At 43.4% G+C, this 53,960-nt stretch overlaps 4 protein-coding genes and 1 pseudogene across 6 annotated transcripts; 2 read left to right on the top strand and 3 right to left on the bottom strand.

The window, feature by feature from the left end:
- The first annotated feature begins 3,552 nt into the window (after positions 1-3,552).
- On the top strand, positions 3,553-7,503 carry LOC120050364 (proteasome activator complex subunit 1-like). The gene is made up of 11 exons (XM_038996950.1): positions 3,553-3,811; positions 4,112-4,144; positions 4,249-4,311; positions 4,452-4,553; positions 4,696-4,753; positions 5,970-6,067; positions 6,232-6,300; positions 6,433-6,500; positions 6,638-6,692; positions 6,792-6,878; positions 7,190-7,503. The coding sequence occupies exons 1-11, from the start codon at positions 3,773-3,775 to the stop codon at positions 7,268-7,270; spliced, it is 753 nt and encodes a 250-aa protein (XP_038852878.1). The 5' UTR covers positions 3,553-3,772; the 3' UTR covers positions 7,271-7,503.
- A 263-nt stretch (positions 7,504-7,766) lies between these two features.
- Positions 7,767-8,907, bottom strand: LOC120050645 (annotated as a pseudogene).
- Positions 8,908-10,264: 1,357 nt separating this feature from the next.
- dcaf11 (ddb1 and cul4 associated factor 11) lies at positions 10,265-27,633 on the bottom strand. 2 transcript variants are annotated; one of them, XM_038997668.1, is made up of 15 exons: positions 27,477-27,633; positions 24,982-25,204; positions 24,533-24,660; positions 24,146-24,264; positions 23,993-24,057; positions 23,678-23,778; positions 23,356-23,502; positions 22,941-22,995; positions 22,357-22,425; positions 22,167-22,224; positions 21,725-21,910; positions 17,644-17,797; positions 12,069-12,221; positions 11,752-11,858; positions 10,265-11,527 (listed from the first exon to the last, which is right to left on the bottom strand). In XM_038997668.1, exons 2-15 carry the CDS (start codon positions 25,191-25,193, stop codon positions 11,456-11,458), a joined length of 1,626 nt encoding a protein of 541 aa, XP_038853596.1. In that variant the 5' UTR covers positions 25,194-25,204; positions 27,477-27,633; the 3' UTR covers positions 10,265-11,455. The 2 variants fall into 2 exon arrangements, with proteins under 2 accessions (XP_038853596.1, XP_038853597.1); XM_038997669.1 differs by lacking the exon at positions 27,477-27,633 and adding an exon at positions 27,185-27,450.
- Positions 27,634-35,114: 7,481 nt separating this feature from the next.
- Positions 35,115-37,304, bottom strand: thtpa (thiamine triphosphatase). Of its 2 annotated transcripts, XM_038997672.1 has the most exons (5): positions 37,211-37,304; positions 36,911-36,986; positions 36,277-36,516; positions 35,962-36,141; positions 35,115-35,339 (listed from the first exon to the last, which is right to left on the bottom strand). In XM_038997672.1, the coding sequence occupies exons 1-5, from the start codon at positions 37,214-37,216 to the stop codon at positions 35,239-35,241; spliced, it is 603 nt and encodes a 200-aa protein (XP_038853600.1). In that variant the 5' UTR covers positions 37,217-37,304; the 3' UTR covers positions 35,115-35,238. The 2 variants fall into 2 exon arrangements, with proteins under 2 accessions (XP_038853600.1, XP_038853599.1); XM_038997671.1 differs by having other exon boundaries at positions 35,962-36,516.
- Positions 37,305-38,185: 881 nt separating this feature from the next.
- On the top strand, positions 38,186-51,073 carry zfhx2 (zinc finger homeobox 2). Its single transcript, XM_038997670.1, has 5 exons — positions 38,186-38,217; positions 40,073-40,231; positions 43,411-43,465; positions 43,725-47,896; positions 48,204-51,073. Exons 1-5 carry the CDS (start codon positions 38,212-38,214, stop codon positions 48,597-48,599), a joined length of 4,788 nt encoding a protein of 1,595 aa, XP_038853598.1. The 5' UTR covers positions 38,186-38,211; the 3' UTR covers positions 48,600-51,073.
- Positions 51,074-53,960: the final 2,887 nt, after the last annotated feature.

The raw sequence follows: 53,960 nt of genomic DNA on the forward strand, positions 1-53,960 counted from the left end.
AAAACAATGTTCCATTCTGTCCTCCTCCCCTTCTGATATTCTACATATCACCACATGGTTTAACAGATACATTGACATATGAAGACAAGCCTGACCTCTCCCCTCTCTGGGCCCCTAGTGACTAAGCCCTAGCTCAGAAGGGAAAAATGCACTGCCAACCCTATAGTCCAAAGGGCACCATTCTAATGACAAGTATCTCACAAGCATATGATGAAAATAACATCTTATCTATCTATGTTACCTAGCTAAATCTGATTCAGCCACGACATTTGTCACACAACACAACGCCACAGATGTCTCAAGTTTTGAAGGAGTGTGCAATTGGCATGCTGACTGCTGGAATGTCCACCAGAGCTGTTGCCAGATAATTGAATGTTAATTTCTTTACCATAAGCCACCTCCAATGTTGTTTTAGAGAATTTGGCAGTACGTTCAAGTGGCCTCACAACCGCAGACCAAGTGTAACCATGCCAGTCCAGGACCTCCACATCTGGCTTCTTCACCTGTTGGATCGTCTGAGACCAGCCACCCGAACAGCTGATGAAACTGTGGGTTTGCACAACTGAAGAATTTCTGCACAAACTGTCAGAAACCGTCTCAAGTAAGCTCATCTGCGTGCTCATCATCCTCACCACGTTCTTGACCTGACTGCAAGACCGTGGTGTCTGTGACCAACAGATGCATATCTGTATTCCCAGTCATGTGAAATCCATAGCTTAGAACCTAATGAATTTATTTAAATTGACTGACTTACTTATATGAACAGTAACTCTGTAAAATGTTTGAAATTGTTGCATGTTGAGTTTATATTTTTGTTCAGTGTATAATACTAATTGTAATTTGTAACATATCATACGAAATGGGTGATGGACATCCACAAATTAATACATACCATACGAAACGTAATATATACTAAATGGACAGGCACGGATTTACGTACAGAATAATATGAAATGCTCTGACACCAGATCCGTCAGATCCGATGTCAGCCAAAGCTCAAACAAGACCAGGCTCCTGCTTATCCACCCTGGCAGTTGTGGCAATTGTACCCAATGCCAGTACACCAAATGTAGGAAAGTTTCTCGCACTGGTGGAAAAAGTACCCAAATGTCATACTTGAATAAAAGTAATAGAAAGTTACTCAAGTAAAAGTGAAAGTCACTCAGCAAAATACTACTTGAGTAAAAATCTAAAAGTATTTGGCTTAAAATAGACTTAAGTATCAAAAGTAAATGTAATTGCTAAAATATACAGTTGAAGTCGGAAGTTTACATACACTTAGATTGGAGTCATTAAAACTTGTTTTTAAACCACTCCACAAATTTCTTGTTAACAAACTATAGTTTTGGCAAGTTGTTAGGACATCTACTTTGTGCATGACACAAGTCATTTTTCCAACAATTGTTTACATACAGATTATTTCACTTATAATTCAATGTATCACAATTCCAGTGGGTCAGAAGTTTACATACACTAAATTGACTGTGCCTTTAAACAGCTTGGAAAATTCCAGAAAATGATGTCTTGGCTTTAGAAGCTTCTGATAGGCTAATTGACATAATTTGAGTCAATTGGAGGTGTACCTGTGGATGTATTTCAAGGCCTACCTTCAAACTCAGTGCCTCTTTGCTTGACATCATGGGAAAATCAAAAAAAATCAGCCAAGACCTCAGAAAAACATGTGTAGACCTCCACAAGTCTGGTTCATCCTTGTGAGCAATTTCCAAACGCCTGAAGGTATCACGTTCATCTGTACAAACAATAGTATGCAAGAATAAACACCATGGGACCACGCAGCCGTCATACCACTCAGGAAGGAGACGCATTCTGTCTCCTAGAGATGAATGTACTTTGGTGCGAAAAGTGCAAATCAATCCCAGAACAGCAAAGGACCTTGTGAAGATGCTGGAGGAAACAGGTACAAAAGTATCTATATCCACAGTAAAACGAGTCCTATATCGACATAACCTGAAAGGCCGCTCAGCAAGGAAAAAGCCACTGCTCCAAAACAGCCATAAAAAAGCCAGACTACAGTTTGCAACTGCACATGGGGACAAAGATTGTACTTTTTGGGGAAATGTCCTCTGGTCTGATGAAACAAAAATAGAGCTGTTTGGCCATAATGACCATTCTTATGTTTGGAGGAAAAAGGGGGAAGCTTGCAAGCCGAAGAACACCAACACAAACGTGAAGCACGGGGGTGGCAGCATCATTTTGTGGGGGTGCTTTGCTGCAGGAGGGACTGGTGCACTTCACAAAATAGATGGCATCATGAGGCAGGGAAATTATGTGGATATATTGAAGCAACATCTCAAGACATCAGTCAGGAAGTTAAAGCTTGGTCGCAAATGGGTCTTGCAAATGGACAATGACCCCAAGCATACTTCCAAAGTTGTGGCAAAATGGCTTAAGGACAACAAAGTCAATGTATTGGAGTGGCCATCACAAAGCCCTGACCTCAATCCCATTAGAAAATTTGTGGGCAGAACTGAAAAAGCATGTGCGAGCAAGGAGGCCTACAAATCTGACTCAGTTACACCAGCTCTGTCAGGAGGAATGGGCCAAAATTCACCCAACTTATTGTGGGAAGCTTGTGGAAGGCTACCCAAAACGTTTGACCCAAGTTAACCAATTTAAAGGCAATGCTATCAAATGCTAATTGAGTGTATGTCAACTTTTGACCCACTGGGAATGTGATGAAAGAATGAAAAGCTGAAATAAATCATTCTCTCTACTATTATTCTGACATTTCACATTCTTAAAATAAAGTGGTGATTCTAACTGACCTAAGACAGGGAATTTTTAATAGGATTAAATGTCAGGAATTGTGAAACTGAGTTTAAATGTTTTTGGCTAAGGTGTATGTAAACTTCTAACTTCAACTGTACTTAAGTATCAAAAGTAAATGTAATTGCTAAAATATACTTAAGTATCAAAAGTAAAAGTATAAATCATTTCAAATTCCTTATATTAAGCAAAGCAGATGGCACCATTTCACATGTTCTCTTGATAAGTGTGTACATTTCACTCTTTTCTTGTACTGCTAAGTATTCAAAATGTACTTTTGGTTGTCAGGGAAAATGTATGGAGTAAAAAGTACATTATTTTCTTTAGGAATGTAGTAAAGTAAAAGTTGTCAAAAATATAAATAGTAAAGTACATATACCCACAAAAATTACTTAAGTAATACTTTAAAGTACGGCAGTTAGCCTAGTGGTTAGAGTGATGGGCCAGTAACCAAAAGGTTGCTGGATCAAATCCATAAAAATCTAAATTACCATAAATTGAAATTCTCGCAATGTGATCTACACGATTGCTGCCAGTGCGGGTTATTTTGTGTTGGAGAGACCTCAAGGGAGTTACACACTAGAATGTGTGAGCACCGAAGTGCCATTCAAGGTGTTGACCCCAACAGCCCAGTGGTCCTCCGTTTCATTTCCCCATAGGCTTTTTGCCAACGAGCCATGGCAGCGTTCGTGCCTACAAAAAGACGCCATTACTAGTTTCTGCAGGTTATTACATCCACAATTAAACTACAAATCCCACGATGCTGCATCTTGAGCTTCAAAACTGGAAAGTACGGAACACTGAAAAGTGTTTACTTACTTTCATTTTCACTTTTTGTGCTGACTAACTGCGACTGTTTTCCGCGTTGTGTACTATTAGACATTTAGAATAATCGCGCATTCTTTCGACTATTTAATTCTTGCCTATTATTGCATTGAAACGGGTATTTTTTGACTATCAAATAAATATATTCCCATCACACAAGATGACTTCCATAGACATTCGCCCGGAGTCCAAGAAGATGGTAGGTTGTCAATTTAAATTGTGTAATAACAAACAGAAGCCAAATGTAACCTAGAATAATTCATGACTGTAGCCTACCAATATCATGTGTGTTTAGATAACTCACCAGCCCTGATAATCTTCAAGGCGTTTTGATAATTAGACCAACAATAGATCCAGGTGAGGCCACATCAGGTGACCTTACCCCGGCTATCGTAGTCAGGTGTAAAGTAGAGACAGTGGGAGTTGGGTTTGCTGCTGTGCCTTGCATACAGTTTCATTTACAAAAATAAATCGTATTTCTTTGGTTTCAATTTCCTAGGTCGATGACTTCTGCACTCAGCTCACTAAAGAGGTAACTGACATATTTATTTTTGATAGTCTAATAAGCACATTTTAGATGGTAATCATTACTATGTCCAACGTTGATAACGTTGATGTATTTCCTGCGCGTTATAGGCAGAGACCCTGGTCACATCATTCTTCCCTCAGAAGATTGCAGAGATGGAGATGCTATTGAAGGTATGGACAGATGTTGACCATGAAAAAACACCTTTCGATTTCAGTCCAGATACATTGACACAATGCTATTGTAAGTAGGCAAATATGAGCTGTTTGTCAATGCTTTGTTTATAATTCATACCCCTTGAAATGTACCCCAGAAATCCTTTAGCACTGATGGCCTGGCAGCTCTGAAGTCACCTCTGGACATCCCAATGCCAGACCCAGCTAAAGAAGAGGCAAAGAGAAAGAAGAAAGAGGAGGTACAGACATTTCACAAATTCAGCATTATATCATGATTAACCCCTTGGATTACACTGGAATCATTAAAAGTAGTATCAACCATGCAAAATGATGAATCTTGCAAATCCTTTACCCCATTCCTCTTTTCACTTTTTTTGTCAGAAAGAAGCAAAGGAAGGAAAGAAAGACAAGGACAGCGATAAAGAAGATGAAGATGCAGGTAAAGACACAATACCACTGATGTACCACCACAGTTAGATGTTAACTTGCCGTATGCATCTCCTAATCTTAAAAACGTCCTCCAGAGATTTTTTTACTTTTACTGTTGAAAAGCGATATCCCCACTTGTGCTATGTCATGAGATACCTTGACCACCTTTTGAGATATACATTTTATGAAGTAAATCAGGTTAAATTAGGTGAAATTTAGACTAGAGTGACACTTTAAAGGCCCAATGCAGTCAAAAATGTGATTTACCCGTGTTTTATATATATTTCCACACTTAGGTTGGAATAATTTCATCCTGTTTTGGTGGGATGGAGTTTTGGCCTGCCTGGTGATATCATCAGGTGGTAAATTTGGGAATAGACCAATAAGAAAGAGTTACAAACCTCTCTGCCAATAACAGCTAGTTTCCCCCTCCCTCTTCAGACCACTGCCAGACAGTCCTAGCAAAATTCTTTCTTGAGAAATTGCTTTTTGCTAAGAAGCTACTTTAGTTTATTTTTGACAATTTTAATGTAAAACAATCACAGTAAGGTACTTAATTGTTACCCAGAAATGGTTTGATATTGAGATATACCAAACATTAGGAACACCTTCCTAATATTAAGTTGCACCCCACCTTATGCCCTCAGAACAGCCTCAATTCGTTGTGGCATGGAATCTATAAGGTGTCGAAAGCATTCCACAGGCATGCTGGCCCATGTTGACTCCAATGCTTCCCACAGTTGTGTCATTGGCTGGATGTCCTTTGGGTGGTGGACCATTCTTGATACACACAGGAAACTGTTGAGCGTGAAAAACCCAGCAGCGTTGCAGTCTTGACACAAACCTGTGCGCCTGGCACCAACTACCATGCCCCGTTCAAAGGCACTTAAATATTTTGTCTTACCCATTCACCCTCTGAATGGCACACATAGACAAACCATGTCTCAATCGTCTTGAAGCTTAAAAACCTTTAACATGTCTCCTCCCCTTCATATACTGATTGAAGTGAATTTAACAAGTGACATCAATAAGGGATCATAGCTTTCACCTGTATTCACCTAGTCAGTCTATGTCATGGAAAGAGTTCTTAATGTTTTGTATGCTCAGTTTAAAGTAGCTGCGTCTGAACTTTTAACCATTAGAGGGGACACACAAATCAAATCGTAGATCAGTGCATTGGGATAGCTTCGTCCTACTCTGGGTTTTCTGATGGGTTTTTTCCCTAGGGCCTGCCTGCGGTCCGATCCCCTGCAACGAGAGAGTGGAAAGTCTTCTGAAGGAGATCAAGCCTCAGATCCAGATACTGAAAGAGAAACTCAACACCGTCAGTCAGCCTTTTGTCTCTATTACTCTGTATTGGCCAAACTGTTATTTTACATCTAAGATTCACTAGCACATCTCTATTGCTAAATAGGTGAGAAGGCATGTGTAATTGTAAGGCAAGTGTGTATAGAAATACATACATTCTATAATCTCTTGCTCTGGCAGGTGTCAATGTGGGTGCAACTTCAGATTCCCAAAATTGAAGATGGGAACAACTTTGGAGTAGCTGTGCAGGTCAGTGTTATGAATTTCTGAGATGAATAAGATATTGTCATATCTGTTATATATATATATATTATAGTCATTCATCAGTTATATTATGCTTGTTACCTGTGCAGGCCTATGTTCACAAATGTTTTTTCACAGGAAAAAGTGTTTGAATTGTTGACCAACACTCGCACAAAGATTGAGGGATTCCAGACACAGATCTCAAAGTAAGAGACAGACCAAAATATCAACATCATTTCAATTAGTTGTGTAATTACTCTTTACTTACATACTATCTAATTAGTTATGTAATCAATGTGTTAATGTGACTAACACACACCTTCATTATTTGATGTGTTGTCAGGTACTACAGTGAGAGAGGGGATGCTGTTGACAAGGCCTCAAAAGAGCCACACGTGGTTAGTATAACTTTGTGATTGTTGTGTGTGTGTGTGCATGCACATGCTCACTTTCATTGGTGTGTGTGTTAACCATATTTCGTATACTTATAACTCAAGGGAGACTACAGGCAGCTGGTGCATGAGCTGGACCAGTACCAGTACTGTGAGCTGCGCATCGTGGTTCTGGAGATCCGCAACACTTATGTAAGCCAAGATGCCTAATGTATCATTCCTTTTTTCCCTTCATTAGAGTTCAAGTGCTCAGCATCCCCATAATGTTCAACCCAGAGTTGAATAACATTTACCAGTGTGAACAAGTATTAACCTCAAGAGACCTCAAGTTGTCATTGGAAATCTTACCCTGTTAACAAATTGATTGAGTTGATAATTACAATGCCTCTCCTACTATTTTCATTGTACTTACCTGCCCTTGTCATGAAAGGATGGTGTAAGTGATGATGATGAAATATTTCAGTGATGTAATTACCCTGCTATTTCTGTCACCCACTCACCAGGCCGTGCTGTTGGACATAATTAACAAGAACTATGACAAGATCAAGAAGCCCAGAGGGGACTGCAAAGCCCTCATCTACTGATGATCAACTGACTGTTGTATTTGCACTCTAGTTGGCAATACACCTACTCAACCATTCACTGGTTATGATACAAATCGTGTAGTGTAACATGTTAAGATGATTGTTGGGTAACTGAATACATTGACAGTTCATTTAAAAACATTTTCATTTTCATCAATGATAAAAATAACACTGCTGTATTACACAATCATTTTTATTCAGATTTCAAAATAAAGCAGTGATAACTGACATATGAAGTGAGTTGTGCTTTTTTGCCTCAGGGTGAGATTGGAAAGTATTTAAATATTTTGTTTAGGAAACATGTGAAAAGTTCGAGACTTGACTCAATCCTGTGGTAATGTACGTCATCGTCCTGTTATCATCCAATTCTATCTTATTGGTGTTAGGAGTTATCCCATTGAATATAAAGCACCAGAAAAGTGTCAACAAAAATGATAACTTAGTTTTTATAAAATATCAAGCAGAGCCTGTTTTTGCTGTGGAGTGTCAACCATTCTTATTCGAAGACATACATTTTTTGGTCAGTGCCTCCACACGTCATGGACATCCCTCTCACTGCTCTCTGAGTGGTGGTGAGTAGTCCCTCTCCAGGCTACCCAGGACAGCATCAGCTTGGTTGCAAATGATACCAGCCCTGGTACAGCCCCCTCCAGCCCAGATATCCTAGAGCTCCCCCCAGCAGCTGGGAGGGGAACCTATGGTAAGTGAGCCAGCAGACAGAGCAGCTTGATCAGCCACAAGCCCAGCAGGGAGACACAGAGCAGGAAGAGCAGGCACCGTGGGGCCCCCTGAGGGACCTCCTAGGGCCAGGTAGGGCCCCAATATGGCAGTCTCCTCGGCCAGGAGGAGGCAGCAGAGGCAGAGGAGGGTGTCCTCGGAGACCTCCCAGCCTCGCAACAGCATGCCCGCTTTCAGGCATGAGGCCTTGCCCTCATGGAGCAAGAGTAAAGACTGCCCTGGACACTGGTTCCCTGGCCCAGATTCAGGTCCCCATCCTGTAGTAGCAGGCATTGGCTTGTAGCCGCTACCTGCTGCATTCTCCAGCAGAGTCAGAAGATGGTGACAGCACCACCACAGCACTCCCATGACAGCTATCTGTGAGAGGTGGCGAAGGGAGAGAGAGGGGGATCGACGGATGGAGAAGAGGAAGATGAAGGAGCCCGTGAAGACACAGGCCCAACCCCAGCACAATCACAGGAACATCCTGAGAGAATTCAAAGCAGACTTCTACAGTAAATGTAAGATGGCTATATAGCTCGGGACAGAACTAGATGGTATGGATACTGGGTGAATATTATCTGTGTGAAATCAGGTAGCATAAACAATATATTCATTATCACAAAGCAACAGTAAGCAAGAAAGAATTTAACTTTTATCTACTCTCTCCAATATTCTATATCTTGCCCATTTAATCCCCATAATACTGTTGGGTGTTGGTCTATGTCGCGACAGTCTTCTCACCTGCAGAGGTAGTGGTTTCTGTTTGCAAAGATGCTGTACTTGGAAACCCAGACTCAGCGCTGGTCCAAACAGAACCAAGCCTGACAACAGGAGGTAAAAGGGTGTCTGAATATGGCACTAACAAGCAGTCCAGCCCAAAGGTCTGTCACAACCACCAGAACTGTGCTGAGGAACATCATGACGAGCTTCCCTGGTCAGCTCTGTTCCTTAGCCACTGGTGTAGTTTACTTATGTTCATTTTCAAAAATTCCATTTGATTTTGTTTTCAATCTTTCGGTCCGTTGTTTCTATTCACTTTTCTTCAGTCACATCTTTAGATTCTTTTATTTTTTTTATCTTCCTACCTCTTCTTGTTGGCCGAGAGTGTACTCTGTTATGGAGTATGTACTGCAGCTTTATCTGTTCAGTGCTGTGCTGTGCTGTGCACTCCTATCATTGGTGTTCCAGTGTTCCCTCCACTTTATCTCTATACATTTAAACTCAGAAATCCTAAAAACGACTCTGCTCAACTGTAGCCTATGCCACATTGCAAATGTTATTATGGCTTTATTATAAAGTGCCTTTCTCTTCAACAGTAAATTTTACCACGCATTGAATTGCATCTTGGTGCACAGATTTGTTTACAGAAAATGATGGTGTGCCTGGGCCTATGATTTCTTAATCTGGCCCTGCACACAAGAGCAGCCTAATAGATTGTGAAATGTTTCCAACCAGCGTTGGTACTGTACTAATGGAATACAATACTCTCCATACACCAGTATTGTGATGTAAGTATAATTGTGTCATATCATGTCACAAATGACCATATCAAATTGTTAATACATTTAGAGTAAAAGCCAGTCTCTTTTTTTGGCCAAGTCCTCTTTTCTAGGCCCTCTATTCAAAGGCTCAGATGTCAATGTCAAAGCTTATTTGAATCCATCCCTGTTGTCTGTGTTTGTCAAAAGCAACACATGCCTCACAGAGCGTTCTCTAAAACCCATTCCACCACTTAACATTCCATTATATGCTGCTCCATGTATCCCACCACTTAACATCTGCCTGTATTCATTCAGATACAAGCCCCTAGTGGTTTATCAGAGATACTTACTAATAGCCTCAGAGGCCAGTCTCCAGACAGCTCCCATCCTATATTTGTGTTAATTGTTCACTCGTTCTCCTTCCTTGCTCTCTGAGAGAAATCTGACTCTAATATTAGAGTACAAACAACATTCCTGCCGTTACAATACCCCCCCACGGACCTATGATGTGGCTCTATAGCAACTAATTGTCTGTTAACTGTGGTTGGCTATGCACTAATTTAAAGCGGTGTTCAAAAAAAATAATCCCCTCTTGCTTCTTATTGCTCAAGCAGCGACTTTCGTGAAAATCCATCTGTAAAGCAAATTACTGCAAAGACAGGTGGCTAAAGTAGTAACAATTACAGTTGTTATCAGATAACCTTTCCTGATATCAATCTGGCAATTCCCTTCATATTATTTCTGACGACTGTATTTGGCAGGTTATGTACTTCTACAAAATAACTCTGGTGAATATGTTCAAATAAATGTTTTATTGATATTGTAAAACAATTGAGATTGGAACATGAACATCGATATAAACACACAGTCAAACAACATACACACATTAATATGTGTGTACCCACTGGGCAGACTAGTTTTGATTTACAATTGGTTGAGTTGTCGCAAATGTGAATTCAACGTGAAATCAACAAAGCATTTCATCATCGGATTTAGGTTAAAAGTTTGGTGAAAACAATATTAAATTCCCTTAGGTTGATGACTTTTTGTAAATCCAATCAGTTTTCCATGTTGATTCAACTTCCCATAAATTGTTTTAAATGTTTTATTACGTGGAAACAACGTTGATTCAACCAGTTTTTGCCCAGTGGGTATCCACACGTGTACACACACATCCCCCAACCCTTCACTGTGTCTTAAACCCCAACACACATTATTCACACATTCAAATATTTGAATTGGAATTGTTGGACTCCAAAATAACTTATTCTTACCCATGGACATTAATACCATTAAAGTATTATATCTTATACTGAATTGTCATAAGTCTTTGTGGCTGTTTACAATTCGCCTGTAATTTATAACATTGTTTTCGTCTACATACAGTATACATTATTTGGGTGATGCTTTTTACTCAAAGCAACAAAAACATACTGTTGTTAAGAGGCTTGTTGGGGGCTCTCGGAGCAAGCATTTAGTTAGCTTTGAGCTTTAATAGGTTCTGCATAAAAGACTCCAGCCCAACTTAGAAAAGGCTTTAGCCTTCTTTAGCCTATACTTGCATGAGAAGAGACATCAACTCTCCTTAACTGCCATGGTCTTAAAGTTAGATAGCATGGTTCCGTCTGCACTGTCAGTGGAGGGACTAGTGCTGTGTAGGAATAACACCACCTGTCAGAAGACAATGCCTCAACTGTCTCGCTAAAATTTTGCCGTTCTCTGCAGATTGGCGAATACGGGGGGTAATAATGGCTTCTGCACCAACACAGGGAAGTAAAAAGGTAGAATTGGGAGATTAACACTTCACAATCACACTATAATTATTGTTATCCAGCATTGAATCAATGAGATTTCACGGTTTGCTCTGAGCTTGTTGTTTCGCTCTCTCCCTCTGTTGTGGTTCCACCCCTCCCCAGAGTGATGTCACTGACTGACACGGTCAGGCTATCCCATACCTATGACATCATCACTTCCAGTCCTTCTTTCAGTCCCTCTCCCTCTCCTCATCCAGTGGGTGGGTCTGCCTGTGCTCCCAAACACGCACTGCTCCGTCCCACTGTGAAGAAATAAATTAAGATTGAGGGAGAGAAATAGAGAAAAATAAAGAGGGAAGTGTGAATTAGAGGGAGGAAAAGGAACAATATGTTAAATGACAGGAAAGATAAGAGAACTTACATGCACATTGATTTAATGAGATAGGTTTTCTGAATGGTCTAAATTAACTTCCTGAATTGACGCCAGCCCCTCAGTGGAGTGGAGCAGAGCCAGCTAGAGACTTACGGAGCTGCTGATGATGTTGTCCTGGTAGGGATGCCAGCTGACGTCCCTCACACACGCGTCATGCTCAGAGAGTCTGGTCACCACGCTGCCCGTCAGCACGTCATAGACTGGACACACACAGTCCGTTATACCCCTTTACAATGCTTTTGACTCCCTCTAGCACACGTGTTAGCAAACACACAGTCACACACACAAAATGTCTCTCTCCCAAAGATACAGACCAACATACGTACACACTTTACATTCTACATAAACAGAATCAAACTATATTTCTCTCTTCAACACACACACATCCACACCCAGGCATAGTGACCCACCGATGATCTTCCCAGTGGAGCAGCCGGTGTAGATGAACCTCTGTCCGGTGGTGAACTCCGGGGAGAAACGGCAGCGTATGAGTGTGTGCAGAACGCCGTGACCCCTGTAGGTCATCACCGAGGTGTCGCCGGTCAGCTTGTGTCTCTTCAGGGCTGGGAGGACAGGCGAATAGAAGCACAGCAGGCAAACGACAGGTCAGTCAACACCGCCTTCTATTTACACAGTCAAATACAGCTGCCTTATGGCCAAATATTTACAATAGGACATGTAGTAGAAGATGAATGCTCAAAAGATACTGTAGGCAATGTTTCCTCGGCACTGAGCAGATTTTCAGGTCTTCCAGCGCGTGTTTACTGTGAACACTGAGGCTGTACCTGCTTTAAGTTACTGTTAACAGTGGCCACGTAGGCTACTGTGGCTATTTGATCATAATGTAGACCTACCAGAGTGGACTACCATCAAAAACAATGGAGAAAATGCATCTCATAACATTTTAACAAGGAAATAGCTGTTCTATCATTCAGCCTACAGTAGCAGCCTGCGTGTGGTTTTCAATGTAGGCCTACATTCCATGAGACTTTTGAAAACAACATGCAGGGCTTGACATTAACCTGTTTATCCACTTGTTCTTCAGACGAGGTGACTGATAATGTTGTGTTGTTTGACGCAGGAAACCACTTTACTAAATAAAATGCATTATTATTCCCATACCATTATTACAGAGAATCAGACAAATTATGCTACCCTCTGCATATTGGCTACTTAGCTTTTTCAAGCCTGTCTCAAAATACAACACTGCCCCTTTAAGACAAAAAAAAAAGCTGTTCACCTGGCTCGCTTTTCAAAGGTGTCTAGAAATACACGTTTTGTCCTCTCGTAGGAAGCAATCACTCCCCTATTGCTGACCACAAATAATCTATAACTGGGCTAATAACTCACTAACTTGCAAAGGATAACAACAAAATGTGCACGTGGCTACATGCAGCTCTCGCTTTGATCTCAAAACAAGTGCATCTACTCACGACTGCTCATGCTGTAAACACAGTACAGTTAAACGTAAATGGCACAGATCCATATATGGCAATGGTCTATTTGCATATAGGCCTACTGCAGCTCAGATTTTTATGCCGCACCGGTCTGTGTAGAGTATGGGCTGAGTAGTGCATGTCAATGCAATAGAATCCTACTCCGATGCGTTCTGCATTTCTTGCATAGATAATTTTGTTTCGGGATGTTGCATTGGAAATAGCTAATATTGCGTTGATTCGATCACAATTACCACAGCAAAGGGAAACGTTGATAGTGTTAACAGGGAAAACTCTAGAAAAGTGGTCACCAACCTTTTGAGTCAATATCACAGATTCAAAATGCAAGCCAAGATCAACCGCTCAGATTTGACTTAAAAAACATAAACCTATGCAACATTTACCAATTAAAATTAAAAGTACTGTAACAATGAGGTTTGTGCAGTAAGCTATTGGCCTAATACATTATCACAGCATATTAGCTCTGCTTGAATTGCCCTGCCAATGCATTGATGTTTGTGCCATTATATTTAAACATTTATGGTAGGCTATATGATCACACCGGTAATAGACCTGTTGTTGAATTACTTATGAGGCACATCTGAGTGAGCATACATTTAAATAATTTGCTTTTTATTTTACTGGGCTGATGGTGCCTGCATCTGATGGTCAGTATCAGCGGAGGGAGAGCAGAAATCTGAGGGTCCGCCTCTCAACATCCATTCGCTCTCCCTGACCAAAAAGGGTCAGTCTTCCAGCTGATGGCGCAACACGAGTCGCACTGCATTATTCCTGCCTCATGCACAAATTCATGTTGTTACTCCTATGAACAGAACGTGAAATATTCCTTGATATTAAAAAAGATCCTAGCCACTAATAATAACGCAAGCCTATAGATGCACTTCCCTAATAATTAATTACTGCTGCACTGCTTTTTTATAGAGCCGAGTGTAAATAGGAAGAAAGTGCATTTTATGTCTCATAAAAGTTTTGAATACAAAGTGTTGAGAGTGCTGAATAAGAACTTGAACTCACTCAAAAACAGCAGCTCTTTGCTGTATTCGTTGACAGTCTCTCTCTAGTCATGTTTTAAACGTTTTTAAATCTCACAGTAACAACTTTGCTGTAGCTTTCTTTTATGCCCGCTACGTTTCTGCAGACAATCTGACCAATCGACTAGGAATGCCTTGGAGATCGACCACGGTTAGTGACCACTGCTCTAGAAAATTAAGTGAAGTTCAAACTCTGTCTGTCTGTGGGCTGATATTTCTGCACGGCAGTCCCGGGGCTACTGCGCACACGCGCAACTTAGAGGGAACATTGACTGTAGGTAGGGATGGGGGGGGGGGGGGGGGGGGTGTATACAGTAGAGTATTGCGATTTTATTTTTGGCCATTTTATATCGATACTGTAACTCCAACTATCGCATTTCTTTACTTATTTTTGCTTGGTTAACGTTAGCTAGTGCTATTCAGCTATAACTGCGCCAAAACGCAGGTATTTAGCACCTTATAGAATAGAGATAGGGGACTCCTGTGCCCAAAAACCTGTTATAGCATGGGCAGCGCCACAGAGGACTTTCACCATTTTCAAGTAGTCAACTGGGTGAGACTTTCTATAGGTTAAGGAAGGATCACATAATTCCCTCCAGGTCATCAGGGGGGATCAACCAATGAATTATACTCGTGAGCAAACATTTCATAACTGCAGGTGGCAGTAAATCAACCTCGTCATTATACCTGTTCAAATAACACTCCATGTGGCAGTCTGCGCCCTTTCAGTTTGTTACCATCTCATAGAAGTAGTAGAAGAAAACGGACTACTTCAAAATGGAGATGGCCTCAATGGCGCTGCCCATGCTCTCACAGACACCATAATGGGACATACAATGTTGTGTCCTCTAATTATCTCTATGTCATATAGATAGTTCTCCATCTTCTTTTTAAAGATGGAATCTGCAGTAGGGGGAAACAGTGCCACTGGCCGACTACCACCTTCATTTTTTGTTTTTGTTGCGGAGCTGAGGAGCGTTGTGCAGCCTGGTAAAATAAATTACAGCACATATTGTGCTCTTCTATCACACATGCAATGATGTTACTGCTGTTTGCACTAACACTGCACACTGCCCTAACCCATCTGGACAAGAGGAATACCTATGTGAGAATGCTGTTCATCGACTACAGCTCAGCATTTAACACCATAGTACCCTCCAAACTCGTCATCAAGCTCGAGACCCTGGGTCTCGACCCCGCCCTGTGCAACTGGGTCCTGGACTTCCTGACGGGCTGCCCAAGGTGGTGAGGGTAGATAACATCTCCACCCCGCTGATCCTCAACACTGGGCTCTGGTCACTACACACCCGGGTTCGATCCCAGGCTGTGTCGCAGCCAACCGGGAGACCCATGAGGTGGCGCACAATTGGCCCAGCGTCGTCTGGGTTAGGGGAGGGTTTGGCTGGCCGGGATGTCCTTGTCTCATCATGCTCTAGCGACTCCACATGGCGGGCCGGGCGCATGCACACTGACTTCGGTCACCAGCTGTACAGCGTTTCCTCTGACACATTTATGCGGCTGGCTTCCGGGATAAGCGAGCAGTGTGTCAAGAAGCAGTGCGGCTTGGCAGGGTCGTGTTTCGGAGGACGCATGGCTCTCAACCTTCGCCTCTCCCGAGTGCTTATGGGAGTTGCAGCGATGGGACAAGACTAAACTACCAATTGGATATCACAAAATTGGGATGAAAAGGGGGTAAAAAGTAAAAGAAAATATATATATAAAACACACACACTTGAAGTCAGAAGTTTACATACACCTTAGCCAAATACATTTAAACTCAGTTTTGCACAATTCCTGACATTTAATCCTAGTAAAAATTCCCTGTCTTAGGTCAGTTAGGATCACCACTTTATTTTAAGAATGTGAAATGTCAGAATAATAGTAGAGAGAATGATTTACTTCAACTTTTTTTCTTTCATCACATTCCCAGTGGGTCAGAAGTTTACATACGTTAAATTGTTTAACTTGGGTCAAACGTTTCGGGTAGCCTTCCACAAGCTTCCAACAATAAGAATTTTGGCCCATTCCTCCTCACAGAGCTGGTGTAACTGAGTCAGGTTTGTAGGCCTCCTTGCTTGCACACGCTTTTTCAGTTCTGCCCACTATTTTTCTAATGGGATTGAGGTCAGGGCTTTGTGATGGCCACTCCAATACATTGACTTTGTTGTCCTTAAGCCATTTTGCCACATCTTTGGAAGTATGCTTGTGGTCATTGTCCATTTGGAAGACCCATTTGTGACCAAGCTTTAACTTCCTGACTGATGTCTTGAGATGTTGATTCAATATATCCACGTAATTTTCCTACCTCATGATGCCATCTATTTTGTGAAGTACACCTGTCCCTCCTGCAGCAAAGCACCTCCACAACATGATGCTGCCACCCCCGTGCTTCACGGTTGGGATGGTGTTCTTCGGCTTGCAAGCCTCCCCCTTTTTCCTCCAAACATAACAATGGTCATTATGGCCAAACAGCTCTATTTTTGTTTCGTCAGACCAGAGCTTAATTCTCCAAAAGTACGATCTTTGTCCCCATGTGCAGTTGCAAACCGTAGTCTGGCTTTTTTATGGCGGTTTTGGAGCAGTGGCTTCTCCCTTGCTGAGCGGCCTTTCGGGTTATGTCGATATAGGACTCGTTTTACTGTGGATATAGATATTTTTCCACTAGTTTCCTCCAGCATCTTCACAAGGTCATTTTCTGCTGTTCTTGGATTGATTTGCACTTCTCGCACCAAAGTACGTTAATCTCGAGGAGACAGACCGCGTCTCCTTCCTGAGCGGTATGACGGCTGCGTGGTCCCATGGTGTTTATACTTGCGTACTATTGTTTGTACAGATGAATGTGGTACCATCAGGCGTTTGGAAATTGCTCACAAGGATGAACCAGACTTTGAGGTCTTGGCTGATTTCTTTTGATTTTCCCATGATGTCAAGCAAAGAGGCACTGAGTTTGAAGGTAGGCCTTGAAATACATCCACAGGTACACCTCCAATTGACGAAAATGAGGTCAATTAGCCTATCAGAAGCTTCTAAAGCCATGACATTTTCTGGAATTTTCCAAGCTGTTTAAAGGCACAGTCAACTTAGTGTATGTAAACTTCTGACCCACTGGAATTGTGATACAGTGAATAAGTGAAATAATCTGTTTAAACAATTGTCTGAAAAATTACTTGTGTCATGCACAAAGTAGATGTCCTAACTGACTTGCCAAAACTATAGTTTGTTAACAAGAAATGTGTGGAATGTTTGAAAAAAATAGTTTTAATGACTCCAACCTAAGTGTATGTAAACTTCCGACTTCAACTGTGTAATAAATAGAAAAAAATGTTTGGATCCATTTAATCATGTATACTTGCATAGTACCTTATGATTGAAGATTGCAATTGGAGTGGCCCACTTGCTAATCTAATGTGCAAGCTAGAAGAAGAACCAGTAATGTATAACAACCTTTCTGCCTCAAACGTCCCTAACACCCTGACCCCCTTCCCCAGGCCTCTCACCTCTCTGGGGCACCTGCTGCCAGCGGTAGTCCCAGTTCTGCTGGGTAACGGCCAGCCGCGAGGCCGCCAGGCCCTCCTTGGGGGAGAACTTCCTCACGTCCCACAGCTTGATGGACTGGTCCTTGGAGTTACTGATCAGATAACGTGCATCGCCCTGCCATATGGAGAGGGCAGAATAATGATGGATGTGTATCTTCCTGACAGAAATAGTTGTCCCTGCGGGTGATTTGTGCAGTCAACGGACACACAGAAGATGTCGTTACCACAGAATGAGGGTAAAAATACTAATAATACATCCTTCCTCACTGATCGTAACCCTTTCTGATTGGTGAAACAGCACTGCATAACTTTGACCTGTCCAGTTGTGTATAAAAAAATACATTTGACCATGTACAGTGCCTTCAGAAAGTATTCATACCCCTCGACTTATTCCACATTTTGTTGTGTTACAGCCTGAAATCAAAATGGATTCAAAAAAAATTCTCTCACCTATCTACACACAATACCCCATAATGATATGTTTTTAGAAATGTTTTTTTGAAGTACAGAAATGTCTAATTTACACATACAGTACCAGTCAAAAGTTGACACCTACTCATTCAAGGGTTTTTCTTAATTTTTCGCTATTAACTACTGTGTAGGATGACAACTTTTCATTCTCTCAACCAGCTTCATGAGGAATGCTTTTCCAGCATATGGTCTCACAAGGGGTCTGAGGATCTCATCTCGGTACCTATTGGCAGTCAGGCTACCTCTGGCGAGCACATGGAGGGCTGTGCGGCCCCCCAAAGAAATGCCACCCCACACCATGACTGACCCACCGCCAAACCGGTCATGCTGGAGGATGTTGCAGGCAGCAGAACGTTCTCCAAGGCGTCTCCAGACTCTGTCACGTCTGTCACATGTGCTCAGTGTGAACCTGCTTTCATCTGTGAAGAGCACAGGGCGAATTTGCCAATCTTGGTGTTCTCTGGCAAATGCCAAACGTCCTGCACGGTGTTGGGCTGTAAGCACAACCCCCACCTGTGGACGTCGGGCCCTCATACCACCCTCATGGAGTCTGTTTCTGATCGTTTGAGCAGACACATGCACATTTGTGGCCTGCTGGAGGTCATTTTGCAGGGCTCTGGCAGTGCTCCTCCTTGCACAAAGGCGGAGGTAGCGGTCCTGCTGCTGGGTTGTTACCCTCCTACGGCCTCCTCCACGTCTCCTGATGTACTGGTCTGTCTCCTGGTAGCGCCTCCATGCTCTGGACACTACGCTGACAGACACAGCAAACCTTCTTGCCACAGCTCGCATTGATGTGCCATCCTGGATGAGCTGCACTACCTGAGCCACTTGTGTGGGTTGTAGACTCCGTCTCATGCTACCACTAGAGTGAAAGCACCGCCAGCATTCAAAAGTGACCAAAACATCAGCCAGGAAGCATAGGAACTGAGAAGTGGTCTGTGGTCACCACCTGCAGAACCACTCCTTTATTGGGGGTGTCTTGCTAATTGCCTATAATTTCCACCTGTTGTCTATTCCATTTGCACAACAGCATGTGAAATGTATTGTCAATCAGTGTTGCTTCCTAAGTGGACAGTTTGATTTCACAGAAGTGTGATTGACTTGGAGTTACATTGTGTTGTTTAAGTGTTCCCTTTATTTTTTTGAGCAGTGTATATCACAGACAGTGTCACCATCACACCTCCTCCTCCATGCTTCACGGTGGGAACCACACATGCAGAGATCATCCTTTCACCTACTCTGTGGCTCACAAAAACACAGCAGTTGGAACTCTGGGTCTTCCTTTCCAGTGGTGGTCCTCATGAGAGCCAGTTTCATCATAGCACTTGATGGTTTTTGCGACTGCACTTTAAGAAACTTTCAAAGTTCTTGAAATGTTCCGTATTGACTGACCTTCATGTCTTAAAGTAATGGACTGTCGTTTCTCTTTGTTATTTAAGCTGTTCTTGCCATTAAATGGACTTGGTATTTTACCAAATAGGGCTATCTTCTGTATACCACCCCTACCTTGTCACAACACAACTGACTGGCTCAAACACATTAAGAAGGAAAGAAATTCCATAAATGAACTTTTAACAAGGCAGACCTGTTAATTGAAATGCATTCCAGGTGACTACCTCATGAAGCTGGTTGAGAGAATGCCAAGAGTGTACAAAGCTGCCATCAAGGCAAAGGGTGGCTACTTTGACGAATCTCAAATATATATATTTTTTTGGTTACTACATGATTCCATGTGTTATTTCATGTTTTTGATTTCTTCACTATTATTCTACAATGTAGAAAATAGTACAAATAAAGAAAAACCCTGGAATGATTAGGTGTGTCCAAACTTTTGACTGGTACTGTAAGTATTCACACCCCTTTGCTACGACACTCCAAATTGAGCTCCGGTGCACCAAATTTCCTTTGATCATCGTTGAGGTGTCACTACAACTTGATTGGAGTACACCTGCGGCCAATTAAATTGTTTGGACATGATTTAGAAATTAACAACTGTCTATATATAAGGTCCCACAGTTGACAGTACATGTCAGAGCAGAAACGATGAAGTCCAAGGAAATGTCCGTAGATCTCCTAGATAGAATTGTGAGGAGCCATATATCTGATTCAGATACAGTCCCATGTGGCTCAGTTGGTAGAGAATAGTTCTTGCAACGCCAAGGTTGTGGGCTCGATTCCCACGGGGGACCAGTACAAAATAAAAAGTATAAAAATGTATGCACTTGATACTGTAAGTCGCTCTGGATAAAAGCATCTGATAAATTACTCAAATTTCAATGTACAATTCAGAGGGGTTGGGTTAAATGCGGAAGACACATTTCAGTTGAATGCATTCAGTTGTGCAACTGACTGGGTATCCCCTTATATCTCGTGAGGGTAAAAAACTATTTTTAGAGTGTTCAAAGTTTCCAAGAGCACAGGGGTCTCCAACATTGGCCATCTGACCAAACTCTGCAACCGGGCAAGAAGAACCTTGGTCAGGGAGGTAACCAAGAACCCAATGACCACTCTGACAGAACTACAGAGTTCCTTGGCTGAGATGGGAGAACCTGCCAGAAGGACAACAGTCTCTACAGCATGTCACCAATCTGGGCTTTATGGGAGAGTGGCCAGACAGAAGCCACTCCTGAGAAAAAGGTACATCATCACACCTGGAGTTTGAAAAAAGGAATGTGAAAGACAGAGCATAAGGCAAAATATTCTGTGGTCTGATTAGAAAAATGATACTCTTTGGTCTGAACGCATAGCGCTATGTCTGGAGAAAACCAGGCACAGCTCATCACCCGTCTAAGACTATCCCTACCGTGAAGCCTGGTGGTGGCAGTATCATGCCATGGGGATGCTTTTCAGCAGCAGGGACTGGGTGATTGGTAAGGATAGAGGGAACAATGAATGGAGCCAAATACAGGCAAACCCTTGATGAGAACCTGCTTCAGAATGCAAACGGCCTTGGACTGGGGCAAAGATTTACATTCCAACAGGACAATGACCCCAAGCATACAGCCAAACCAATGCTGGAAAGGCTTCAGAACAAAATTGTTAAAGTCCTTGAGTGGCCCAGCCAAAGCCCAGACTTGAATCCCATTGAAAATCTGTGAAAAGACTTGAAGATTGCTGTTCACTGCCATTCCCCATCTAACTTAACAGATCTTTAGAAAGAATGGGAGAAAATACCAAATCCAGATTTGCAAAGCTGATACAGACGCCAAAGACGACTCAAAGCTTTAATCGCTGCCAAAGGTGCTTTTGCAAAGTATTGACTCAGGGGTGTGAACATGTATGTAAATTAGATATTGCTGTAATTAATTTTTTATAAATTTAGAAAAACATGTTTTCACTTTCTCATTATGGGGTATTGTGTGTAGATGAGAAAAAAAATGTAATCCGTGTTGAATTCAGGCTGTAACAACAAAATGTGGAATAAGTCAAGGGGTATGAATATTTTCTGTGGGCACTGAACGTACTCAAATAGTGCTTTGATATGGATGATTACATACATTGTATCCTAATGTGTAGAGGGTGATTACAAATGCTGGACACATACACACGCAGCTAGTGTTTTTTCTATTACCTTGCTGTGTATGAAGGTGATGCCGTCTCTGTGTCCAGACAGCTGGCCCACAGGCTGGGGTCTGTCCTCCCGCAGCGTCCGCCTGTCCCACACCTTGCAGAGCGCGTCGTCGCTGCCCGAGAACAGCAGCTGGGACGAGCTGTCAGCAAAAGCCACCGCGTTTACGTCATCCTCGTGAGCATCAATCTAAGGAGAAGGGGAGGAGGGAAGAGGAGAAGGGAGGATAAAGTGTGTAAAAGAGTGAGGAGGAAAGAGATAGCAGAGGTCAACACAGTGAGGTGGGTTGTGATATACACAGAGGGCTTCCAAGATAAGAGGGACGCTCTGTATCGTCAGCAAGGCGATAGTGTGAAGCTTGGTGGGCAGACAGAGGGTGACTAAATACTCGCAGTGCCAATGTCAACAGCAACAGCAAATATGGTCTATAAGCACAGACACAGACCTTAAGGGTTCTCCTATTCTGTTCACGATCAAAGACGTAGAGGCAGCCATCATTTGCTCTGTGAAGAAAATAAAGAAACGGAGAGTGAGATATGCACTATAGGCTATTAAACATGTCCCTAACCAACTAAAAAATATTAGAAATTGATCTGAAAATGTAAAATTGGGATGAAGAAATTGTGTGCACCAACCCTCCAAGGATCTCTTTTCCGTCTGTGGAGGCAGCCAGAGAGAAGACACAGAACCTCCTCTCGTCTGGGCTAAGAGGGAAGAACAGAACATTAACCAGCCTCCTCCACTGAGACATCTCCAATTATGGAACATCATCGACAATCCATGGAAAAAATTGGCCTAAAATGGTGCTGCTCTCAAAAAGTTGAATCCTAGCTTCAGAGAAACATGCGCGTAGCTCAAAGTTCAGTGCAAGTGTAGCCTCACGAGCTACCCTGATTCAGTGAACCCCTTTTACACTAATTCATATAATTTAAGTAAACGTTGAAGTTACAAAGAAGTTAGGATTTCTCCCAAACAGCAGGAAAAAAGTGGAAAAATCACATAAATGGAGTCACTCAGCTTTTCATGTAATATATCATGAACTCATCTAATTTAAATGGTTCCTGTTGCTCCATTATAGTGGCACACAAAATGAACAATGGCCGGTTGAAATGATAGCTAGTTCCAAGGTCAGGAATCCTTGTGAATGAAGAGGATTGTAGGTAGAACAGTTTATTACCTGATTGGTTAAGCTATGAGTACTATGAGGGGAAACACTAACTTGAGGTCCAGGGCGGTATGGGTTTCACTGTCTCCATCTACACTGCAGACATGAACTAGAGGGGTACAAGAGAGCACACATCAGTACAAAATACACCCCAGTGACATCATGACAAGAAGCCCAAAATAGATATATTCTGGTGAAGATCGTGATGGCAAAAAACATCCGTTTTAATGTTTAGAAATAACTGATTTCAAAATGAGTTAGAGTTGAGTTCTTTTATATTAGATCGACATAGCTGTGATTACCGACTACGCCTCGTCTCATGTTGGTTGAAGCGCCGTCCTTCCACCTCACTATCTTCAAATTAAGTTATAATCCTACCCATTCCTTCATCTATGGTAAGGTCAGGGTGACTAAAATAGCAGCACCCCCCAGTGTGGGTGGTATCTTCGCTCTGGTGGCCTAGCCTTACTGTAATCAGACCAGCTGGAGTAGAGCACGTTGTGGGAGTCGGGGGTGAAGCATACGTCCAGCACGCTCCAGCCCACGTCCCTGGCCTTCACAGTCTGCTTCAGGTTAAAGCGCCCGCTACTGGTGTCATACAAACGGATGTTCTGGTCTAGGAAAGCCAGGGAAGGGATGCATGTTTTAGAAATCAGTGGTCACTACAAATAAAAATGTGACATTGTTTTAATATCCATTTTGTAAATGTACATGTAAACACAGTGCTTTAGAACTAAAGGAATTTCAATAATTTCCCCAGTCTACTGTAACGGATGTGTTCACATCCTTACCTTGGCAGGCAGAGAGGAACATGTTGCCATCATCACTGTACACACCACAGAACGCTTTCTGCTGGTATGTGTCCTTGTGTGTCACATGATTGGGCAGGAAACTGAGGAGAAGTGCAAACGGAACACCAATGGATTTCAGCAACAACAGGCTCCTCATCTGTCAACATTCAGGTCAATGGTCCGATAAATAAGGATTTATTCATTACAACTTTTAAGTGGAACAATTCATAACACATCCCCTTTCACTTGTTTCTGCAATGAGTTTACGGTGCTTAGTTTTAGTGTGTGGATGTGAGGCGTTTTGGTCATACTCACTGTGAGCGAATGCGACTACACTCTCCGTGAGAAAAACTGGAGCCTCGACATCGGCCTTGTTCCCTCTGAGAGAGTAACACAAATCAGAATCACCCTCTAGACCTGAGGAACTCAGTAGACCCAACATGCTTGCCCAACAATGCTTGCCCTCACCTCTGTTAGCATGTGGGTGAAGCTTTGCCTGCCTTTCAAGTCAGATGAGGCCGTGGTCAGGAGGATCTGAGTCCGGATTTCACTCCGGTCCAACTCCTGAGTGTCTGGCTGGGAATCCACTGACAAGACACAGGAGCAGTGAGCAAGAGACCAGTGAGGCATGCAAGTAGATATACATGTGTAAACACACTTGTGTAACAAAAATGCCAATACTTTTTATTTTAACTGTGGTGTCAAGTGCATTGGAATATCTATATGAATAGCACTATATCATATAGAAGGAATAGCATTATGTTTTTTGGTCATTTTTCATCCATTGCTTGCACACAAAGTAAAAAGTAGGATTAAATGTGACTAGTGCACTCAATGAAACCCAGCTTGGTTTACCGGGAGGGTTGTAACGGTCTCCTAGACGCCCCTCCCAGGCCCCATCGCTGTCCTCGTCAGAGTCCGAATACGACTGGACGAGCTGCAGGCCTGTTGCTCCACTCCCATGGACCAGCCTCACCTGGCCCCTTCATGTACACACAAAGATGAGGAGAGGGATGTGGAAACACTTGTGCTCATTGACATGAACTAGGACTAGGCTACACATAGGACACAACTCCAGAGGAGAAAGCACTCTATTCTGCATTGGCATGATTTCCTTATGAGTGCCATGATGAAAAAAAAAAAAAAACTTAAGTTTTCCCCTCTGCTGAGAAGCAATAATGTGAGTTTGTGTTGAGATTTTTTTTTAAACTTGGAGCAGAGTGAACTTCTTTAGTGCTAGGTCTACTCTTTGGCTACTGTACAGGCTATGGTCAGACTGTCTCCCGGTCCCAGCTTCCACTTACCTCCTCAATAGGTAAGCCAGCACTTGAGCTAAATCGACGTCCTCCTCTGCTGTTGACTGCCTGTCACCCTGCTGCCCCTCAGCCGATCTGCGACTTCTACTGCTGTTACTGTTATTACTGCTGCTGCTCTGGTTGGATTCCGCTTCAGACTGGTCAGGGTTGCCGCTGGAGCCCCGACCGCCGGACATCCCAGAACTAGACTGAGAGCCCATATACTGAGAGCCTGCCAGGGAAGTCAATGATGTTGTCTATGAGAAGTGAATAATGATGACAAATGCTTTAAAGGCCCAGTGAAAAACGTGATTTCCTGTGTTTTATATATTTCCCAAACTAAGACGAAATCTCTCCGCCATTGCCTAGTTGCAAAAATTCTGATAGTACGAGGATTCCATACACTATACTTGTTTTGTCACATAGTTCGAATAATTTCAGTTTATCTAACACTGTGAAATATATTTTCCATAAATAAAAATATTGTTTTTTCATCTGTTTGAAGCTGGTGTACAAACCCGAAAATAAAAGACGCAAAAACTAAACTTAAGAACGGGAAGCATAGAAATAGCGTACATAAGACAGAGCTACCGCTTCTTAGACTTGCTTCCAATGAGAATGACAGAATGAGCCTTCCGAGTTGCACAGCGGTCTAAGGCGCAGTGCTAAAGTAGTCACTACAGATCCGGGTTCGATACCGGGCTGTGTCGTAGCCGGCCGCGACCGGGAGACCCATGAGGCGGCACATAATTGGCCCAGCGTCATCCGGGTTAGGGGAGGGTTGGCCGGCTGGGATGTCCTTGTCCCATCTCACTTTAGCAACTCCTTGCGGCCGCCGGGCGCAAACACGCTGACTTCGGTCGCCAGCTTTACGGCGTTTCCTCCGACACATTGGTTGGGCTGGCTTTCAGGTTAAGCGATCAGTGTGATTCGGAGGACGCATGGCTCTCGACCTTCTCCTCTCCCAAGTCCGTACGGGAGTTGCAGCGATGGGACAAGAATGTAACTACCAATTGGATATCACAAAATTGGTGAGAAAAAGGGTTAAAACTACCCCCCAGGCCCCCCGGGTGGCGCAGTGGTCTAAGGCACTGCATCGCAGTGCTAGCTGTGCCACGGGAGATTGGGGTGGCGCACAATTGGCCCAGCGTCGTCCGGGTTAGGGAGGGTTTGGCCGGCAGAGATATCCTTGTCTCATCACGCACTAGCGACTCCTGTGGCGGGCCGGGTGCAGTGCACACTGACCAGGTCGCCAGGTGTACGGTGCTTCCTCCGACACATTGGTGCAGCTGGCTTCCGGGTTGGATGTGCATTGTGTCAAGAAGCAGTGCGGCTTGGTTGGGTTGTGTTTCGGAGGACACATGGCTCTCGACCTTTGCCTCTCCCGAGTCCGTACGGGAGTTGCAGCGATAAGACAAGACTAACTACTACCAATTGGATACCACGAAATTGGGGAGAAAAAAGGGGTACAAAAAAATAACTGCCCCCCCAGAAATTTGAATGACAGATCTATAACACATTTCTATGTGAATTTGGTAGGGTCGCCAAAAAGTTACATATTACAGCTGTAAGCCTGGAGGCAAATAAAACATATGTTTGCCATTCAGAGGGTGAACTGGCAAGACAAAAGATTTAAGTGTCTTTGAACGGTTTGAGTGTATCAAGAACTCCAACGCTGCGCGAAAAAAAGGCGGTGCAACTCAATACTAGGAAGTTTTTCCTAATGTTTTGTACACTCAGTGTATATGGCTCTGATGCTTGCTAATTCCCCATAGAGGATGTCATCCTCCTAAGGAGAATGAACTGGCAAATCAGCTGTCTACTCGCATAAAATATTTTCAAGACATAAAACCACACCATTCCAACACAGAAAAGCTGCTTATTAACATAGTTACTTAAAAAAGGTACAATATGCAGAAATCGCTCCGACATTTGCTGGTTTTTAAAATTCTAATAGTTCATCTAATTTCAGTTTAAGTGACAAAACAAGTAACGTTAACGTTGATGTCGACAAATATTGTCAAAACCGCTGTGAAATAGCTTTTCAATGTGAATTTGGTCGTGTCGCACCAAAAAGTTACATATAACTGCTTTAATTAACATTTTGGGGAAGGTAAACTATTTAACTCATGTTGTAATTAATTATAAGTAATATTTCATAACAATCTGGAAACACAGGATAGTTAACGTTACTTTAACAAAATCTGTTCACCTGTATGGGTGAGCTGCCTGACGTGTAAGAGATTGACCGTGTCTTCTTGACACAGACATACAACTACTAGCAAAGACTTAGCTAGCTAAGAAAATGCAGTGGCAAAAATCCTCAAGCGACTTGCTCTAACGTTCGTTACAAAAAACGAGCTAACCATCGCATGAATTGTCTGACTAGCTAGCTAGTTAGCTAATACAGCTAGCCTAGCCTAAAGATACCTACACTGTTCTAAGTATAAGGTTACACGCGCTTGACAGTTATTTGTTGCTGTATATTAAGCAAAATAACTTGCCAATTATGTTGTCACGAGTCCGTTTAAGAAAACGGTTTTTATCTGTGGATGATACGCCGTTTTCGCTGCGATGTTTTCAAGATAATACCAGACCAAAGTTGCGAAGTCCGTGATGCGCCATGTTGTTTACAACATAGAAACTCATTATTTTTTCTATGGTTTACAATACTGGAGCAACCTGCGCGAGAACCCCAGCCCTTTTGGTGTCACATGACCTACTCCCGCGAGAACAAGCTACCAAGTCAGTCAATTTGTGCCAGTGCAAATTGACAAGACATGTTGAAACTTGGATGTGTAGAAAATTCACCTCGTGCCTAAACTCTACACATGGATGACATTCTCCGCAGGAAAACTCTGAAATGAGGACATCCATAAAACCGCAGGGATAGCAACACATTATAGTGATGACATAAGGTTTAGCCCTTTACCTAGTACTTCCCCAAGCTAGCCTAATCTCATATGGCTGCTATACATTTGTTTTTGTTAATATTTCTTAAAAATATATATTTTTAGTTTATTATAGATATACAGTTAAAGTCAGAAGTTTACATACACCTTAAACTATTTTAAACTCAGTTTTTCACAATTCCTGACATTTAATCCTAGTAAAAATTCAGTTTTAGGTCAGTTAGGATCACCACTTTATTTTAAGAATGTGAAATGTCAGAATAATAGTAGCGAGAATGATTCATTTCAGCTTTTATTTATTTCATCACATTCCCAGTGGGTCAGAAGTTTACATACACTATTAGTATTTGGTAGCATTGCCTTTAAATTGTTTAACTTGGGTCAAATGTTTCAAGTAGCCTTCCACAAGCTTCCCACAATAAACTGGGTGAATTTTGGCCCATTCCTCCTGACAGAGCTGGTGTAACTGAGTCAGGTTTGTAGGCCTCCTTGCTCGCACATGTTTTTTCAGTTCTGCCCATGTAACCGATGTGAAATAGCTAGCTAGTTAGCAGTGGTGCGCGCTAATAGCGCTTCAATCGGTGACGTCACTCGCTCTGAGACCTGAAGTAGTTGTTCCCCACAAATTTTCTATAGGATCGAGGTCAGGGCTTTCTGATGGCCACTCCAATACCTTGACTTTGTTGTCCTTAAGGCATTTTGCCATTGTTCATTTGAAAGACCCATTTGCGACCAAGCTTTAACTTCCTGACTGATGTCTTGAGATGTTGATTCAATATATCCACACAATTTTCCTCCCTCATGATGCCATCTATTTTGTGAAGTGCACCAGTCCCTCCTGCAGCAAAGCACCCCCACAACATGATGCTGCCACCCCAGTGCTTCACGGTTGGGATGGTGTTCTTCGCCTTGCAAGCATCCCCCTTTTTCCTCCAAACATAACGATGGTCATTATGGTCAAACAGTTCTATTTTTGTTTCATCAGACTAGAGGACATTTCTCCAAAATGTACGAGCTTTGTCCCCACGTGCAGTTGCAAACCGTAGCCTGGCTATTTTTATGGCGGTTTTGGAGCAGTGGCTTCTTCCTTGCTTAGCGGCCTTTCAGGTTATGTCGATATAGGACTCGTTTTACTGTAGAACAATATACTTTTGTACCTGTTTCCTCCAACATCTTCACAAGGTCCTTTGCTGTTGTTCTGAGATTGATTTACACTTTTCACACCAAAGTACGTTCATCTTTAGGAGACAGAACGCGTCTCCTTCCTGAGCGGTATGACGGCTGCGTGGTCCCATGGTGTTTATACTTGCGTACTATTGTTTGTACAGATGAACGTGGTACCTTTAGGCGTTTGGAAATTGCTCCCAAGGATGAACCAGACTTGTGGAGGTCTACAATTTTTTTTCTGAGGTCTTGAAGGTAGGCAACGAAATACATCCACTGGTACATGTCACGAATCCCGCCGAGGATGGTGCCTCTTCCTGTTCGGGCGGCGCTCGGCGGTCGTCGTCACCGGCCTACTAGCTGCCATCGATTATTTTCTTTTTGTTTCTGTTAGTTTGGGCTGATTGGGTGCACCTGTTTTGAGTTTAGTTTGGTGGGTAGGCTATTTAAGGGTAGGTAGCCCGCTGGCTGTTGTGCGGGCTTGTTTTCTGTTATGTTGGTGTTGGATTGTGAAGTGGATTGTGTTATTTTCTCGGAACCGTTTAGTCCGGTGTTTTTGGACTCATCTTTTCATGCGCCCGTGTGTTTTAGGGCATGATCGTTTTCCCTGTGTATTGGAAAATAAATACACGTTCTTTAAACCTGCTCTCTGCGCTTGACTCCATCCACCCAGTACTCCTAGTAGCTCTGACAGAAGCCCGCACCACCTTATGGAGTCAGCAGGAGCAGCGACCACCCCTCTCCCAACTATGGAGGAGCGTGTCCATCATCATACAGCTGTACTTCATCGTATCGGGTCAGCGATGGACCAGATGATGGAGAGGATGGAACGATGGGAGAGGAGTGGTCTCCCGACGCCCCCTACAGCTCCCCTGCAGACGACACAACCCACTCCCACAGGGTCATCGGCTGGGACCAGCACATTGCGTCTCACCCCCCCGAAGGTGTACGATGGAGCAGCGGCTGGTTGCCAGGGATTTCTGCTCCAGCTTGAGCTTTACCTGGCTACCGTGCGTCCGACTCCCTCGGGGGAGGAGAGTGTAAGCCTCCTTGTCTCCTGTTTGTCGGGGAGGGCCCTGGACTGGGCCAACGCAGTCTGGAACAGCCCAGACTCGGCTCGGGACCATTACGCGGAGTTCACCCGCCGGTTTCGGGCTGTGTTCGACCACCCACCAGAGGGCCGAGCGGCGGGTGAGCGTCTGTTCCACCTTAGACAGGAGACGAGGAGCGCCCAGGAGTTCGCTTTAGAGTTCCGGACCTTGGCTGCTGGTGCGGGGTGGAATGACAGGGCCTTAATAGACCATTACCGTTGTAGCCTCCGGGAGGACGTCCGTCGGGAGCTAGCTTGTCGGGACACCACACTCTCTCTCGATGAACTGATCGACATGTCGATCCGACTAGATAACTTGCTAGCTGCCCGCGGGCGTTCAGAGGGGGTCCTGTCCATTCCACCTCCCAGCCCTCCCGCTCCAACTCCGATGGAGTTGGGAGGAGCTGCATCTAGGGGGACCGGAGGAGGTGGCTCTTCTTGCACCTACTGTGGCCGGAGAGGACACACTTCGGACCGGTGCTGGAGGAGTCCATCTGGGAGTCGGGATGGCAGGCGGAATACTCCTCGGCCACCCCAGGTGAGTAGGCACAAGACTCACCCAGAGCTCCCTGTTGGTCACATGTTTTTGGTTATTTTTTTCCCTGCGTTTTTCCCCTCTCTTCAGCATAAGGCGCTAGTCGACTCAGGCGCAGCTGGGAGTTTTATGGATCGCGGACTCGCCCGTAGGTTGGGTATTCCGCTGGTGCAGATAGACCCACCTTTTCCCGTGCACTCCCTAGATAGCCGACCGTTAGGATCAGGGCTGGTCAGGGAGGCCACGATTCCGCTGGACATGGTAACCCAGGGGGATCATAGGGAGCAGATCAGTTTTTACCTTATTGATTCACCTGGGTTTCCAGTGGTGTTGGGGGTTCCCTGGCTAGCCATTCACAATCCCCTCATTTCCTGGCGACAGGGAGCTCTTCAGGGGTGGTCAGATGAGTGTTCAGGTAGGTGTGTGGGAGTTTCCATCGGTGCCACATCGGTGGAGAGTCCAGACCAGGTTTCCACTGTGCGCATTCCCCCAGAATATGCCGATTTGGCTATCGCTTTTAGTAAGAAAGAAGCGACTAAATTACCACCTCATCGACGGTGGGATTGCGTGATAAACCTCCAGGAGAACGCTGCACTTCCCAGGAGTCACGTGTACCCATTGTCACAGGAGGAGACGTTGGCTATGGAGACATATGTCACGGAAGCTCTGGGACAAGGGTTCATTCGGCCCTCCATGTCACCCGCCTCCTCGAGTTTCTTTTTTGTGAGAAAAAAGGAGGGAGGACTGCGTCCGTGCATTGATTATCGAGGTCTAAATTCAATCACAGTGGGATTTAGTTATCCACTACCTCTCATCGCTACGGCGATGGAATCATTCCACGGAGCGCGTTTTTTCACAAAACTGGACCTCAGGAGCGCGTATAATCTGGTGCGTATTCGGGGAGGAGACGAGTGGAAAACAGCGTTTAGTACCACATCAGGCCACTATGAGTACCTCGTCATGCCGTATGGGTTGAAGAATGCTCCAGCCGTCTTCCAATCCTTTGTAGATGAGATTCTCAGGGACTTGCAGGGGCAGGGTGTGGTAGTATATATTGATGACATCTTGATCTATTCTGCCACACGCGCCGCGCATGTCTCCCTGGTGCGCAGGGTGCTTAGGCGACTGCTGGAGCATGACCTGTACGTCAAGGCTGAGAAATGTGTGTTCTCCAAACCAGCCGTTTCCTTCCTGGGTTATCGCATTTCCACCTCGGGGGTGATGATGGAGTGTGACCGCGTTAACGCCGTGCGTAATTGGCCGACTCCAACCACGGTAAAGGAGGTGCAGCGGTTTTTAGGGTTTGCCAATTACTACCGGAGGTTTATCCGGGGTTTTGGCCAAGTGGCGGCACCCATTACCTCACTGCTGAACGGGGGGCCGGTGCGTCTACGGTGGTCGGCCGAGGCAGATGGAGCCTTCAATCAGTTGAAGGCAAGGTTTACTGAGGCTCCCGTGTTGGCGCATCCGGACCCTTCGTTAGCGTTCATAGTGGAGGTGGATGCGTCCGAGGCTGGTGTTGGAGCCGTGCTATCACAGCGCTCGGGCACGCCACCGAAGCTCCGTCCCTGTGCTTTCTTTTCTAAGAAGCTGGAGCCGGCGGAGCGGAACTATGATGTGGGGGACCGGGAGTTACTAGCTATGGTAAAAGCCCTGAAGGTGTGGAGACACTGGCTTGAGGGGGCAAAATACCCTTTTCTCATCTGGACTGACCACCGCAATCTGGAGTATATCCGAGAGGCGAAGAGACTGAATCCGCGTCAAGCTAGGTGGGCCATGTTCTTTACTCGTTTTAGATTTACGATCTCTTACCGACCAGGTTCCCTCAACACTAAGGCCGACGCGCTGTCTCGTCTCTATGACACGGATGACCGGCCCATCGATCCGACTCCCATCCTTCCAGCCTCGTGTCTGGTGGCCCCGGTGGTATGGGAGGTGGACGCGGACATCTAGCGGGCGTTAAGGGTAGAACCTGTGCCATCCCAGTGTCCGACTGGCCTTAGGTACGTACCGCTTGGTGTTCGTGATCGTTTGATTCGGTGGGCTCATACACTACCTTCTTCGGGTCATCCGGGGATTGAGAGGACAGTGCGGGGTCTTAGGGGGAAATACTGGTGGCCCACTTTGGCTAAGGACGTGAGACTCTATGTCTCTTCCTGCTCGGTATGCGCACAGAGTAAGGCTCCTAGGCACTTGCCGAGAGGGAAGTTACAACCCCTCCCGGTTCCACAACGGCCATGGTCTCATTTATCGGTAGATTTCCTGACTGATCTTCCCCCGTCTCAGGGGAACACTACCGTTTTGGTCGTTGTGGATCGGTTTTCTAAGTCCTGTCGTCTCCTTCCATTGCCTGGTCTCCCTACGGCCCTACAGAGTGCGGAGGCGCTATTTACCCACGTCTTCCGGCACTACGGGGTGCCGGAGGACATCGTATCTGATCGAGGTCCCCAGTTCACGTCCCGGGTATGGAGGGCGTTTATGGAGCGTCTGGGGGTCTCGGTCAGCCTTACCTCTGGGTATCACCCCGAAAGTAATGGGCAGGTGGAAAGAGTGAACCAGGAAGTGGGTAGGTTTCTGAGGTCGTATTGCCAGGACCGGCCTGGAGAATGGGCAAGGTACGTCCCGTGGGCAGAGTTGGCCCAGAACTCATTCCGCCACTCCTCAACTAACATGTCGCCATTTGAATGCGTATTGGGGTACCAGCCGGTCCTGGCTCCGTGGCATCAGAGCCAGACCGAAGCTCCTGCGGTGGAGGAGTGGGTACAGCGCTCTAGAGAGACCTGGCGGGCAGTCCAGGCCTCTCTCAGGCAGGCCAGTGAGTGGCAGAAGAGGAGCGCTGACCGCCACCGCAGTGAGGCCCCTGTGTTCGCACCAGGGGATAGGGTCTGGCTCTCGACCCGAAACCTGCCCCTCCGCCTGCCCTGCCGGAAGCTGGGGCCGCAGTGTGTGGGGCCATTTAAAGTCCTGAGGAGGATAAACGAGGTGTGTTATAGATTACAACTCCCTTCTTACTATCGTATTAACCCCTCGTTTCATGTGTCTCTCCTCAGGCCGGTGGTAGCTGGTCCCCTTCAGGAAGGTGAGGTACCGGAGGTCCCTCCGCCCCCTCTGGATATCGAGGGGTCCCCGGCGTACGCTGTACGAGCTATTCTGGACTCGAGACGCCGGGTGAGGGGCCTGCAGTACCTCGTTGACTGGGAGGGGTACGGTCCGGAGGAGAGGTGCTGGGTACCGGGGAGAGACATTTTAGATCCTTCCCTCTTGGCTGATTTCCACCGTCGCCACCCGGATTGTCCTGCGCCTCGCCCTCCGGGTCGTCCTCGAGGCCGGGGTCGGCGCGCTGCGGGAGCCGCGCGTCAGAGGGGGGGTACTGTCACGAATCCCGCCGAGGATGGTGCCTCTTCCTGTTCGGGCGGCGCTCGGCGGTCGTCGTCACCGGCCTACTAGCTGCCATCGATTCTTTTCTTTTTGTTTCTGTTAGTTTGGGCTGATTGGGTGCACCTGTTTTGAGTTTAGTTTGGTGGGTAGGCTATTTAAGGGTAGGTAGCCCGCTGGCTGTTGTGCGGGCTTGTTTTCTGTTATGTTGGTGTTGGATTGTGAAGTGGATTGTGTTATTTTCTTGGAACCGTTTAGTCCGGTGTTTTTGGACTCATCTTTTCATGCGCCCGTGTGTTTTAGGGCATGATCGTTTTCCCTGTGTATTGGAAAATAAATACACGTTCTTTAAACCTGCTCTCTGCGCTTGACTCCATCCACCCAGTACTCCTAGTAGCTCTGACAGTACACCTCCAATTGACTCAAATTATGTCAATTAGCCTATCAGAAGCTTCTAGAGCCATGACATCATTTTCTGGAATTTTCCAAGCTGTTTATAGGCACAGTCAACTTAATGTATGTAAACTTCTGACCCAATGGAATTGTGATGCAGTGAATTATAAGTCAAATAATTTGTCTGTGAATAATTGTTGGAAAAATTACTTGTGTCATGCACATTGTAGATGTCCTAACCGACCTACTTCAACTGTAGGTACACAACTATCTTAAATGTATGATTGCACAGGATCTTTTTTTTCAAATATGTTTTGTATTTCATTTGGCAAGGGAATTATATACTATACTAACTCAATGGTATTAGTTTATTTGTTTTTTCAAGGTTGGTAAGCAGGACAAGACCAACCACACCCTGTGGCGATAAGAGGTTGGAAGACATTCCCATTCCCAATCATCCTATGTCTCCAGCAAAAGTGGATCCAAAACATGCTGAATGGCAGATGTAATTATTATTCAGTGACTCTGCAAGTGGACAGGGTGGTAGTTCATTATTCTTTAGAAGTGGTTGAATACCATGTACTAGGCCTATGACACCCAGACAGCATAGCAGGACATATGAAATTATGAAGTCTTGTGAAAGCAAAATTAAGGCCACCAATCATAATAACTTTTCATTGTTTATTGTAATAACAAAAAGAGACCATCATTTTTGTGTTAACCACTTGAATTAGATAAAGTTAAGGACATGCAGAAGTTTCAATGACATTAGTCAGCTACCTTCCAGCTACTATTTCTTACAATATATGTGCACTTAGTAATTTTGCATAGTGTTCTGGGCAGTATCTTTGCAGGTACACATCCATTTTTCCTTGAACCCTCTGATCGCCAGACAGACCTAAAGATGAGGGTGAAATAGGGAAAAATAAAGAAAATATTAAATATTTCTAACATAAATATAACATATAAATACAAAATGAACCCTAAGGTGTGACATTACAGCACAGAATAAAGTTGTAATAACATGGTAATGATATGGTAACAAGTTATAGTTACTCACATTGAAACGTTATTTGCCCAGATACCCCGTAATTTCAGTATAATTATATTCTTATTTCAGGGTTACACCACATACTTTGTGCCATAGTATAGAGGGGTAACAATACCTATCCCTTTTTCCAACCATCTTCCTTATTAAACTCTTATTTCATCCTTAAAGTCTTATAACAAACTATTACCCTTAAACATGAATGTAATTATACTGAAATTAAGGGTTGTGAATGTTTTTATTGTGAGTATAAATAATTTGTTACATTACTATTACCATGTTATTACCATTTTATTCCATGATGTAACATAAAGTGCTACTAAATTATCTTTAAGAAGACATTAGTAGAATACATATATACCAACAATCTGTATGATCCATGCTTTCTGGCAGAAACAACCATTACCATGAAAATTAAAAGAGAAAGAATAATAAGTGCATAAATGACTGATACCCAGCATCCCCTGCTCACCCAGTCTTTGGGCAGTCTTTTCAATCTTCCTCAGTGCAGACTGAATGTCTTCTCCCTTTGGCACGAGAACCTCTATCTCCCCAACACAATAGCCAAAGTCGGCCTGGTCAAGGTCTACACGCACTCCACTTTCATCTCCTTCCCCCCCAAAAGTGAATGAACACCTCTGTGTTGTAAACTCTGCAAAGCAAACCAGATTCAGCTCCATCAGCCAGGACTCATTCCCTGTGGGGCAATTCTCTGCACCTTCAGTTTTGGGTGTGTCTTGATGGACCACTGGGTGCGTCTGGTTGGCAGTTTTTTGCTCCCCATTACCTTCTTTCATGACCTCTCTCACTTTCAACTGAATTTGAGACAGATTGGTTATCTCCTGATAGCGTGAACACAGTTCTGCCTTCTGAGGCTCCCCCACTCTGTCTTCTGCCTTCGTAACTGTGGTGCATTTGAGTTCCCAACATCCCTGGCGACAACGCAACCACACATCTCTCAAGGTGAGAAGGAAGTCTGGGGTGTCAAAATACTTGTCTTGGAATTGTTTCTGACCAATACACACCGCTGGTGAGAGAAAAGTTGCAAGAAAGAGGGAAGGGTGCAGAGAAAATGTATTACATATCGTTTGAATGAATAGTTTTCACTGCTGAAAAGGATGCAATTTTGTTTTTAATTTGTAAGTATACTGAGAAATGATATCAAGTAAGTATTAAAAATAAAATCTGTCCTGATAAAACTAAATTAACATTGTAGTCTACATTTGAGCTTTCTTTACCAACCTTCATCAGCAGCATTCCACTATAATTAATCTAGTAGTTAGCCCACATTATACATTAAAATGGTGCATTCTATATTGTAAGTAGCCTACATCAATCATTTTTTTGTGTGTTTTTAATATAAAATCAAGAGTTATGGAAATGCCCTTTGGGCACAATGGTACAACTTGGAGGCTACACACCTCCTATCTCTTCCAATTGTTTCTGAATGTCAGCGTCACAGACAAATTTCCTCTCCACTTCCACACTCATTGTACTCTGTAATGACACAAATTTATCAGCATCAAAATGCTCACTGTGAAATGAATGAATCTAACAACTACACATGATAAATTCCATTTGGGAAATAATATATGGTCCCAATATTGGCCTTGCTGCAGTGTGGAAACGTAGCTACGATCTGTATTAAATACAGAGCGCGTGCAGGAGTAACACTAGACTAGTACATTAGCGTTATACCATTCATATAGGCTACCCCTCACCTCCATTTAACGACCGCTATTACCGATTCAACAGTCTTGTAAAATAGGTTCAAGATTGTTGATTGAGCTTTGACTAAATCACTGACAGCCGCAATTATTTTAGACAGGCGCAGTGTGGACACCTAGGTGCTTACTGCATTCCCGAGCATCATAGCCCGTCATAATAACGCAGAACAATACAGAGATTGAAAAACACTGTTAGTACCTTTTTTAAACCTATAATCTATACTATTTGTATCTTTGTTTTCACCATAATCCCCCATATTTCGTGAATAATTAAACTATTGTCATGCAGTACTACACAATATGATGTACAGTAATATAAAAGGGCTTGGTGAACATACTGTAACAAGTGTCCTAATTGGACAGGGGTCCTATTAGGCCTAATTGGAAAATGCCAATCATTCAATAGCCTATTGATGGATTGAGAAACTAAACAGAGACCAAATAGCTCTAATCAAAGACATATATTGGCTCACCATGATTATAAGTAGATGTAAAACTTTACGCAACGTTTTGTCTAGATACATGTCCTATACATGTTGTGATTGTTTAACATTTCAATATGTAGGCTATTCGCCCTGCTGGTTTATTTTCATCCTAATCTGCTGACTCCATAGAGGGTCAGGATGTTGGGTATGCAATCTGATTCAATCCGGTTGATTGAATTCTACAAATGCTTTTTCAGATCAAGGGACATGGCTCTGGAGAAGCCCTCATGTTTCATTACATTAAACTGCAGAAGTGGTTCGACGAGACAAATATTAGGCTATTTGAATCAACTAATATTGTTACATGAAGGTTTTTATATTGACGCCAAATGTATTCTTCCCTGCTGAATGTCAGAAATCAGCCTTGGGGGGAGCTGTCGTGTGTTTACTAGAGGGAAGAGGGGAAAGAGAGAGGGCGAATGAGGGAGGGAGAGAACAGGCGAGGGAGGGCGAGCAAGAGAACTTTTCAGTTTTAAAGAGCGAGAGGAAGCGTGCGCTGGAGCGACGACCATGCAGGTAAATGCATTAGCTAATTGCTCTGAAGTTAATTAAACGATATTGGCGTTTGCTTAATTGCGATTGTGTGTTTGAAAGATTGTGTTGCAAATGATAGTTTCAATCGAACGATGAATGTTGTATATCAAATGGTTCTATTCACCGGATTCGAACATTAAATTCCAAACTTTTCAACCTCCGTCTCCGTTTCTCTTCACCCCACCACCCCTTTTGCCGTGCGCAGTGTGCAAGTAGTCTGTTTCAAGTAGCTTAGCATTTGATTCTTTTGTCAATTATTGCACGAAGCCATCTAAAATGATTGTAAAGATGTTCATGAATACTAAATATTTTGTATAATGAAGTAGATCATTAAAATGTGTTATCAGGTTTTGTGGAATGGTGGGGGAGTAGGGGGCGCGCCGTTTTTTACACATCTGTAAAGGGAACCCATATTCATTAATTAAATAGCTTAGTCCATGTAGGCCTCAATTTGCGCTGTTGAGCAGGCAGCGGGTGGTGTAATACTGGATCCCCGATTGGCAGCCCACAATCCGAGGGATAAGGGAAGCACTCGAGGCCGATGTTTTGGACGGAATATCTAAAGCCTACAGTATCTATTTGTAGTAGATCGGTATACTTCCGAATGTGTAGCCATGTACACCTGGGCTTAGTTTTTTTTTTCAGACTAGTTGAGGAAGGTTGACAGCGACGGGTTAAGTTCTTGTTAGCTAGTAGGCTAAGTGCCACGACTGTTATTTTGGTCCTTTTGTTTAATTTCGCAACGTTAATGAATAGACAATGCGGTACGTAGTTTCGAGTCTCAGTTTTTAACCGTCTTTATAATTGCAGGACAGAGTTGGTGTGTTTCTTGCATTTCATAACATAAGCTAGAAACAACTATTGCGACGTTGATAGCTTGGCTAACTAACGTTAGCTAGCTTGCTAGCTAATTGATTCAACACTTCGGCGTAGCTAATTAGGTTGGACGTTAATTAGCTAAAGAATCACGAGCCATTTGGGCATTTTTATCCACACCGTTGTTATATAAAGCCTTAAACTATGTTTTATTACTCACTGCACTTTCTCAACTATAATAATCATGCAACCTTGCTGGTAAAACGATATTTTCTGGGCACGGCTAGATAATTGGTGAGGACGGAAGTGGGCAAATACAAGTGTTGGTATTTGTTTTTGTTTTTATCGCGCATCGATTAATTTAGTAGTGTTCAAATTTGGATCTTAATAGCGACTATGTAAGTCGTTAAACATAACCACAAATTTCAATTTCTGCCGAGTAGCATTGGAAAAGGACAATACTGCATTGAGTTCTCATGGTGAGGTATGTTGGCCATTAGGCTATTTTGTTAACGTTAGTGTGTGTGTGATGTTCAAATGGCCATTATTCGCTTATTAGTTATAAAGCGACATGATATGTTTTGCATGACCCTAAATATCATGCTAGTCGCTGACAGTTTATGCTGGTCAAGGTCAATAATCAGGCCATTCACTTACATTTTAATTGAAGTGGTTTAAATGTTTCTTCGTGTCACATGACATTGCAATTACATGTCAGAAATAAAGTATTTTTATTGCACTGTTAATTTGTTAATTGGTAGTCCTCAGAGGAATTTAATTTGAAGTTGATTAATTGATTTGGACCAAGTTTAATTGATACTATTTTGGGTAGGTCTAATGTAGCCTAAACAATTAGGCTATCTATTTCTGTTATCTAATAGTTAATTATCTATATTGAGGCTGAAAACATTTGTACTGTATAGCTTATTTTATTTTGGTTCTACAGAGAAACACCCCTGGACATGGTCATGATTAAAAAGCAATATTTTTAATTCCACTAAAATACATTTTGATCTTGCAGGAGGAGTCTGGTGAGACAGTGTGCAGTGACAGCAACAGAGTGGCGGTGTGGTTGTGCCCCCTGTGTCAACAAGGGTTACCAGACAGGGGCTCCCTTGCTCTGCACCTGAATGATGGGCATAGTGTGCTTCCTAACTGTGTAGACAAGTTGCTGGACATTGTAAGTAGCGCAATTCAAGTTCATTTTGGACTTGTATTTCTTTTTTTTTACCCATTGTGCGAGTCAACAAAACTTGACTTTTGTGTCTTTATGTTGATGTATTTAATTAATGATTCTTGGATGATGTCAAACATAATACATGATCAATTATTGTACATGCATTATTTGTATGTTATTGTAGGATTTTAGAACGTTTCCCAAAAGCCTCTTATATTTTAAGTTAGTTAAACTTATTCTTTTGTAAGAACATCGTTAAATCTCTGAGCTGTTTCCAAAAACCATAGTTACTAAAGCTGCATTTGAAAACGCTTGTTATTTACGGACTGGCTGAGACCACTCGTAGAACAGGTAATTGCGTCGTAAGCAATTGTTTTGTGTACCGTGCCACTTTATACACAGATCTCCACTAACATAGAATCAAGATGTTTCTGACTTAACTACACAACGAAGTTGACTACAAAGTTGCAAATGTCTTTAACTGTTACAAACAAGCAAAGGATAAAAATATGCTTCAAAGGAAACCAAGATGACTGCTTTAAAAGATAAATTGCCTACAGTATAAGCTACGTACACCTATATAATTCAAGAATATTTAAAAACATTTAATGTTCATTCAATTGAGTTCTATTTTGCTACTGTCTATAATTTTGCCTCAACATGCAGTACCAGTCAAAAGTTTGGACACTTACTCATTAGAGGTTTTCTTTATTTTTACTTTTTTCTACACTGTAGAATAATAGTGAAGACATCAAAACTATGAAGTAACACCATATGGAATCATGTAGGAACTAAAAGTGTTAAACAAATCAAACTATATTTGCGTTTTTCGAAGTAGCCACCCTTTGCCTAGATGACAGCTTTGCACACTCCTGGCATTCTCTCAACCAGCTTCACCTGGAATGCTTTTCCAACTGTCTTTAAGGGGTTTCCACATATGCTGAGCACTTGTTGGATGAGTTTCCTTCACTCTGCAGTCCAACTTATCCCAAACCATCTCAATTGGGTTGAGTTTGGGTGATTGTGGAGGCCAGGTCATCTGATGCAGCACTCCATCGCTCTGCTTGGTTAAATAGTCCTTACACAGCCTGGAGGTGTGTTGGGTCATTGTCCTGTTGAAAAACAAATAATAGTTCCATTAAGCGCAAACCAGATGGGATGGCTTATCACTGCAGAATGCTGTGGTAGCCATGCTGGTTAAGTGCGCCTTGAATTAAAATAAATCACTGACAGTGTCACCAGCAAAGCACCATCACACCATCTTCTCCATGCTTCACAGTGGGAACTACACATGCGGAGATCATCCGCTCACAAAGACACGGCGGTCGGAACCAAATCTAAATTTTGGACTCCACCGGTCTAATATCCATTGCTTGGGTTTCTTGGCCCAAGCAAGTCTCTTCTTCTTATTCGTGTCCTTTAGTAGTGGTTTCTTTGCAGCAATTTGACCATCAAGGTTTGACTCACAGTCGTCTCTGAACAGTTGATGTTGTCTGTTACTTGAACTCTGTGAAGCATTTATTTGGCCTGCAATTTCTGAAGCTGGTAACTCCAATAAACTTACCCTCTGCAGCAGAGGTAACTCTGGGTCTTCCTTTCCTGTGGCGGTCCTCATGAGAGCCAGTTTCATCATAGCGCTTGATGGTTTTTGCGACTGCACTTGAAGAAACTTTAAAAGTTTTGACATTTTCCGGTTTGACTGACCATGTCTTAAAGTAATGATGGACTGTTTCTCTTTGCTTATTTGAGCTGTTCTTGACATAATATGAACTTGGTCTTTTACCAAATAGGGGGCTCTCCTGTATACCACCCCTACCTTGTCACAACACAACTGACTGGCTCAAACACATTAAGAAGGAAAGAAATTCCACAAATGAACTTTTAACAAGGCACACCTGTTAATTGAAAAGCATTCCAGGTGACTACCTCATGAAGCTGATGAGAGAATGCCAAGAGTGTGCAAAGCTGTCAAGGCAAAGGGTGGTTACTTTGAAGAATCTCAAATGTAAAATAACACTTTTTTTTGGTTACTACATGATTCCATATGTGTTATTTCATAGTTTTGATGTCTTCATTATTCTACAATGTCAAAAGTAGTGAAAAGAAAGAAAAACCCTTGAATGAGTAGGTGTTGCCCAACCTTTGACTGGTACTGTATTTCATAATATGTAACAATGTGTGCAATGTGCCAAATCTTTACTTAGTGCATTATTATACAGACCTTCCAACATGTACGCATTTTGCGTACCTACTACGCAATTCTCTGTCCATGTACGAGATCTGAGTTAAAAGTACGCAGAAATTAATAGGGTGTGGTTGTTTTTTAAAATTTTTAATTAAAATGTACTCAGTAATACATTAACATCCCGTTTCTCGAGTGGAAACACACAGACGTGTACAGAGTTTGTGTCAATGGAGATTAATACATCATTATTCGACGTAGCTACCCCGTGTCTGCCCCTCCTGTTTGTTGTGATGCTGAGTTTGCCGACTGTCAGCTGTATGTAAACACATGGCCAAATCTCTTTTCGAGTCCATGTGTTGTGGAAAGGGAAACACTAATTGTTTCAAGCAAACATAAGATGGACATTCAGTGGGCTCTAAAGTGCCAGCACTTCACTCGCATTTGCTAGTGAAAGAAATAATTCAAATACGAATAACTTGTTGCATTTGTGCGAGTGTGATATACATTTAATTCTGCGTCCCATTAGTTGTATTTTCCACAACATTACGAGGATCACGCAACCTGAGACTAGCTTATTTGTTTAATAAAATAAACTCCAAGAATAAAGGCCCTTTGTGTGTTCTTTCTAATTAGATCTTGTTAGTGACTTTTTTTTTTACCATCTGTAAATGGAATGCTGTCAAGCAAGTATTCCAACCTTCTGTAGACTTGATTTGGTATAATTCTATAATTGCGATCTGACTCACAAACAGCGTGCGCACGAGCGTGCTGGTGGAAAGAGTACCCCAATTCGGCACGTTTTGCGTGCGATTTGAACCTCCAATTTGCCGCTGCGTCTGGTACTATAAAAAGTTGGACAGGGTTGGCAGGTCATAGAATGAGTCACTAATTTATACCAAGATGCTGTCTTGTTGGACTGCAGCACTAAGCAGTGGGTTCCTGTGTCAGCAAAATTGAGTCTTAAGGTAAAATGTTAGTTTTCTTTTCTCTTTACCAGGCTGCTCCCAAACAGGGGGCGAGTGGAGTGGACACTGATATTAAGCATGATACAGGTGAGTTTGTCCTCTGATTAACAGCAGTACCTACGGTTTTGCACTGTATTTATGAATTTGAGTTATGCATTATTTGAATGGATACAAGCACATTGACATATTGAGTAGCCTAAACAATTAGCTTGTGTTCATTTTAAACGCCTGTCCCTTGACGGTTTAGACCTAAATGTATCAATATGCTATGACTGTATTTGTGTTGTCAGGGTTCCATGGACCCAAAACACCTGCTGAAATATCTTGTCTTTCTGCTTCACATCAGATGCTGCATCATTACAACGGAAGCTTTTAGAAGCTTCAGCCTCCCTCTCAGACCCATGTCAAAATAATGAGAACTCTGAAGGACCCCAGCAGAATTACAACAGTAGGCACACTCTCATTGGGTCTGGCGACAAAGATAAAGAGATGGATAAGGAAGTCGGAGTGAAAGACCCGGAGGGAGGTGTAGTTGTCTTGGAGTCGGATCAGGAGAGGGATCAGTCCACAGAAACACCTGTCGACAATGAAAAGTCCACAGGAAAAAATGGTGTAATGGCTGATGGCGATGACAGCCGTCCATTCAAATGTAATGCGTGCTTAGAGGCTTTTCCTACCAGGACCACATTGTGTGTTCACTACAACTCTGCATCCCATGTGCAACGGATGAGAACAGGATCCCTAAAACAGGGTGGTGAAAATGACACCCCTGCTCCCTCAGTCCCTTTTCTGTCTCGGCCATATTTATCAAACAAGCCCTACCAGTGCGCTGTGTGTCGAGTCTCTTACAACCATGCCATTACCCTGGAGAGTCATTTGAAATCTGTTTTGCACCAGACCCGCAGCAGAAATGCAGGAATCTCTGCCAACAGTGCAACTGGAAATTTGGGAAGTAACATGGCTACTAACTTAGTTGTTACCTCTGGGGGCAGCACTGCACAGTTGGTTTGCACCACCAGCAGCAATTGTGTCATCCCGGCAAGCCTGACAGCAGCAGCAATGACTACCAAAGACGGAGAACCTATTCAAACTCAGCCGGCTCCCTCGCTGCTTTCCTCCCCTGTAGCCTCTGCTCAGGCAGTCTCTGCCTTTCTCACCCTCCTCACGTCCAGCCCAAGCTCTCTCTCGCACTCCCTCCTCCCCTCTCTGTTTGCGGCTGGGACGTCCCCTGCCACACCTCAGCTCATACCCCAGCATCAGATGCTCATGCCCTTTATCGTGAATGGGCTCCAAAGCCAGAGTCTAAACCCAGAGCTTTTGACACAGTCTGTTCCCCTTCTAGGTCTCAATGCTGCCCAGCAAGCTATCCTGGCCCAAAGACTCAGTAGCTTACAGAACCAGTGGCCAGCTGTCGGCCTCCAAGTAACCACACAAACCTGTTCAGAAGACAACCAAACAAACAAGAGCAAATTGAAGGAAGAGACGAACAAGATGACAATTGAGGAGAAAAGGTCCCTTAAGTCTGAAAAGGGGAGAAATTGGCCCCTGGAATATGATGGAGAAAGAGATATTTGTGAGGAGGATAGTAAAGGATATGCACAAGAGCTCATCAGCGCCTTAGTAAACAAAAATAACAGGGTTGAGTCATTTAGGATAGATGGAGATAATGAAATGAAAGATGGTACAACATACGAAGGGAACTCTGCAGATGGAAAAGGGGAGGACATTGACAAGTGTATTGACCGCTCACCGTCTGTTACCAGCAACTCAAGCCTAAGTCCTACCACTTTAAATATGCTTATGCTTAGCCCTGATTGTACCCTTAAAAAATCTGAAGTTGGCACAAGCCCTTGTGTCTCTGTGTTGTCACCAAAATTGAGCCCCTTTAAACACGCCTTAAATTCCTATGATCCAACTCATCCCCATGCTAATTTGAGGGCTCGGCACTTCTCCCCAGGGTCCCCGATACTGTCAGAGTTCCAGATACAGGTTCTGCGTGCGTTTCTAGAGTCGCGTAGTGGGGCTGACGCAGCCAGTCCTCCTCGTGATGACTGTGAGTCGTTGGGCAGGGAGGTGGGGCTCACCGAGTCGGAGGTACACAAGTGGCTCACTGACGCCCGACGCGCCAAAGAAAAGCAGAAAGCTGGGGGCGCAGGGCACATGCGCAGCATTGCAGCCTACGGTAAAATAAACAAGTGTCTTGATAACGAAGAGGAGGAAGGTGCCCTTACAATAGATATGCTTGAGGGAAGGGACAGCGGTGAGGCCTTTGGCAGTCACGCAATGGATCTGTCCAATAGTGGAGGAAGGAGGAAAGAGTTGGGGAGGGAGAGCCAAGGGGACTCGTGTCTGGCCTCTGATTCAGACAATGAAGAATTCTACACCTCTGTCATCGTGAGTGAGGAGGACAGCCTGAGTGGCTCCATGAGGGAGGGGCCAGGCAGCCCTGCTAAAGAGGAGGCTCTGGTAGAACTGGCAGGAGACAAGGACTCAGGAGGAGGAAAGGTGCTGCGCTCCACCACTGTGTTTCTCTCAGATGCCGAGGATGACGATGATGACGAGGAGGCTGCATCTCAGAGAGCAAAGAGAAGAAATAGAAAGAGGGAGTTGGAGCGGGAGGAGGTGGAGGTCAAGAAGGAGAGATTAGACCCTGACGTGGATTTGGAACTCGAGGCCCAAGCTGATCCTCCTTCCCAACTTTCTATCGCCATTGACCATCGAGGACTTCCAAGTGGCATTCTACACTCCCTCCCTCTGTCTTTGTCCCTGGCTCCATTCTCTACTCAATTCCTTAGCCCCTATGTTCTCTCACTCCCTCCCTCGGTGGTTGGGCTTGGAGTTGCAGAAGGAGATGGAGGCAAAGTACCTGCCTTTCCAAACCCTCCTAACATCACCCGGTTCTCTGACCCTCTCATTACATCACCACTCTCCCTCCATACCCACACCTCCCACTACATGTCTAATGGTGGAGACTGTGAGGCTGCTTTAGATCTCAGCATCAGGAAAAGCCACAGCTCAACATCTGCTTCCTCCACCTCTCTCATGGGTGACAAGACTTCAGCACAAAAGGGCCGTCTGCTTGACGGGCTAGGTCTAAGACCCACAGCTTTTGGGTTACCTGAAGAAGGGAGACTCGGTGTGGTCAAGTTCAAACCTGAGCAAGCAATGTCCAACAGCAGTGGCTTTGCCCGTGGCAATAACATGGCTAAGGCCAGCACTGTTTACATGAGGGCAGCAGAGAGGTTGAACACCTCCATAATTGAGAGAGAAAAGGAGCGGGAGAGGGAAAAGGAGAGGGACCAGAAAGGCAGGCCCAAAGCACGACGGTACAGGGACATGAGACGTTCCAGGACCATCATCCAGGCTGAGCAGCTTGATGTGCTTTATGGCTGCTATTTCAAAGATCCAAATCCTGGGAAACATGAGTTTGAGCAAATATCAGAGTGGGTCCATCTCCCAAAGAAAGTTGTACAGATCTGGTTTCAGAACATGCGGGCTAGGGAGCGCAAGGGTGAGGTTCGCTTCGTCAGTGATGGCACTCTGGCAGCAGTGGGCAAACCGCTCATCAAGTTCACCTGGCCACTGTCACAACCCATTTTCTCCAGCACCCCCAAATCAAACACCAACTGTAGCATCTCAACTGTAGCCAATCCAGTACGGGCCCTCCCAAAGACTGAGGTGAAAGAGGAAATTGTCAAAATCAAAAACCAAGTTCCTAACAGGCCCAAGGAGGTGGCCTCTTCCATTTCCTCCGTGAGCAGCAGTGTGTCTGCAGTGCCAAAGACCAAAATGGAGGTGACAAACAATGTCACAATGGTCAAAATTGCCCCCAAAAGCATCGCTCCATCTCTCCCTGTCGTACCCAAGGAGACCTGTCCTACCCCGCCTTGCCCCCCTCCCAAACATACACCTGAAGAGGATGTTGGGGAAAATGACTCTGATGAAGAAGTGGATGATCATAACCAAGAGAAGCCACTAGCTGGGCCTGGATCCACTAACCGCATGGTACCAAAAATGCCCTCCACTCCAATTAGCAAGTCCCTTGCTGCGACATCTCAAAAACAAAATGGGCTCAACTACTGGTCAGCCAAGGGCCCCTTTAAGATCAACACGCTTTCTAGGGAACAGTTGGGTCTGTCAACCCCCCGTGCTCCCACAGTTGTCGGCGCCACTGCTGCCACCACTGCTCTCAATATTTCTGCTGCTGCCTCTACCGTAGCAACCACCACCACAGCAAGTGCAAGCCCTCAGACCACTGTCAGCATTGTCACCATCGCCAAGACTGCTCCATCGGAGGGAAGCTTCCTGCACCACTCCACCACCCGCAGGCCGCGCACACACCTGTCCTGTCTGCAGCTGTCCATCCTGCAGTCTTGCTATGAGACGTGCGCCCACCCTAACGCACTGGAGTGTGAGGCAGTAGGGACGGAGCTGGGGCTGCCACTCAAGGTGGTGCAGATCTGGTTCCAGAATACCCGCGCCAAGGAGAAACGCTGGAGGCTGCAGCAGGAGAAACTGGTCAGACATTTGACTGTACAGTATGCTATGCATTGGTGTGGGAAGTTGTTCATATTATTTTTTACTTTAAAGGCTGGTTTCCCAGACACAGATTAAGCCTAGTTTTGGATTAAGAAGATATTTCCATAGAGATCTCAACTGTGCAGGATTTCTGGTCTTGGACTAGGCTTAATCTGTGTCTGGGCAACCGTCCCTAAAACTTTGCTCCTTGTCTAGAAGTGTGTATATGTAAATTGAGGTAACTCACCAGTAACCTTTTTTGTTGGAGTAACGTCTTTGTCTCTTTCCCTCTCTCTCCCTCTTCTAGTCTCCAGTGTCGTCAGATCCCTCCAAGAAGGTTGACATGAGCTCAGGCAGCTATCTGCAGTACAATGCTCTGCGAGCCCACCGTCCTATCCTTCCCAAACCGGTTCAGCTGACGGTCCTGGAGCCATCTTCTCCCCCAGCCAGGGGCCAGCCAGCAGGTCGAGAGATGCTGAGAGGCAGGTGCGAGGCCTGCAATGCAGGCTTTGAGTCCAGAGCAGCAGCAAGATCCCATGTCTTCTCCCCTCGACATCTAGCCACTCTGAGAACCACTAACTTTGGCCAGCCGGCGACCATCATCAACAACGGATCTGATACCGGGTCCAGTTCTGTCTCCGCCTTAGGGTCTGTTGTAGAGGACCCTCCAGCTTCCCCACCCCCAGCCAGCAGCACCAGCTAAGGCACCCGTTGGTGCTGGTAGAGACTCGGGACCCATTGGGCTCCTTACATTTTAAGAAACAAAAATTGGGCACTGGTCTTCCAAGCTAATATTCTTTGGTTTCCGATGTTTGGAAAGGCCCGGTTGCCCTTTCTCCCTCTCCTTGGACGTCTTTCTGCCGAGTTCTTGTTTCCAAACTGGACTCATTTGGATACACTGACTATTGTTACACTGCTTCACGCTTAATCAAAAGTTATCAAATGACTGATGAACATGTACCAGTCCCCTTTGATATTTTTCTGGTCTGCAGTTATAATCCTTGTCTCATCCTTGTCCTTAAAATTACTCTTACAATACTTGTGTATTATCCCCTTAAGACTGCTTATGCAAAACGATTAGGCCATTATATGACAGACTGCAAGATTCTTATCCTCATAAGTGCGCCTAGAAATGGAAGTTTTAATAGTGGACCAGGCACTTGTGTTTGAGACTGGGTCTGATATTACATTTCCCACAGTATACTCCTTCCCAAGTCATTTTGTTAGTCCAACTGCATCCTATAAGACTGGGACTGCTGGGATTGACTGTACATGGATAGATTTGACCAGAACAAATGAGAAGTAGCTCTGTTTTAGTGGCTTTGAACGAAAGCGGTTTTGATTTTATCTGTATCCCAAACTTTTTGTTAGGATACAGGTGGAGTGTGTTCAGTTAGAGATGGTGTATTTCACTTTACTTGGATTTTAAAGGTACTTTTAACTGGTTGTGACTAGAATTGGCTTGTTAAACTGAACAGATTATTATCCCCTCCTGTTAGCGCATTGCCTGCGGCTGAAATGGTAGGATATTCCCTATATAGTGCACTACTTTTGACTAGAGCCCTATGGGACTAGAGACCAATTCACTCTGTTTTCATGACAATCCTCTATAGATGGGGGGAGAAGAGGCTGAAGAGGGCAGACTCTCATTATACAGCACTTTGATGCGTTTCACATTGTATGAAACGTTTTTATTCTTAAGCATTCTTATGCAGAGTGTATTTCTACTTAATGAAATATGCGCATGTTGGATGTCTTATGGTGAGTCACAATAATTAAATTGAAACATTGTTTTGTTGCAGTCTGTCAAAAAAGGTATGTTTTGGCTTATTAAACTCCAAACAAAAGACGGATCAGACCTTAATGCCGTGCAAGGAGAGTCTTAGTCCAGTCACTATTGTTAAATTATTTCCAATCTATTAATTCATTACTGGTGTGCAAGATCTATTGAATGAGTATGTGGAGCAAGAAAATTGTATGTTTCCGCCCTTTTTTCTTATTTGGTCAATGAAAATATCCACAACGGATCATTGCATAAGATTGGAACAAGTGCTATTGCTTATAACCATCAATATACATCAACTTCCTGTGGAGGTCAAATGAAAAAGACTTGACCAAGATAAGAAAAGAACAGGGTTTGAATTTTTGGGGTTTAATTTATATATTTTTTTGTCTTGAAACATATGTGGTTGCAAGCTAATACTCGTCATCTTTGTACTGGGTAGAAATAATGCAACTAGTCCAGAAACCAAGAGAAGGGAGTCAGTTTGGTACTCTAGTCACCTTTTGTAAGCAATAGGGACATACAAAAAGTCAAGACGGAGCTAACGAAGGTGCTGTTTTGAAGGACACATAAACTACTAAATATGTTTTCCTTCGGTTTTATGTTGTATATTATTGTTATTAATAATGTTACTATTAATAGTTTTAACAAAATGCTAAACTAAATGATTTTTTAAAAAGAAATATATTACGAAAAACTGATATTCCAAAGTTACCCTTCCTTTTGCTTTCTGTCATTTAAAAAAAACCAAAAAGCAATCTTGAGGTTGGCAGAGAGCAGGAGAGATGTTCTTCATGCAAACTGTAAAGTAACTCCCATGGCTTGACACTTGAGCCAGTCCAACATTTTTACCATGAGCTACAGATTAATGCATTTCAGCCTTCACAACATGAGAAAGGCACTTTATTGGGCTCAAAGACTAAACGTTTTAAAATGTCCTCCATAATTACTAATCTTTTTTTAATGGTGTGGAGCTGTAGCATTTGTCTAAAACAAGGACTGGGTTGCAGGGCTTCAAGTATGGGATTACACAATGTTGCATTGTCCAAGGTAGATAGGTTTTATGGAGATCTGCTTTTTATTCTAATCATTTTTCATTGTCACTTGATTATCACAATTGTTATAACTGTACTACTTCTGCTATTGTTATCATTACTCATCACGGTTTTGATTATTATCGAACCATAACGGTTTTAATGATGCCTCTTTTCACAAGAAAGATGGTATTGGTATGAATATTGAACAATAATGGTGGCAGTGTGCTTAAAAGATGTTTAGAATATTGACGAAGCTTATATTTTTCCTCACTTGTACTTTCATTTTGTGTTGGATCTCCCATTCAGTTTTCTTTTGGTATACAGAAAACAAATAAAATAAATTAAACAACAAAACCAGTCTACTTAGCATGTTATGGGTATGTCAACCAGGTTCATTGCTTGGTAAATTAATTTCACTAGTCTCTTGTAATAGGCTTCATGTAATCATAGCCAAGAGTTGATGTATTTGTAAATTCATGATAAACCTAGAGCATAGCTGACTTTTTGCCATGGTTGTACTCTGCTGCATGTAAGGTGTGACTAGTTATATGGTAATGACAGTTCTGTCTCCATCAGGAACCTGGGGCCTCATTTATCAATAATATGTAGGCACAAATCTGCATAAACCATGCGTTGGATCATTTCCAAGCTGTGAGATTTTTCAATATGAACGTTGGCTTGAGTGTGTGTAAATTTACACACAGCCATGACCAGTGCCAAGTGTTGGATGAAGGGAACTGCTTGTCAAGCGTAGAATGGGGAAAATATGTTTAAAATGTGTGAAATTGAGAGTATTTCAATTATTTTTTCGATGTCATTGTTTTTGCATTGTGAATGCAACGTATCTTTGACATGCTATATATACTGAACAAAAATATAAATGCAACATGCAACAATTTCAAAGATTTTACTTGAGTTACAGTTCATATAAGGATATTGATCAATTGAAATAAATTCAATAGGCCCTAATGAATGGTTTTCACATGACTGGGCAGGGGTGTTGCCATGGGTGAGCCTGGGAGGGCATAGGCCCACCCACTTGGCAGCAACGCCCAGTCAATCAGAAGAGTTTTTTTACAGTCATAAATACTCCTCAGCACCGTCCCCCTTCAGACGATCCCGCAGGTGAAGAAGCCGGATGAGGAGGTCCTGGGCTGGCATGATTACATGTGGTCTGAGGTTGTGAGGCCGGTTGGACGTACTGCCAAATTCTCTAAAATGACGTTGAATGCAGTTTATGGTAGAAAAATTAACATTAAATTCTCTGGCAACATCTCTGGTTGACATTCCTGTAGTAAGCATGCCAATTGCACACTCCCTCAAAACTTGAGACGTGTGGCATTGTGTTGTGTGACGGAAGTGGCCATTTATTGTCCCCAGCACAAGGTGCATCTATGTATTGATCATGCTGTTTAATCAGCTACTTGATATGCTTCACCTGTCAGGTGGATGGATTATCTTGGCAAAGGAGTAATGCTCCCTAACAAGAATGTAAACAAATTTGTGCACAGAATTTGAGACAAATAAGCTTTTTGTGTGTATGGAAATTTTCTGGGATATTTTGTTTCAGCTCATGAAACATGGGACCAACACTTATATTTTTGTTCAGTGTAATTTGATCACATAAGTGCATTTGTTACGATAATAATCCATATACAGTACAGTCATTTGTTAAATTAGAGGTACATGTGAAAGTGGAACCATTGTTGAAATACTATAAAAGACTGAGATAATGGGAAGATGAATGAGAGACGGAAGATCTTGCTTGATTTGGCACACGCTGCATTTCGCAGAGAGCATGTTTTAAGAGACCGGTGGGACTTTTTCTGAACAAAGTACAGATTTGCTCATTAGATATAATTTCCCTAAACCAATCTAATAGGGTAGACCTACTTTAAGAAGGCAAACACATGCCACTCCGGTGCACATCCAGGTGGACCATTAGGACAATTAAGTTGCTTTGGCAAATATACTTCAAATGACTAGGCACCACTTATCAATAAGCATCCATCTCCAACAGCTCCCTCCTGTAGGCGTATAGGTCAACTTTGCTATTCTGCAGAATGAACGAGTCGTGCGTTCCACCTTGCCACCACATTCAGCAGCGTCTTTTGCGCACAGCTCCCGCTGAAAAGTGTCGTTGCCAAAAACCCTTGGATGGATAGCACCAGTGGTGTAAAGTACTTAAGTAAAATTACTTTAAAGTACTAAGTAGTTTTTGGGGGTATCTGTACTTTACTTTACTACTTATATTTTTGACAACTTTTACTTTCACTTCACTACATTCCTAATGAAAATAATGTACTTTTTACTTCTTACATTTTCCCTGACTCCCAAAAGTACTAGATACATTTTTTATGCTTAGCAGGACAGGAAAATTGTCTAATTCACACACTTATCAAGAGATCATCCCTGGTCATCCTTACTGCCTCTGATTTGGCAGACTCACTAAACACAAATGCTTCGTTTGTAAATGACGTCTGAGTTTTGAATTGTTCCCCTGGCTATCCGTAAATTTAAAAAACAAGAAAATCGTGCCGTCCGTCTGGTTTGCTTAATATAAGGAATTTTTAATTATTAATACTTGTACTTTTACTTTTGGTACTTAAGTATATTTTAACGATTACATTTACTTTTGATACTTAAGTACATTTTAAACCAAATACTTTTAATGGGTGACTCACTTTTACGTGAGTAATTAACTAGTAAGTTATCTTTACTTTTACTCAAGTATGACAATTGGGTACTTTTTCCACCACTGGATAGCACTTTGATGTGCACCGGAATGGCATGTGCTTGCCTGTCTATAGTAGGTCTTAAATCTTCGCAAAGATCCTGTAAGATTGGTTTTGGGAAACGATATTTGATGCGCCAATCTGTACTGCAAAAAAAGCCCCACCTGTCTCCAAAACGCGCTCTCTGCTAAATGTAGCGTGTGCCAAATCTTCCAAGAGAGCAAGATCAGCCATCTCGCATTCGATTTCCCATTATCTCAGTCTTTAAAAAAAATGTATTTCAACAATGGTTTCACTTTCACACATGCCTTTAATTCAGTGGTTCCCAAACTTTTATAGTTCCGTACCCCTTCAAACATTCAACCTCCGGCTGCGTACCAGGGTCAGCGCACTCTCAAATGTTGTTTTTTTGCCATCATTGTAAGCCTGCCACATACGATACATTTATTAAACATAATAATGAGTTTTTGTTACAACCTGGCTCGTGGGAAGTGACAAAGAGCTCTTAT

The sequence above is a fragment of the Salvelinus namaycush genome, chromosome 7 (assembly GCF_016432855.1).
Source record: "Salvelinus namaycush isolate Seneca chromosome 7, SaNama_1.0, whole genome shotgun sequence".
Classification (NCBI taxonomy): Eukaryota; Metazoa; Chordata; class Actinopteri; order Salmoniformes; family Salmonidae; genus Salvelinus; species Salvelinus namaycush.

Excerpts from the sequence above, each read along its gene's own strand:
- LOC120050364 (XM_038996950.1), top strand. The coding sequence starts at position 3,773 with ATGACTTCCATAGACATTCGCCCGGAGTCCAAGAAGATG. Across the intron at positions 6,501-6,637 it reads TTCCAGACACAGATCTCAAA|GTACTACAGTGAGAGAGGGG; the intron begins GTAAGAGACAGA and ends ATGTGTTGTCAG. Across the intron at positions 6,693-6,791 it reads CCTCAAAAGAGCCACACGTG|GGAGACTACAGGCAGCTGGT; the intron begins GTTAGTATAACT and ends TTATAACTCAAG.
- thtpa (XM_038997671.1), bottom strand. Across the intron at positions 36,517-36,910 it reads ACAATTGGAAGAGATAGGAG|CGGTGTGTATTGGTCAGAAA; the intron begins GTGTGTAGCCTC and ends TTCTCTCACCAG. Across the intron at positions 35,340-35,961 it reads AAAGACTGCCCAAAGACTGG|GTCTGTCTGGCGATCAGAGG; the intron begins GTGAGCAGGGGA and ends CCTCATCTTTAG.
- dcaf11 (XM_038997668.1), bottom strand. The coding sequence starts at position 25,193 with ATGGGCTCTCAGTCTAGTTCTGGGATGTCCGGCGGTCGGGGCTCCAGC. Across the intron at positions 23,779-23,992 it reads TGTAGTCGCATTCGCTCACA|TTTCCTGCCCAATCATGTGA; the intron begins GTGAGTATGACC and ends ACTTCTCCTCAG. Across the intron at positions 11,859-12,068 it reads CTCCACTGGGAAGATCATCG|TCTATGACGTGCTGACGGGC; the intron begins GTGGGTCACTAT and ends GTGTGTGTCCAG.
- zfhx2 (XM_038997670.1), top strand. Across the intron at positions 40,232-43,410 it reads TAGACAAGTTGCTGGACATT|GCTGCTCCCAAACAGGGGGC; the intron begins GTAAGTAGCGCA and ends TCTCTTTACCAG. Across the intron at positions 47,897-48,203 it reads GGCTGCAGCAGGAGAAACTG|TCTCCAGTGTCGTCAGATCC; the intron begins GTCAGACATTTG and ends TCCCTCTTCTAG.